General features: G+C 43.1%; 1 long non-coding RNA gene across 1 annotated transcript; it reads right to left on the bottom strand.

Annotated features, from left to right (window-relative positions):
• Positions 1-19531: 19531 nt before the first annotated feature.
• Positions 19532-23135, bottom strand: LOC143403074 (uncharacterized). The gene is made up of 3 exons (XR_013091815.1): positions 23014-23135; positions 21179-21233; positions 19532-19824 (listed from the first exon to the last, which is right to left on the bottom strand). It is a non-coding gene; the product is annotated as an uncharacterized LOC143403074 (long non-coding RNA).
• Between the last annotated feature and the right edge of the window lie 48954 nt (positions 23136-72089).

The following is a 72089-nucleotide window of genomic DNA, read 5'->3' on the forward strand; positions in this document are numbered from 1 at the left end:
CCATGTGTGACTGACTATACTTTACCTCGGCCAGAGGCTAAAAATAATAATAATAATAATAATAATAAAAATTACATTTTCTAACATTTTTCACAATTATTTCACTTACCCCAAGTCAGTGCTCTGATTTTTAAAACTTCCCTCTGTGAGGGGGCTGGAGTTATGGCTCAGCAGTAGAGTGCTTACCTAGCACATGCCAGGCCCTGAGTTTGATCCTCAGCACCACATAAAAATAAATAAAATAAAGGTATTGTGTCCAACTACAATTAAAAAATAAATATATATTGAAAAAAAAACTTCCCTCTGTGATTCAATGTGAAAGTCTGGGGACATATTTGTGAACAATAATTTTATATCTATTCCTAAATTTATCCATCTTTATAAAACTATTCACATAGGATATTATAAAGCTCAAATAAGATAATGAATATGAAATGCTTTGTAAACTAAAGTACTATATACGTTAAAGTTTTTAAAACATTAATACATGCCAATAGCTCATTTATAGTCTCATAAATGCCAAGAAGTCAGTATTAATCATTTTTCAATAGGTAAAAAACCCAAAGATCAGAGAAGTTAAGCAACCATTCCAACATCACACAGAAGTGGCAGAACTAGGATTGGAGCCCAAGAATGAAAAAATGTAAAGTCTTCTTAGTATATCAAACTGCCTTCTGCATTATTAATATGTAGGTCCTTCACTCCTAACTCTGTGCAGTAAGTTTTTAAGCTATTTTCTGTGATATGATATGATATGATATGATATGATATGATATGATAAGATAACAAAGATCAGTCCTAAATAGCTTCATTTAACCCATGGCACCTAGCAAGAACTCTGAAGTTTGTAAGTACCAGAGAGTCGATGTTACCACTGTTGAAATGTGAATGTTCTCTTTTATTCCCAGCCCAGCATGGCACATGAAGATTCTAGTCTTTTAGGCTTTGTGCAAACAGAAAATCTAAGTCTGTCTGAACCAATGTATGTATTTCCCCTTTTGCTTAACCCACCACCATGAACCCAGATTGTGTTTGCTTTTAAAACTCTTCTTTAAAACCTAAAACTATGCCCTATGTGGCTTGCTTCTTCAGTAGAGTGTCTCCCTCCTAGGAGAGAAATTGGATCCTTGCACTGCTCCCTTTCTTCCTTGTCTCCTCTGGTATTCATAAGAACCTCAATTCATAGAAAGGAAAACTTTGTGGCTAGCCATATCATCTGGATGAAGTTTCTTAAAATAATTCACCTCTCTTTTTTAAAATATGTTTTTAGTTGTAGATGGACACAATATCTTTATTTTACTTATTCTTTTTTTTTTTTTTTTTTTTTTTAATGTAGTGCTGAGGGTCAAACCCAGTGCCTCACAAGAGCTAGGCAAGCACTCTGCCACTGAGCTGCAACCCCAACCCCTCACCTCTCTTTTATTTCCATATTTACCAAGCAACCGTTTGGGAACTAAGCCTCATGAGCACTTTGGAACAGGAAGAGGGTACCCCAGACAGCAACATAAGTATCCCAATCACTGGACAGGTATTCCCTTATTATGAATTAATAAAACTGGCATACTAGCTGCTTTTTCTCAACCTTCAACGACTCCCCCACTGCCCATGGAGTAAAGCCATAAAAGAATCCTTACAAGCTGGATCCTGGGTTCTTTACATTATCATATGTTCCCACCAAAACTCTAGCTTTGGTCCCATCCAACTACTTACATCCTTTAAACTCTCCACTCACTCATGCCTTTGCATGTGCTATTTATGCCCTCTGTTCTCTCAGTACCCTTCCCTCTTTCATCTGGCTAAATTCTATTCATCCCTAAAAGCTTTCTCAATTGTCACCTCCTTTGTCAAACCTCCCAATGGGGGTGGGGGGTGTAACTCATCATTAGAGGGCTGGCCTAGAGCAGGGAGCCCTAGGTTCAATCCCTAGGACCATTTAAAAAAAAAACTTCTCTCATTGAACCCCACAGAGGATAGTCACTCTTCCCTCCTCTTGTTTCCATGGTGCTTTATACAAACTTCTGTTCTAGCACTTATCACAGTATTATAATTACTTGTTTGCATATGTGTTCCCCTGCTAGATGTGAATAACCAAGAAAAGGAACCAGATCTCATTCATAATTCTGCCACCTCCAGTGCCTAACACTGTATTACCGCCAATAGAGATGTAATATCTGTTTATTGGGGGATGTTCCCTATTTCTCTTGATTGCTGCCCATTCTGAAACATTAGGATGCAGAATTGTTACGTAAAGCCCCCCATATACTGACCAGTTATTTTAAAGAGACTTTGGGATATTTAGGAAATGAAGGAGAACATTTATGCCCATGCTGAATCATCTAATCCTACCAAGACCATGCTCACTACCAACACACAAGGAAACAGTTGCCAAGCATAGTTCTGGAAAATCCATGCCTGACAACTATTCCTAATACAGCAGCAATACACACAGCTCTGCTTACTTCAGAACACCACAAATACATTATTTCCCTTCTTATCTTTGCCCCTTCCAGGGGGGTTTCTGCAACTGAAACTTTTAGCACTCCTTCTGTATGTGAAAATCCTACTTTAATCTGTAGAATGAGGTACTACAAATTAGTACCAGCAGAGAGAGAGAAAGAAAGAGAGAGTGAAAGCCAAATAATTTGGAGAGTCTAGAACCCCATCATAATCAGTATATTTCCCCATCTCTCTTCAAAACTAATTTTTGGCATTATCCTTACAAACTACCTCCCCTGGCCACTCTATCATTCTAACACACTCCTCTGCTTTGGCAAACAGTCCTCCTATTAAGGGAGTAAGAGGATTTCTAAGTCTGTAAAATGCAGGAATTCCATACAGCAAAGTAACAAAGCCCTGGATGCTAAGCCATTCTGACTTCCCAGGGAGAATGATACAGTAGGAGAAAAGATTGTTCTGCACCTACCATAAAGCAGACTGCACTAACCCCCTCACACAGCTCCTCAAGTTACTTTAGTCAACCATTTTTTACTTATTCCTCCTCTCAAGAAAGAGGTCTGTGTCTGGAAAGAGTCAAATTCCTATACACCTGATCAAAGTCCTTCAAAGGAAAGCCAAACTGAGTGAGACAGCTAAAAGGACTGCCCAGATACCTCTCCTGGAACAAGCCCTATTCCCCCCTTCTTCCCCTGCTTCATTGGCCAGGGGTCCAACTTCCTTTCAGTTCCCAGCCATTGGCAATCCAATCCAGTGAGATACTGAGGTTAATTCACCTAGTTTTGGTTTAATTCTGCTGGCTTAAAGCTAGCACGGCCTAAGACTGTCCCAGTGTATCCTCCCTCTGAAGAGTGCAGCATTGCTCAAAAGCCTGCAAAGGAAACTTAATGAAACCATTCACTGAGCCACATTTTTTCAATGAAGTTCTGCAGCACAATCTAGCCTCTTTGTGCACTGAAATGATCCACATTTCTTAAAAGAAAGACCACAGGGGGTTGACAGAAAACTTGCTGCAGGCAGGAAAAGCTGGACAGTTTACAGGAGCTGATGCAGAAGGGAACAAGTAGAAGCCCTACCAAGGCCATTTTAGCATTTCATCTAATTGTTTTTTTTTCCCCCTGCTGCATTCCCAAGCAGAGCTCTAATGCCAGAAGAAGAAGAAGAGGAAGGAGGAGGAGGAGGAGGAGGAGGAGGAGGAGGAGGAGGAGGAGAAAACAGAGAAAGAAAAGGAAAAGAGAGAGAGAGAGGTTTTACAGCTTCTTCATTAGTTTCCCTTCAGTGGGTAAGTGTTGTAAACAAGTATGCTGGACTCAGTCATAAGGGCTGAAGTTTCCTCTCCTTCAGATGAAAAGAAAGGAAAGGCTAGTCACAAGGGTTCCAGCTAAATAAAATAAGAGGAAAGTGCTGTCTATGTAGTTTCTGGGAAAACCTCCACCTCTGTGGAAAGCTCTGCCTCCCAAAGCAAAATCCCAGAACTGGATGTTAAAGATCAAAGCAGGGGCCTCCCGAGGACACGCATCCCTGGCTTCCACTTAGGGCACCTACAGCAGTTGGGGAAATGCAGTCCACAGCCCCTCTGGCCTGTCAAAACTTTCTGCGCACACACCCGTGGTTCAGGTTAGGCATTAACTTGCAGAACTGCTTCGCAAGACAGCCTCAGGGGGATGAAATCCGAGCTCCGAGACCAATCTTTATTTTTGAGGAAAAGAAGAAATAGACCCTCGCCTGGATCAGGCCCAGACCCCGACGGGGGGGTGGAAGTGGCCTCTTCACCAAAAACTGCACACTCACTGGCACGGCTGCCCACCGACCCCCGGACCCCGGGGTGCTCCGCACGTCTCCTCGGGGACTCGCAGACAAAAGCGGGCGAGGGTCCCGGGCGGGCGGGCAGAGGTCCGAGCCTGTGCGAGGGGATGATCGCACCGAGAGCAGAACGGGTGGTTTTCTCCCGCGCCCGACTCCTCCTCCTCCCCAGCGGCTGCCCACAGCAGTCGGTCTCCCGAGCCAGCTCCTTGTCTCGTCTCCTTCCAGCTGGGGCCAGATAATGAGGCAAATACTGTAACTGGCTGCCCTACGAGAGGGTTCCCAAGGCTTATCTAGACTTAGTAAATTAACTGGCCCCGAGACACTGCCGCTGAGGGACAAGCCCGGCGCGGTGGCCGCGACCCCGCCCGGCCGCCCCACCTGCAGCCCGCCCAGTGCACGGGCTCCGAAGGCCACGCTGCGCCGGCCCCCGGCCTCGGACTCAGGCCAGCCCCCGGCCCTACCTTTGTAGCGCTCCAGCACATCCTCGTACGCCTGCACGAACTCCTTCTCCTGGCTGCGGTTGGCCGGCTGCTGACCCGGCACGTAGCCGGCCATGGCCGCCCGCGCCGCGCTCTCCCCCGGCCCCGGGGGGCGCCGGTTCCAGGCCCACGCGCTGAGGCGGCGGCAGCGGTGGCGGCCCCAGCCTCGGCCTTTGTGCGGCTCGCGGGCAGCGGCGGCGCCCTAGCTCTCGGCTCTCGGCTCTCGGCTCTCGGTCCGCCTCACCCGGCCCGGCAGTCGCGCTCTGCTCCTCAGCCTGCTCGCACCCGGCCCGTTCGCGCTCCGCCGGTCCCGGCTTGCGTTTCCGCCTCCCCACCCCTCGGCTCCGCTCCTCCCTCAGCCCGCCCCGGCGCGGCGGCGGCGACGGCGGCTCCTCCTGTCAGGAGCGCCAGGCCGGACCGGTTCCCCGCCCCTCTCCCCGCCGCCTCCGCGGCCCGGGGCGTCCTCCGGCTCCGGGCTGTGGCCGGCTGGGCCCGGGCTGCCCACTCGGGTCCCCCCGGTGGCTGCCGACCACCGCCCGGCCGGGACCGGGAACTGGAGCCGAATTGAGCGGGAGGCCGGCCCCGGCGCGAGTTAGGCTGGGTAGGAGGCCCCGCGCGTCAGGATGAAAGGCTGGGAGGGCCGCGGCTGCCCGGAGACCCCCGGGCCGACTCGGCAGGGTGGGCGGGCGGCCCCCGTCAGCGTGGCCTACCCCGGAGCCGGGACAAAGGAGGGAGCCCCCTGGCTGGGGAGAAGTCGAACTGGGCCTGTGCGGCTCCTGGAGGATCTAGAGAAACCCTAGAGGGACAGCAGAGAGCAAAAGACCAAGATGCCTCAGATCCCAGGGCCAGACACGGCCGGAACCAGGACAAGGGCAAGATCCAGACAGGCCCGCAGTGTGAGGCCAAAGGGAACACTGCGCCCACAAAGAATCCCAGGAACAAAGGGTTGTCCAGAAGCAGAAGAAACTGAACTGGAAGTGAGGGGGGCAGACCCACATCATGAAGTAAGCCAGGCCAAGGGGGAGAGCCTGAGAAATGACAACTCAAGGAGGAATGGAGGCAGGATTCTGACTGCACCACGGGGTGAATAAGAGGAGACAGGAGGACATAAATCCGGGGGGTGGGAGGGTAGACCCAACAGGATTACTAAACTGTGACAGTCTTCCGAACAGAGACTTAGATCAAAAGGGAGAAGTGTGGGAACCTGAGACAAAGAAAGGATTTGGGGGCATAACTGGTCAGGGCAGAAAGAAGGAAACCAATTATTCTCCCATCAGAGGAAGGAAAAGGGTAAAGAAAGGAAACTGATAAATATGGGTAGGGATTTATTTTGGATCATTTTGAGGAAAGAGGTCCCAATATCATCCGTTCCTCCACTCAATTGTGCATCATTCAATCCCAATATTCCTGGAGTGTGCTGGGGCCAAGAGCAAGCAATGAATGAGGAACTCTGGCCCATTCAGTGATAATGTTTCCAGTGTTAACTTGATTTTTTGCAGAGATGAAGAGGTGGTTGCAGTAAGAAGCTAGGCTGGGCCAGGTGGGGAGCACACACCTATCTCCTGAGGCAGGAAGATTGCAAGTTCTCCGCAACTTTGCAAGCCCCTCTGCAATTTAGCAAGACCCTGTCTCAAAATGAATATAAAAAGGACTGGGGATGTAGTTCAGTGGTAAAGCTCCCCTGGGTTCAACCCCCAGTACAAAAAAAAATTAAAAACTTGGTTAACATCACAAGAGCACATGAGCAAGTGAGAAAATTCATGCAGCACTGAGCAGCCAAAATTGGGACTTGGACTTCCATCTCAGTTCTCATTCTCAAGATTTTGAAAGAGGAGCTTCTTACCTCCAGGGCAGGGATAGTATCTTTGAACTTTGGAGGAATGCCAAATATTTGGTCAATCAGTGCTCAGCACATTAAGAAAAAGAAAAAGAAATGATGCTTTTCACAAATAGGTTTCCACATCACATCATGATCAGATATTGGATGAACAAGTCATTAATAATATCTTTCTCCATCAAGTTCTGGGAGTGGAGATCATACAGGGAAGGGCCTGAAGGAGGACAGGACTGCACCTTAGACAAATGCTCATTTCCTTCCAATTTAATTTTGGGTGCTTAAAAAAAAAAAAAGGCAAGCTAGTTCACAGTTTGGTGTCAGCTGCTAATGAGCTCAGTCTACTAAAAGAAAGGGAATAAGTTTGAGGTATGTTATTTTTAGATAAATAAAGACTTTTAGTGGAAAATTCACAATGAAGGAGTTGGTAATTAATGGGACAGCACTTTTTCATAAATAGAGGATATAGAAATGCTAACTCTGGGGATCTTGACTGTATCAGTGCTGAGTCACTGCATTTCCTATATTACTTTATACCAGTAGGACTAAGAAGGCCCAGACACAAATATACATATACACGCCTCCATCATCACCCCCTACAGACATCTGCCTCCTCATTTTCACTGCAGCAAATAGAAAAGCTTCTCCATCCCCTCCAGGGGCTGCTACAAGAACTGTGACTGATGCCTACCAAACATGAGGAAATAACAGAGTCAAGAATGGAGAGTCTACTCTGAGAATCAGGCTGTGCTGAAGGCCTGAGGGGTCGTGGGTAGAGGCAAGGGGGATGAAATTCCAATTAAGAAACTGGGTGTGGTGATTCATACCTGTAATCCCAGCAATTTGGGAGGCTGAAATAGGAGAATTACAAACTTGAGGCCAGCCTAAGCAATTTAGGGAGACCAAATCTCAAAATATAAAGAACTGGGGATGGGGGCTCAGTGGTAGAATGTCTGCCTAGCATGCATGAGGCCCTGGGTTCAATCCCCTACCATTAAATAAATAACACAGTAGAAAGTTCTAGTTTGGGTTGTGTGGCTGAAGCGCTTCATTTAGACTCAAGTTGCTTTCTTAGCCAGGCATGGTGGAAATCCCAGTGACTTGAGATGCTAAAGAAGGAGGATAGAAAATTCAAGGCCAGCCTCATCATACAGCAAGACCCTGCCCCAAAATAAATAAATAAATATAAGAAAGGGGATCTAGCTTAGTAGTAAAGCACCCTAGGTTCAATCCCCAATACAAAAAAAAAAAAGTTGCTTTCTTGACAAAATTTGCATTTAAATACTCCTAAGAGAGTTTGAAGTAACCCATTCTTCTAATGAATGGAAAGGGGGAAGTCCACATGTTTGGCTGATGTTCCTGTTTTATACAGAGAAAATTTTACAAGGCTGGAGGAACAAAGCGACTGCTGGGGCGGGGGATGGGAAGAGGAAGCCTACAAAAGGGAGGTTTTTGGTTTTTTTCAAGCAAGAGTCTAAATTTATAGCCAGAGCACACAATCAGGAAAGCTCTGAGGCTTTCTCCTTTTGGCCTGTGATTTTCCTTTGCTTCTGGTGAGTGAGCTGGCTGTTGAATTTCTGAGGAGGGTGCAATAGAGGAAGCAGGATGTCTGTACTCAGGAGGGCATCTACTGGGAGAGAAGGGTAATACAAGGAAATAAAGTCCTTTTTTCCTTTAAGTCCTCCCCTTCCTATCAAATGCACTTCTCTCTTAAGTCCTACCACTTAACTTCTTTCAGCTCCTCATTTGTGCTCTCTCACCTCAGGGCCTTCCCACCTGCTCCTCTCCCTGGCTGTACCCCTTCATCATTGTTCTTTTGGCCTAGTTGACTTTTTTTTTTTTTTTTTTGCAGTACATGGGATTGAAACCAGGGACTCTTTCTAAACTACATCCACAGCCCTTTGTTGTTATTGTTGTTTATTTTGAGACAGTCTCTCACTAAAGCTGGTGTCAAACTTACTTGTGATCCTCTTGCTTCAAAAACCTTCCGAGGTGCTGAAACTGTAGGTGTGCTTCATCATGCCTGGTAGCCTGGCTGACTTCTAACTCATGCCTCTGCCAGAAATCTGGTGGAGAAGCCTTCGGGATCCCCCAGGTTAACAGCTCCTCCTGCACCTTTGCATTCCCTTTTTGTAATATTTAGCACATTTGAAATTATGGGTTCAGTGTCTTTAATCCTTTATTAAGTGCCAGCTCCCTGAGGCCTGGGACTCTTGTCTATCTTGTTCACCTCAAAATCCTTAGCATGTAGCAAATAACCTAGCATATATGGGACATCATGAATATTCTTTAAATTTTTATTAAATACATAAATGAATGAACCACAGGATCCAAAAATATTCAGCTGTCTGTGGCTTTTGACTAGGCTTGGGCATTTCAGAAGATGGTATGGGCTGGAATTGGAACTCAGTGGCAGAGTGTAGCATATGGAGTCCTGAGTTCAATCCCTAACATAGGCATGTGAGGACCTGGGGGTTGTTTACATACATACACACACACACACACACACACACACACACACATATATATACACACACAAATTGGTTGGGCACAGTGGTGCTCGCCTGTAATCCCAGCAACTCTGGAGGCTGAGGCAGAAGGATGGCAAGCTCAAGGCCAGCATGGGCAACTTGGTGAGGCCCTGTCTCAAAATAAAACAGACTGGGAAGTATGAATGGGAAGTACAGCTCAGTGGTAAAGTTGCCTAGCATTCACAAGGCCCTGGTTCAATCCCCAGTGCCACAAGAGAGAAAAAAGTTTCTCTCTCACAGCATCCCTTATCTAAGCCTAGCATTTAAAGTCCTCCACATTTTGATGTCTACTTTTGATTTCAGATTCATCCTCCCCCATGACACCCACATGGGCAGCATCTTCCCTTGTAATCAAACTCAGACACTTCTTCTCTTCCTACCACCACTCCAACTCCAAGGTATTGCAGTCCTACTTTGAAAGTTCATCTCAAACAAAGTGAAAGTTATTTTTAATCAACCCAAGGAGAAGAGGTTTTTATCAAAATCCCAACAGCATTTTCTTTCCCCCTCTTTCTGAAGCTTTAGCCACATATGTTATAGGTATCCACATGGCAGCCTCCTTAACCTCCCAGTTCATCAATTCTTTGAGGACAGAGACATTGATTTCTTCCTCATAGGGTCTAACACAGTACTTCACCTAGTAGATGATCATCACCTAGTAGATGATCAATAAGTTGCTCCCCCAGCACTGAAAAAAAAGCAAATAAATTTTAAAAAACTAAAAATCTATATTTGCTGGAGAAATGGATGCTTCACTAAACATATATGGAGGTTGGGATTGGAGGCAGGACCTGATTCAAGATGACTGAGAATCAATTTCAATGTCTTCTCAGTGATCAAGGGTACTTCATGTGCTGAGAGAAAAAAGAAGAGTACAGATCATTTCTTCCACTAATGCTCCTCCCCAGCCTCTCAAAGACTTACTGGAGCCCTACTTTTTCAAACTGGCTCATGTTACACTATTTTACATGTGTTAATTGATGCTTTATAAATACATTTGCTAGTAGGGTGGTGTGTGTTCTCTCCATCCTTTCTTGAAGGGTAGGCCGTCTCCAGTGCCTTTTATATTTCCCACTGTGAGGACTGGCCCAGCTTTATCCTTTGGACTGCTCTTTGAAAAGGATTGCCTAGTTCTAGTCTCAGACATCCTGCATCCAGGCTTGGTTCCACCAGCCTCTTGGGCACCGCCTTCGGTCAGTCCCAGTCCAAATTCCCTTTCTGCCCAGCTCCTGGAAACTCTTAGCTTTGCCTTAAATACTCAAATCCACTATGGGGTAGGAAGCCTTTGTCTGCTCTCATGCTGCCCTCTTCTGTTCAGAAAGTACAACATCTCTTATTTAAGAAGCCTGGTTGGTGCCAGCCACCCAGGAAGACAAGATCCTTGCCACCGGCAGCCCGTTACCATAGCAACCCACAAAATGGTTACCCAGCCATCTGGGTAACCATAGCAACTGGCTAAGTCTTTCCACCTCAGCCTCTCTCTAGGCTGTTTCCCCCAATTTGTCAGGACCAATGCCAAAGAATCTCCAGTCCTTACTGAGGAAAATGAGCAAAGGGTGACCCCCAATACACAGCTGTCCCAAAGTGGTGTGGAATGCCTCACCCATTTGGACTTCCCAAGGCACAGTGGAGATAATGGGTTAAAGACACTGTGTAGATGTTAGCTACTATTACACTGCTGTGCCTTTTAGTGGAAGAGGTTGTGGGTCACTCTAGGAGGAGTTAGAGTCATTCCCAATTTAGTCCCTTATTAGCTGAGAGACCTTGAACAGGCTACTGAACTCTGAGGGTGTCCATCTCCTCTACTGTAGCACTCTGCTAAAATCTTTGATTGGATCCAATACAACATGTAACATGCTAAGCACAAAGCGTGACATTCAGAATTTAACAATAATAGTTAGAAAAGGTACTGGCCCCTCTGGCATCTCCCAGCCTTATGTGAATAAAACTTGTAGTTTCCCTCTCCAAGGAATCAGGACAACCATAATGTGAGTCCTACTCAACCACCCCAATCTCTCTTTCTGCTCTGGGGCAGGAGAGTGTTTCATCCTGTGAAGGGCCTCTGAGGTTCCTACCAAACAGGGATGTGGTATACTCTTAGAGGAATTAGGGAGGTTCCCTAAATTGGGAAGTGTGGCAATTTAATCTATGAAGCTTCCTCCACTGGAATCTCTCTCCTCCCAACACCATCTCAGGATAGTTGCCTCTGACGGGGCAGTGACAGGCAGCCTGGAACTGAGCACAAAGCCCCAAGAGGCTCTACAGAGAGGTGGCCATTGCTCTCAGGTGAGATCAGAATCACATGGAACAACACTTTGGCATCAGGGCAGGCCTGGGGCACAGGCTCCTCTCACAAGAACAGAATTTCTTCCCTCCATGAAAACTGCCATCCTATTGCATCTCAACTTCAGACTCTTGAGACTGAATCCTCAAAATTCATTTTTTAAATACTTTCCTCAATCAGCTAGCAGGGTCCTGATTCAAACCCAAGGTCCATGGGCTTGAGGTATTTTAAGCAACAAAGACACCATCCTGAGAAATCAGCTTCCATTGACAGAACTAGTATCTGTAGCCTCACTCTGTGTGTTCTGGGAATATAGCATAAACAGCTGGAAGGACCAGAGGGTGGTAGGACAACACCAGGAAGGACTCGTGGCTCCTAGGGCCCGCACTAAAGTCAGAATCCCTAATGAAACCTCTGGGCAGTGGGTCAAATGGCACTGGCTCCACTTCAGACATGGATTCTGAAGCAGATACACTGACATATTTACAACTGGGGGAAAGGTGATACAATATAATAGGTAAAAAGTAAGGCAGGGAGGGCTGGGGTTATGGCTCAGTGGTAGAGCCCTTGCCTAGGATGTGTGAGGCACTGGGGTTCGAGTCTCAGCACCACATATAAATAAATGAACAAAATAAAGGTCCATTAACAACTAAAAAAATTTTAAAAGTAAGGCAGGGAAAAGTATGTGGTTACCCAAACTTTCTTTTACATAACTGGGGAGGTAGGAGTGGGGAACCTGAATAAAATAAGATTGCCCATGATTGATGATTCTTATTGCTGGGTGATGGGTGCTCGTAATACTATTCTACTTTAGGTTTGAAATGGTCCCCAAAGCGCTGGGGCTTTGGAGTTAGGCCAACCTCAAGCACCGCCCTGAGAAACTCCAAAGGGTGTCTTGTGCATGAGGGGGTCTAAAGGGCACCGTGCACACCGAGTAATGCTGAATCCAGCTCCTCTATTTGCCTACTGATGACCTCAGAAAAGTTCCTTAACTTTTTTTTCATCTGTTGAGAATAGCAACAGCTTTCCAGGGTTTTGTGAAAATTAAATGATGTCTGTAAAATGCCTGGCGCACATCATGACTCTACATAGTAATCTTCCCAGCTATTATTTACTAGGAGAGCCCAGCTGGCACCGCTCTCAGGAGCTCCTGAATTAAGTCCAGAGTTCATTCCCCAGCCCACCCTCTGGATCCTTTAATTCCTAACTGCCACCAGCTGTTCTCTTTTCATTTTGCTTCCTTCCTTCTTACTGAGGCCAAAGAAAGTAGAGTAGGAATAGAAACAAGTAACAGGGATGTGCCTTCTCTCTTCAGGTTATCCTAGCAAGATCCTTTTTTTTTTTTCCTAACCCAGATCAAATGCTGTCATTACTCTAGGCCTGGGAGAGGGAGAAGCAGAAGGAGGACCTTCCCTCTCAAAATTCATCAAAAGTCTCTTTGGCTCAAGCTGCATCTAATTGCCTTCATAGACAGGAGCTGGGCTCTGAAGCCCAGTCTGAGCCTAGAACAAGGTAACCCTAGGGATGTTTGTTAAATGAGCAAGTGCATGATCAATGAATGAGAAAGAGGATAAATCAAGCACTTTGTAGATCAAAGAAGCAGTGTATGAGTGAATGAATTATATTAATGAGAAACTAGCTAAATGTATGAAGGACTAACTGCGTAGCAGTCACAGGGCTGGGCAATATCATCCAATCCACTCTGCAAGACTCTGAGGTAGCCCTCTTGCTCCCCCACTGTAATAATGAGAAAGTGAGGCTTATGAGATTAATAACTTTCCAGGGAACTGGCAAGTGAGTGATAAAATGGGGACTCCAATGGACTCCAGAAGACATTTCATTTATGAATGAATAGAAGAGTAAGCTGTTGTGGAAATGAACAACTAAATGAGGGAGAGGTGGGAAGGTCATGCCCACAGAAGCAGAATTCTCCCCTTGACCTCAAAGGAAAATCCTAGCCAGGCACAGTGGCACATGACTAAGGCTGAGGCAAGATGATTGAAAGTTTGAGGCCAGCCTCAGCAACTTACTGAAGTCCTAAGTCATTTAGTAAGACCCTGTCTTAAAATATAAAAATGCCTGGGGATATAGCTCAGTGGTAAAGTGCCACTAGGTTCAATTCCCAGTACCAAGAAAGAAAAGAAAAAAATAAAAAGGCAAAAGCTTAGTATCTTTTAGGGTAGGGATGGGGCCCAGCACAGCACAAAACATCAGTCCATAACAACTCTTCAAATTACAGGGGCTCCAGACCTTCTCATAGCAGCATCCTCAGTCCCGGCAGAGATTCCAGCCAGGCACACCGGCTTCTGTCCCTACAGAAGAGCCAAGGCAGAGCCAGGAAATTGGCCAGCTTCTGACAGGTGGCAATTGTCACAGGGCCAAATCATGGCAGGTCCTAGCCACAGCAACCAGGAAAGGAGATGCTGACCAGGCTCAGTATAGCAGCTGGTGATGATTATTAATGTTCACACTCAGGTTTGTTCAGAGACCTTTCCCCGGAGGACAGGGGGGCTGCTGAAGTGAGGACAAATGCAGCCTAGATCCTGCTGCAATGTCAGATCCTCTGGTGGCATCTAATCTCTGAACTCATGGGACTGAGAAATGATGGCCTTCCACAGTCCCCAAGGTAACCAGTCCTTCCCTTATATTCCTACCCTCCAGAACACAGTCACAGCCAGAGTGCCATTCCAAATCTTTCTCTGTATCACCTAGAAGTCATTAGAAAAGCAGGATGGGAGGCTGACATCATAAAGACAGCACTGCACCTTGCAATGCAGCAGCCACCTCCCTTACCAGCTGGGATCCCACAGGGACCCTGAGCCTCAAAGAAAGGACAGATTGGCTGTCTGTTCCACCGCCTGCACAGAATTCTGCCCACGTGGTCATTTTCCATCCCTGCAGCTAATGTGACCCAGATTTACTTTCAAAGAGTAGAGCTGAGCTGGTGGTGTGTAGCTACAATTCACTCTGCCCCAATTTCAGGGGACTCTCCTGTTCATCTCTCCTGCTCCTGAAACTGAGCTCCAGGGCCAGAGACTCTGAACACTGCCAAGAAGGAGAGAAGCTGGGAAGGAGGAGGAGCTGATTTGGATTCAAATCTTGGAATAGCCTGGGGCAAGGAAAGTTGCCTGCCCAGGAGTAAGGGCCCCAGTGGAATTGTTTTCTGGGGCCCCATCTTCCATTCCTGAATTCCTTTCTTTTCACTCAGGGCCAGATAAACCACCTTCCATTTGCTTTCTGACAAAGCCCTAGAGCAAACAAGGAAGGGACAGAACTAAGAGGCTCAAAGACCCTGCTGGCCTGGGAAACTGCTGGCCTCCTGAAGCCTCCACTGCCCTGTCTGGTTGCCAGGGAAGTTACAAGGAATGACCCCACCAAATGCAATAAGAGGTCTGTGAAGGTGTTTGTCCAGCACATTCTGATCCTCATTCAGTGACCACTGGAAGCAGGTATCATCACTTCCCTTCTACAGATAAGGAAACCAAGGCTTCGAGTAGTGGGATCATTTACCTAAGTTTTCTGACTCTACAGCCAGTTATCTCCACAGTGCCTGGCACAAGGCTGGGGCTCTATTTTTTTTTTTTTTTTTTTTTTTGGTACTGGTGATTGAACTCAGAGGCGATTTACCACTGAGCTACATCCCCAGTCTTTTTATTTTATTTTACTTTTATATTTTGAGACAAGGTCTCTCTAAATTGTTGAGAGTCTAGCTAGAATTGCAAGTTGCCCAGGATAGTTTCCAACTTGCAATCCTCCTGTCTCAGCCTCCCGAGTCTTTGAGATTACAGGTATGTTCCACTGCACCTGGCTATCTCAATCTATTTCGTTTTATTGAATGAATGAATGAATAAAGTAAATAAGGAAGCAGAGAGAAGTCATGGGATGTCTTCTTAGAGCTCCTATCCTAGAGGAGAGATGAATACACACAGAAGAGGAGCAGGCTCACCTCTCTAACCAGCACTGAGCTCTAGGGCTGCCTGCCACAGGCAGAAAGGCAAGATGGGATTCTTGACTACAGTGAGTTCCAGATGGGAAAACAAACCTAGAAACAACAAATAACATAAGGCCAAACAAGGGATAGAAAGATACACCACTGCTGTCTGACCGAAGAGATCAGGGAAGACTTCCTGGAGGAGGCCACAATGGAGCAGACCATGGGAATGATTAATTCAGCAGCACCTGCTGAGGGGTTTCCAGAAATGAATCCCAAGGATGCTTGCAACCCCATGTATACAATACACACAGGGATGTAATAAATTTTTTCCTTCTTGTCCTCTCAACCAGGCTAAGTTCCATGAAGAAAGAATCACATCTTCAGCTGTTTTTGAATATCAATGACAAGAACAGGAAGGGTCCTGAATATGTGATGTTAGATGTGGGCTAATACCTGACTAATGGGTAGATGATGAAGTCCTCTTGCACCCAACCCTGCCCTAGCCAAAGAGAGACACTTTACTGCCATCTGCAAGAGACTAATCATATAAATACAAATCTATAATGCAACAAATGTGAACAGTGCCCCCTAGAGTTGTGCAGATGTAAAACTGTACACTACCTCTCTTGTACCCTGTGTATGTATCATCCACTCCCCACAGGCCTCAAGGAATACAGCCTTTTTTTCCACTTCCCATTTCTACCCTTTGGGGTTGTGCTCCTTGCTAAAATAACCTCCCAGCTCCCTCTTTCTTGATGCCCCCTCTCCTCCAGTGAGTAAGGGTATTACGTCTGCTGTTCACTAGACAGAGCCAGAGGGGATGAGGCAAAGTTTCCTCCATCGATTTATTTCTTTTTAATTGTTTTTAGTTGTAGATGGACACAACATCTTTATTTTATTTATTTATTTTTTATGTGGTGCTGAGGTTCAAACTCAGTGCCTCACATGTGATAGGCAAGTGCTCTACCGCTGAGCCACAACCCCACCCTTAGGTAGGGATCTTAAGGCCTTTCCCAGAAGTGACCAAAAGTTCTCTCAGGTGATTCTGGAGACCAAGTTAGCTATTGAGATTGTCACCTGCAAAAGAGTCAGATTGGGCTGGTTGCCTAAACAATGGAAATAGCAATGTGCATGGAGATAGGAGATCTGTGTCTGCCAGTCCTGTGTGACTATAGAAAAGTCCCTTAAGGCCATGTGTCCTGCCCAGCACATACTGCTATTATGAAATATCTGTGTAAACTATAAAGCTGATGAATAGAAAGAAGGCACTCTCATGAATGACTCTTGTCACATTTCAGTGTGGCTGAGCTTAGAGCGTTGAGAACAGGGCTGGTAAAGGAGGAAAAAAATGGACAGAAAGAATGAGGACAGAAGACAGAAGGATGAATGGGGCTGCAGCATGTGTGAAGCCCCTAGAATCTGTCTTGACTTTGAGACTGAGACCAGCAGGTTTTTCCGTCCTGAGTGGCCTCTGGACTCTGATACATGTGACCAGCAGGGTGCCCCCACATGTTTCTCAAGCAAGGATAAAGCTCTGAAACCAGCTTAGGACAAAATGGGCCCAGGGAAAGGGGAGTTAGTCCTCGGTGAGACTGATCCACACCCCCCCACCCAGTTTCATAATCCGGATCCAGGGGGAGGGGAAAGCGGTTCAGGCCACAGCTGGCTTCCAGTGAAGCTTGACTTCACTTCCTCCCAGAAGGAAATCTCCGCTACAGAGCTTCAGAGCATCCAGGGTCTCTCAGGCATGACCCTCCTGCACCTCACATGAAGGAGTCCCCGCAGAGCCAAGGCTGCCTTCCTCATTACCCCAGTGCAGCCCCCTCAACATTCTAAAATCACATGGAGATTTCAGCCAGACCCTAAAGTAGCAGTCCCGCCTTAACTGCTGCCTCTCCTGCAAAAGAAACACGCCCAACTGCAGCACACAAGTTATTTTTAAACACGGCAATCTCCCATTTTCAGCCTCACTGGCCCAGCCCCCTCCTCAAGACAGTCATTCGGTGGTGTCAGGATGCCAAGATCAGCCTCTGTGCCAGGAACAGAACCTGCACACTCCCATCCCTCCATCCAGGTGACCCAGCAGGGTCCCCAGGGGCTTTGCCTGGGCATTAAGCCCCCTTGAGTCTATCCCACTCAGATTCTTAAACAGTCTAGACTCCAGATTCTTAAACAGCAGGGCCTCCCAAGAGAAGATTGAAAGAGGAAATCACCACACAGCAACCTAGAAGTATATAGGAGTGAAGGAGGATGGGAAAGAGAGCATAAGGAAGAGAGCATAAGCATCCACTCTGTCTTCAGGAGAATGAGAGGTTCGTGAGTCAGAGGCCCCTGAGTCATGGCCCTTCAAGGCTGTCCCTTCCTGCATCCTAGGGACAGCTCTGGAACTTTATTACTGGCTGGTGCCTAAGGCACAAAGGGCTTGAGAAGAACTTCCTCCAAGGGCTCTCTATTGCTCACCTTTTCAAAAGGAGTTAAAACTGCAGTCTGCCTTCCTGGCCCCACTGCTGTCTCCTCCACAGGATCTCACTCCTGCTAAAAGCTTCTTGTGATGGCTTGAGCCCACATACCCCTCTCTGGGTCTAACCTCCCATTACAGCCCACTGCTTGTTCCTGGCTCACAATCTGACACCTATTAGCTTCTAAATACTCCTGGTTTTCCTTCAGTCATTCAATACTGGTTGATCTCTAACGTGTACAAGGCCCTGTGCAAGTCACTGGGGTCAACACATAAACAAGCCACAGCTCGGAATCGGCTCCCAGTCCTGAGGGAGTGGTGGGCTCCCTGTGGGGTAACTGCTACACTGTTGAAGGGAACATGGAGGAAAGAAAAGCATGAATATGCGAGCGGAGGAGGGAGCTTTGGATACCACTAGGGGCATTAGGGACAGAGGAGGCGGCACTTAAAAGAGGAGGAGGGGTTATCAGTGTCTTACAGAGAAGAAAATTAAAGCATGAAGGTTTGATCCTGCAAGCGGCATCCCTCTGGAGGGCAAGTTACAGTACAACATGCAGGGTGCTTGGGTAGAGGTGGCAGCAGGTGAAGCCGAAGAGATAGAACAGGGCCTGGTTTTGATGTACCTTTGTGCTGAAGCCTTTATTTCACAGGCAATGTGGAGCTAAAGGTGGTTTGAAAGCACCTGAGTAATAGGATCAGGTGTGCATTTTAGAATAAAAAACTGTTCATCATGTGGAGGAAGCAGGGACAAGACTGAGAGAATAAGAACTATTAGGTGGTTGGTTAGAAGGTCCAGGTGAGAGATGATAAAGGGGCACATAATTCGAGAGACACAAATGAGGCAGCAGGACAGGCTTTGGCAATGGATGGAAAACAGGTGATGTCACTGAATTAGCTGCAGGCGCTGCTCATCTGCGCTGTGACACCAATGCCTGCTTAGATGGTGAGCACACTCCAGGGAAGCAGCTCTGGATGCCTTCAGTGGAAGCAGCTCCTTTATTGAGTGGAAAACCCTGCTAATGACTTTACACACATTATCTCTGTAACCCTCAAGGCATCCCTTCACAGGGGCATTCTTAAGGAAACTGAGGTTCAGAGAGGATAAGGGAGTTGCCACAATCACACAGCTGGGCAGCAGCAGGGTCACAGTCCAGTGTCTTGCCTCTTTGACTCCAGAGCCTACACTCATACCACTGCTGCTTGTTGGCAAAGGAGAACTGGGCACCTTCCCACACAGTACCAGGCAGGCCCAGCCCTCACACCAAGTTATGGTGTGAGAAGGTGAAAGGTGATATGAGTGAAACCGACCTCTCTGAGGATTTCATTGTAAGGAAATAATACAACAGAAGTCAAAAGTTATTATTCTTAACCATGTTCACTGCAGCACTGTCTACTATGACAGAAAAGAGAGAAAGGAGTAGAATTTATAAAACCATGAAATATTACACAGCCTTTAAAAATAAGTCTGAGATGTAGCATAGAAATTTTTTTTTTATCTAAGAGTAACTGAAGAATCAGATTTAGAATGGCATCTAAATAGAAAATATGATCAAATGGGGCAAAGATAAGGAAAAAGATTCAGAAATGAGAACAGATCCTATGTTAGCCTAGGGGCAAGCAGAGTTTCCTCTTTCAAGTTTTTCTTTAATGTTATTTCATCAACAGTAATAACAACAAATTAGATTCCCCTCCATTCCCCACCCAGCCAGGGCAAACTGGCACATTCTTCCCTCACACCCACAGCATCCTGTTTGCTGGGGGACCTCTCTTACCAGCAACTCTGACCACAGCACGCTCTGCAGGGTCCAGAACCGAATCCTGGCTTTTCCGCTTTTTCTGCTCATGCAATGGCAGGTTCCAGGGCAAAGTATCCCCTGGGGGACAGGGAGAGAGGCTCCCTGACCGCTCACTCCGGTAAGACCTTTCACTCCGACATGACCGTTCGCTGCGACAGGACCGCTCACTGAGCGTTTCTTCATCGGAGGAAGACATGGCTCAGAAGTGGGCTGCAGCAGGAGGACCTTGGAGTCCAAGGAGACAAGATCTGGAGGAGAGAGGGATGAATATGAGCAGAGTGAAGGGGGGTCACCTAAAGAACAAATTGGGAATCAGGAAGCAGAGGTTCTGGTCCTGGTTCTGTCACTGACTTGACCTCTTGATCTATCAGGACCTCATCTGAAAAATGAGATGATAATGATACACAGCAAAACTAATTCAGAATTTGGGCAAAATCATATAGTATGTAACATATGTAAAGACACCTATAAGTCTTTTTTTTTTGGTGGTAGTATTGGGAATTGAATCCAAGAGTGTCTATTCATTTTGAGACAGGGCCTCCCTAAGTTGCCCTGGCTGTCCTTGAACTTGCAATCCTCCTGCCTCAGCCTCCTGAATAGCTGGTATTACAAGCATGAGCCACCATGCCTGGCTAAAAAGCCTATAAATCTTAAAACACTTGGCCAGGGATGTAGCTCAGTGTTAGGAGGATGCTTGCTTAGCATGTTTACGGCCCTGGGTTCTTAACCATGTTCACTGCAGCATCACCAAAACAAACAAAAATCTTAAAACACACACACCAAATATCCTAAAACACTTGTGAATATTAATAGTTCCTCTGTTTTGTTTTGTTTTTTTTTCCTGGTATCAGGGATTGAACCCAGGACTGCTTAACTACTAAGTCACATCCCAAGCCTTTTTTTTTTTTTTTCAATGTGAGACAGGGTCTCCCTAAGTTGCTTAGGGCCTCACTAAATTGCTGAGGCTGGCTTTGGACTTGTGATCCTCCTGCCTCAACCTCCCAAGCTGCTGGGATTACAGGCATGTGCCATGTGCCACCATACCCAGCTATTAGCTCCTCTTACTAGTAACCACTATTACTACTACTACCACCACTACTACTATTATTTGGCACATTTGGAGAATTAAGATCCTACAGATGCAAGATGTGGGTTCAAATTCTATTGCACCATTTACTAACTGTGTGATCCTGGAGAAACCATTTAATCTCTTCAGCCTCAGTATCCTCATCTCTAAAGTGGGGATGACACTAGCACCTAACCTTTCAGGGTCATTTACAAGGACTTAATAAGGTTCTACATATAAAGTGCTTAGTAGTACCTGGTGCCAGTAAGTACTCAACAAACAGCATCTATTAACAGCATAGCATCTATTATTACATTCTCCTTCTATTTACCTCCCAGGAATGCTGTAAGGATGAAATGGGGCAACAGATGGGAAGTATTTTCAAAAAGCCAGAGCATGATCTCAGTGGCAGACATGAAACAAAGCATGAGATAGAACAGGCAGAAATTCCAGGATTTATCCAGTAGATATATTAGACAAAATTCTAAACCCAAAACAAGACAGACCCGGGTATAAATTTTGGTTCATTCACTTACAATTTGTGTGATCAGGGGCAAGTCACTCCACCTCTCGGAGACTCTGTTTCATCATCTGCAAAAGGGGGTGATATGCCAAATTAGAGGAGGTTTTAAGAATATGGTGAAATGCACATGGAAAACTGGCTGGTGCCATGTATAGCACACAGCAGGCATTAGATTAAATATTCATTGGCTCCTTTTAAAGGCTGGTGCGGGAATAAGTTGCACAGCATGGGAGTAGGGGGTTGGTACAGAAAATCAGTTTTCCTGGTCAGTTTAGCCAGTGGAGGGAGTTGAGTGGGAACAAATCATTCTGTGGCCAGCTGGGATCTACCAGCCAGACTGGGCAGCCTTCCCTCATCCAGGCCAAGCTCACTTCCCAGAACCATCTGCTATACATGGTCCACTACCCCGAAGGCTCCCTCAGAGCAGAGAAGGTGCATGCCTTCAGCTATGAGTCTTCCTATAGGTCCTAAATCCAGCCCAGGTAACCAACTCTCATTTTGGCTCTACAGTCCAGGGGTGAGAGGAGCTGTTCCCATAATGGGGAATACTTGCACACAGGGCTATGTGAAGACAAGGAGGTGGCCTAAATGGCTGAACCCCAAAGGTCTCTGGCAAAGCTCCTGGATTCTGGAAATCTCAGCCAGGAGGCAGGAAAGGGCAGATACAACCTCCTGGGTCATTGGCAGATCCCCCATCATAAGCATAGAACTCAAAGAGATAACAAAAGAAACATCAAATGGTGCAGGAAGCCTCCGAGCATCCTCAGATTCACAGAACTGCCCTGCCAGGGCACCCACTGTGCAAACAGCATGTGGGCCCTTGTCTCATGGAACATCAAGAGGGGATCCAGACACAGAAGGTGAAGAGGAAAAGACCCAGGTCCTGGCACAGCTTTGCCATTTATCCTAGCATTTGCCGCCCCACCCCCAGCATTACCTTCTGGTGCCCACCCCCAGCTCTCATAGCCAGGTCAGGTGCCAAAGTGACAGCCTCAACCTCATGCGACCCTCAGCCAAGGCAGGAAAACGCCCCTCCTCTCAGACCACCTGCTTCATTCCAGAGCCGCCCATTCCTCTCCTAGACGCCCATTTTACTACAAAGGCCCACTCACTCAAGGCCTCCTCTGGGAGAAACTGTCCCTCCACAGATCTAGCCCGGTCGGTCACCGACACCTCACACATACCTGGTGACCTCCCGCCCCACCTTTGGGTCACCCAGGTCACTCCATCAATCCCCGGTTCACAGGAGCTCGCGCCCACACTCCCAACCCACCCTGCAGGCCGCAAGCCCGGGCCGCCACAGGCACCTGACCTGGCGCTCGCCCTCTGTGGCCCTTCCCACCTCACCCCCACCCCTTCCCCACGATGGAGGAGGGAAGCCCCCGCAAGCCGGTGGCGGCGCGGGTGGGTCCGCGTGCCCGCCGCGCGTGGTTGACAAAGAGCGGGTACGCGTGACCAAGGACCGACAAGGTTCAGGTGACAGTAGCCGAGCCTTGGAGCCAGGAGGCGACCTCTCGGCACGGCCCTGCTGTCTCCCGCAGGTCCCTCTCGCTGTCCTGGTGCTTGATGCCCCATATTCCAGGAAACACGCCTCCGTTTGGCCCGGGCAGCGGCGGCCGGGAGGAAACCCCAGCTGTGCACGCTCTCGAAGCTCTGGGGCGCTGGCAGCGGGGGCTGCAGGTGAGAGGCCGGGACCTGCGCTGTGCCCGCGCCTGTCAACCCTCCTGCCCGCTACCCGGGGCTGGGGCGCGGCCGCCCGGTGCTATCAATCGCCGCGCCCCAGCCGCCGCCGCGCACCCGGTGCAGTCAGGCAGGGAGCCTGGATCCAGCCCCGCGCCCGCGCCTTACCCTGAGAGCGGGAGGAGGAGGAAGAGTGGCCAGCGGCAGCAGCAAAGGCGACGGCGGCGGTAGGGCGCGCGGGGCTGAGAGCCGTGGAGGGGAGCGCGGCGGAGCCGAGGGGAGCGGCTCCCACAATGGCCGAGCTCGCGGCGCCGAGCCCCCCGCCCCCCGCGCCCTAGCGGCAGCGGCTGAAGCCGAGCCGGCGCAGCCGCCCAACCCGCTCCCCCACCCCCAGCGCCGACGCCGCCCCCCGGCCCCCGATGCGCGCTCCCCGCCCTGCACCCCACCCCCGGCGCTTCCGCGCTCGCGGTGCGTCCCGGCCTGTCTGCCGTCCCGCGCCCCTTTTATACTGACCCTGCGTCCTCTCGCTGCCCCAAGCCCTCTCCGTCCCTCCCTTCACAACTCCTCCCCGGCGGCCGCCAGTGTCCCCGGGGCCAATTCACACCCCCACATTCCCCGCCCTCTGCTCTGGCGACCTCTCCGCCCCGGCCCGGCGGCCGCTTGCTGACCCTGGGCGGGCTGGCCCGGCCCGCCCCGTTAGAGCTCTTCACAGCCAGTCCCAGAATCGCTCTTCCAGGCTGCTGGCGGCCTCTCTGCCCCGCCTGGGTTTTGGAATAACCCCTGCCTGCCCAAAAAGCCCACTTCCCATCAACCCACATTCTGTTCCCACTTCTGGTACCCCTCAAGAAGAAGGCTCTTCGCGGGAACTGAAAGCAGGAGGGACCTGAATGAGGTTCTTTCCCCTGAGGTCCCCTACCAAGAAGTAAAGGACAGAGAAGAACCAGGACCCCGGGGGCGGGGGGGAGCAGGGGGGTTGGTAGAAACTCATCCTTGATTAGACAGAGCCAATAGGCAGAACCTTGGAAGAAACTTCATCCACTGACAAAGCATTTATGGAGTCCCTTCTTCAGGCACAATTTAGTGATTCAGAAAATAAAAGCCAGGAGTGCCTTCCATCCTCTTGTGATACAGATGAGGGAATGTATCCAGAGAGGGAGAGAATTTGTCTAAAGTCATTTGCTAATGACCTGCACAGAAACTCCTGGTAACTGCAAGGTGCTTTACCTGAATGATGCCAAATCTAATCTTCACAATCCTATTCCTTCCTTCCTTCATTCATTCAACAAGTATGTACTGAACGTCTATCATATACCAAGCCCTATGCTGGATACTGAAGATATAATGAAGAACAAAATGCATCTGATACCCATTGGTTTCACTGTGCTTACAGTCCAGCAAGAAAGAGACATAAATCATAATGAATCCCAAGAGATAGCATTATGATCTTTAATTTGTAAATGCAGTAATAAGATTAGATGATTTACTCAAAATCATTTAAGGTAGCTGGGTATGGTAGCACACAACTGTAATCCCAGCAACCGGAGAGACCAAAGCAGGAGGATCACAAGTTCGAGGCCAGCCTCAGCAACTTAGCAAGACCCTAAGTGACTTAGAAAGGACCCTGTCTCAAAATAAAAAATAAGGGCTGGGGCTTTAGGTCAGTAGTAAAGTGCTTGCCTACCACATATGAGGCACTGGGCTTGATCCTCAGCACCACATAAAATTAAATAAATAAAATAAAGGTGTTTTGCCCATCTACAACTAAAAGCATTTTTAAAAAGTAAAAAAGAGGGACTTGGGGGGCTCAGGATGTAGCTCAAGTGGTAGCATGCTCGCCTGACATGCTACCACATAAAAATAAAATAAAGATATTGTGTCCACCTAAAACTAAAAAAAAAAAAAAAAAAAAAAAGAAGAAGAAGAAGAAGAAGAAGAAGAAGAAGAAGGGCTGAGGTTGTGGCTCAGTGGTAGAGCACTTGCCTCGCATACAGAGACACTGGGATCCATCCTCAGCACCACATAAAAATCAATAAATAAAATAGAGATATTGTCTCCATCTACACCTAAAAAATTGTTTTAAAAAAAATTTTTTTTAAATAAAAAGAACTGGGGATGTAGTTCAGTGGTAAAGCATCCCTGGATTCAATCCCCAATACCAAAAAAGGAAAGAAAGAAAAAGAATATCATTTAGGGGCTGGGGATGTGGCTCAAGCCGTAGCACGCTCGCCTGGCATGCGTGCGGCCCAGGTTCGATCCTCAGCACCACATACAAACAAAGATGTTGTGTCCACCGAGAACTAAAAAATAAATATTAAAAAATTCTCTCTCTCTCTCTCTTAAAAAAAAAAAAAAAGAATATCATTTAGGGAGAAAGTAGATGATCCCAGGACTAGAATCCTGTTCCATATCCCTTTGTTCTTTTTTCACTGTAACAGTTGGGTGTGGAGGGAATGTGTTGGAGCAATTTACAGAAGCTCTTGAACTTCAAGCTGAGAAATTTGGCCTAAGTTTTATGGTTATGAGAAGCCAAGGAAGATGTCAAAGTAGAAGAGTGAAAGTAACCCCACAGGCAGGTATAAGATTGGTATAGATGGTTATGCAGGGAGACAACTGCAGTAGTCTCATCTATGGAGCTAGGGGAGTATTTCCAATGGTAGGGTATTTGCCTAGCATTTGCAGAGTCCTGGGTTCCATCTCTGGCACACACACACCAAGCCCGGGTAAGGGGAGGCAATGAGGCTTTGAACAGGAGTAGGGACAGTAGGGAGGTGATAGAATTGTTTTCCACCCGCTAGGTTTCTGTATTTGCATGCACTCTCCCACATTAAATAAGGAAAAGCACCACCATTTACTAAACTAAGTTCTAGGCAATGTTCTGGGCATTTTGAGTAGATTATGCCATTAAATCCTCCCCCAAACCCTTTGCAGTAGAAAATACCGTTTTTATACTCATTTGACAAATAAGGAAACAGAGACTTCAAAAGGGTAAATAACTTACTGAAGCCCACAAAGCAAATGGATGCTGAAGCTGGTGTTGGAGTCCCGACCTGTCTGTTGCCAAATCTCATGTTATAACATTGCTCTTCACTAGCTGAAGCCAAGGCAAGGAACCCAGGGCCTTTAATAAGTCAAATGTCCTTTTTCTTAGATAGAAGATATATCTCTGAGACCTCTAGGAAAAGGCTAGAGGTCCACAGTTGCAACCCAAACTGTACATGGACCAGTAGTGTATGTTCCTTTGTGAGATAGTTTCCATAGAAGCCTGTAGCTGTCTCAGCCCAGGAGAATCCATCCTGCAGCCTGGTTCTAAAGTTCCTATGGGACAATGGATTTCGAGTCAGCTTTAAAAAAAAAAAAGAAGAAGAAGAAGAAAATCCTGTTGTTTGCAACAACATGGATAAACGTGGAGGACATTATTTTAAGTGAAATAAGCCAGGCACAGAAGGGCACACACCTCATGATCTCTTTTATAGATGAGAACAGTGAGTATAATGTGGTTACCAGGGGTTGAGGGGGAAGGGAGATTGGAGAGATAGATAGATGTTGGTCAAAGGTTACAAAATTTCTGCTGGGAGGAAAAATTTCAGGTAATCTGAAATATAGTACAACATGGTGACTACAGTGTAATTAAAATGTAGTGTCTTTTAAAAAATCACTAAGAGAATAGACTTTGAGTGTTCTTACCACAAAAAAATATGTGAAGTAATATATATGTTAATAAGCTCAGGGCTGGAAATATAGCTCAGTTGGTAGAGTGCTTGTCTCCCACACATAGGGCCCTGAGTTTAATCCCCAGCACCACAAAAAAAAAAAAAAAAAAACAACCTCAATTTAGTGATTCTATAATATCTACATATTTCAAACATTATGTTGGGGCTGGGGATGTAAATCAGAGATATAAGGCTTGCCTAGCAGGCACAAAGCCCTGAATTAAATCCCCCTCACTGAAAACAACAACAACAACAACAATAAAAAAAAAAAAAAAAAAAAAAAAACACCATGTTGTAAATGCTAATTATATATAACTTTTATTTATCAACTGAACATAAAATTTATGTTTTGTTGATAATGGGGTTGATCTCAGGAGCACTTTACCACTGAACTACATCCCCACCCACCCTTTTTTTTTTCTTTTAAAAACATTTTTAGGTGTAGATGGACACAATCTCATTTATTTATTAATTATTTTATATGTGGTGCTGAGAATTGAACCCAGTGCCTCACACGTGAGGGGCAAGCGCTCCACCACTGAGCTACAACCCCAGCCTCTAGGCCTTTCTTTTTTTAATCAGAAATATCAATTGAGCCTCCTAGCTTTGTTTTATTTATTTATTTTTCTTAAATGTGGTGCTGAGGATTAAACCCAATGCCTCCTGCATGCAAGGCAAGCACTCAACCACTGAGCTACAACCTCACCCCGCCTCCAGGCCTTTTTATTTTTTATTTTGAGACATGCTCTTACTAAGTTGCTGAGATTGGCCTTGAACTTGTTATCCTTCAGGTCAGCTTCCCCAGTCTCTGAGATTGCAGGCATGTGCTACTGCACCCAGATTTAAAAATAAAAGTTTAAAATAATAAAGTTCTGATGGAGTAGGTTACAAGGCACAGAGGCATGAGACTAAAGAGTCATTTTTGGCTTCCCTGGGGAGAGAGGAATATGGGCACTAAAGGGGGAAGGTGAGCTGAACCTAAGGGGCCTGGGTGTGAAACTGAATCTCCACTGGGGCCAGAAGTGGTGGTCAGGATCTTGGTAAGACAGGGCAACCTGGGAGGGTTCATGGGGAGAGCTGCCAAGTCATCCAGGACACCTGAAGGCCCAGCCTCTCTGACTAGAGAACATCTGAAGGTTTTCTTCCTTTTGGACTTTAATGCCCTTACCAAATCTGATCGCCAGTCCTGTCCTGAATTATTCATGCTGTGAGCTGTGAGAAGGTGGAGCTTCCGGAAGCTTCTGGATTTAGGACATTCAGCTGTGAATCCCCAGGGCTGAGTCTCTAGCTCTAATAGTGCTGCCCTGGGATTGAGCTATTGGTGAGACTTGCCAAGATTTTTGCAGCTGGCAGCCAACCAGTAACCTTGGGCTACTGGGCTTTGATTCATTTCAGTAGTCATTTATTGAGGAATACTATGTGCTGGAGAGAGTTCTGGGTTCTGCTGGGAACACAAAATGAATCCAATCAGGCCCTCGACCTTGAGGATTCACAGGATGGCAGAGGCGGTGGGCACTTAAAGATGACTGCCTCCAGATCTGATGAGAGCTCTGCTCCACTGTATCCTGGTTCACTAACTGAAGACCCTGCTGATACCCTCACATCCCACTCACCTGCGCTGGGTCCTCTTTAGGTCTTGGAGGGGCCAGAACAACTTCTTACCAATATGTCTCTTTGGAGTCCTGACCTTGTCCCCCAGCCTGCAACTAAGCCCACAGCTTTCCAGTCTCACCAGGAGGATGACATTTACCCAGCAAACACTAATTAAGCATTGACTCAATACCAGGCACTGAGCTTTGTGCTAGTGGTTTAAGAAGGAATCAGACAGCCAGGCAAGGTGCCTTCCTGTTATCCCAGCAACTAGGGAGGCTGAGGCAGGAGGTTCTCAAGTTTATAAACAACCTCAGCTACTTAGCAAGACCCTGTCTCAAGAAAGGGAGGAGGGGAGGACTGGGGATGTAGTTTAGTGGTAAAGTGTCCCTGGGTTCAATCCCCAGTACAAAAAAGTGGGGGGACAATCAGACAACCAGCACAGTTGCGCACACCTATAATTCTAGCTACTCTGTTGGCTAGATCAGGAGGATCAGAAGTTCAAGGGCAGCCTTGGCAACTTAGGGAGAACCTATCTCAAAATAATTGGGGGGGTGGTGGTAACTGGGGATTAAACTCAGGGGCACTCGGCCATTGAGCCACATCTCCAGCCCTATTTCGTATTTTATTTATAGACATGGTCTCACTGGGCTGCTTAGTGCCTCGATGTTGGTGAGGCTGGTTTTGAACTCGAGATCCTCCTCTCTCAACCTCCTGAGCTGGTGGGATAATAGGCGTGTGCCACCGCACCCAGCTTCAAAATAAAATTTTTAAATGAGCTGGGGATGTAGCTCAATGGTAAAGTACTTCCCCAGCACAATCCTCAGTCCATACTGAGCTCAGGTACTGAGCTTTGTGCTAGTGGTTTAAAAAGGAATCAGACAGCCTCAGTCCATACACATACACATATAATACTCAGTCCATACACATACACATACAAAAGGAATCAGATATAGCACCTGCCCTCAATCTGCTCACAGTTTCAATCCATTAGGCAGGGAAGAGTACATCTTTTAAAATATAAATCATGTCATGTCAGCACACACAGAGATCCAATGCACACTTACTAAAATACAGACTCCTTACAGTGGTTCATAGTGCTCTCCATGATCTGGCCCTTGCTTCTCCTTTAGGCCTAATCTCAGGATGCTTTGCTAATTGGATTTCAACAAATCGGACCTTCCTTCTGTTCCTCTAATAAGTGAGCCTCATTCCTTACATATTATGTGCTGAGAGAGTTCTGGGTTCTATTGGGACTTGTCCTTGAGGATTCATGGGATGGTAGAGGTGGTGGACACATAAAATGACTGTTTTCCAGAGTTGTGCTGGCTGCTTGGAATCCCCTTCAGTAAAGTCTTTGTGTGACTGGCACCTTTTTCATCATGCAGGATACATCCCCACCCCAACCCAACCCTAGTGCAAGGAATTGATCCTAGAGGCGCCTTACCACTGAGCTGCATCCCCAGCCCTTTAATTTTAATTTGAGATAGAATCTAAATTGCTCAAGCTGGCCTCAAATTTGTGATTCTCCAGTCTCAGCCTCCCAAGTAGCTGGGATTACAGGTGTGTACCACCATACCTGCTCAGGATTTACCTTAACAGTCACCTTCTCAAAGAGGCCTTTTTCCACTACCCCTCTAAAATAGCCACCCCCCCAGCCTTATTTTATTTTCCTCACAACATATGTTGTTTTGCCATCATCTTGCTCATTTTTTTTCCCTATTTATTTTCTGTCTTCCCCACCAGGAGGTAAACTCAGGGAGAATGAGAATCTAATCTGTGCTGTTCACTTCTGTACCCCTCAGTCCTGGCGCAGAACAATGTGGACAGCATCACGCAGCAAGAGAGCATGTGGCAGAGGGGAAAGGAAGGAAAGGAAGCTGACTGCCTACCCTCCATAACCAACTCAATCCTGCAACAATGGCCTTACTCCATTCTTGAGGGTGGGGGCCCATGATCTCATCACCTCTGAAAGATCCCACTCTCCAGACCTCTCCCACCTCTTACAGTGGCAATTAAATTTCAACATGAGTTTTAGGGGGGACATTCAAACTATAACAGCATTCTAGAAAAATATCACTATGAGGAGGAAAGATTACAAGGAGACTAACTAGGTGTGAGAAAACTACTTTAGGTACCTGTTAGAGGACATTTAAACATTATCCTGGAGCTAGGGTGGTGACACACCCCTGTAATCCTAGCAACTTGGGAGGCTGAGGCAGGAGATTCACAAGATTGAGCCAGCCTCAGCAATTTAGCAAGATCCTAAGCAATCTGGAGAGACCCTGTCTCAAAATAAAAAATAAAAAGGGGGTGGTGGTGGTGGCTGGGATGTGGCTCAGTGGTAATGTGCCCTTGGGGTTAATCCCCAGTATCAAAAAAAAAAAAAAAAAAAAGGGTAGGGTGGCTGGGGATATAGCTCAATTGGTAGAGTCCTTGCCTCACATGCACATGCTTACCTCGAATGTACAAGGTCTTGGGTTTAATCCCAAGCACCACACACACACACACAAAGTTATCCTGGGAAAATTTGATGAGATCTTGGACAAGAGCAACAGAAGTAAAGATGATAAACATGTAAAATTGACAATGTTTATAAATAGCATCAACCGGACTCATGAACTAAATGTGGGGGTGAGGGAGAAGAGGTGCTGAGGATGTCTCCTAAATTTCTGTATTGGTAATAATGTCTGTGTGGGCCATTGTCCCTCATCAACATTAGGCTGGCCTCCTGCAGGGACTGGGCCCTTATCTTCCTGGATTGCCTTCCACAGGGAAGGCTCCGGGTCCTTGAGGAGATACCAGGTGGTAGAAGCCTTGCATCCTAGAGGAAGGAGCTGATTCACGACCGCAAGTTTTCTGAAGTGACCTCTCTGAGAAAGGGGAGGTCCCAGAGGACCTTCCTCGGGCTGGGGGTGGACACTAGCTAAGGCCACCTTGGCGAGTCATGGAGTCATACTGAGGGAGGACATGCAGGCCCAGGGAGGATGGAGGACATGTCCTGCAGAAGGCAGGCATGTCCCTGGAGCACTCGGCTCTACCAGCCTGTCCTATGCAGCAGACCCTGAGGGAGAGAGGAGTCCACTAAGCCCATGTCTGGGATGACCCCTGGGCCACAGGATGCCATCCTGGGAAACTTCAGGTCATATGTTCAACCCCTACAGCCCTCAGCCCACTGGCCCATGCCAGCTGCCTACAGATAACAGCAGTCAGAAAACGCAGAGCCGAGAAACCACAATCACTGAACTTTGATTACTGTGTATTTTTGCAGTTGTTCTGATTTAAAGCAGTTACTATTATCATTCTCTTCCTGTCCCTAATATATAAGCGGAGCTTTATCACCAGCAGGGGCCGAGGCACTGTGGACAGAGGCATCGGTGCCCAGCACAGGGGCACTAGCAGCGTATCAAGAGCTGGACATCGTCTGGGAAAGGATGCACATTGAGGTCTCACGCCTCAGGAAGCTCCCACGTGTGAGCTGTGCCTTCTTGTGCCCGGCCGGCCATCTGGAATCAGAGTTCCTGCAAGGACCTGGGCCACCATCACTGTCAGCGTCCACACCAGCATGGGCATGAGAGACTTACTCCATCTGAGTCTCACACCCTCTGCCGGTCATGCCTGCTGGCCAGGAGGCAGCAGCCTCACCAGGCAGCAGACACCTGTGCCAGTCCTGTAACCGCTGGGAAGATTTCGGCTCACAGTCCCTGCCAGGCCAAGTCCCCGCATCTGACCCCAGGAACTTCCTGCGGCGGGGGCAAGCTGCCATCCTGCCTCCTGGGAGGCCCACAGCACCCATGTGATGGCCCTGGCACCTGGCAAGACTCCTCCTGGGCCTCTCCACTAGAAAGCACGGGCTTTCCTGCTGAAGGGAAGACTTGGGTGGCCTCTGATGGCTGGTCTGGAAGGTTCCCCAGCTGCTATGGTGGTGGGTGGAGGCTGACCTCAGTCTCCATGGTTCTTTTGGCCCCAGCTCTGAGCTTCAGCATCTCAGCCTTTGGCAGAGAAGAGGTGCTGAAGATGTCTCCTAGATTTCTGTATTGGGGGGATTAATTTCTTTCACTATTTATTTCCTATCTCCCTCACCAGGAGGTAAATTTGGAGAGAACGAGGATCTTAACTCATTCTCTAATATATGTTATATGAAAAAAGCAGGTTTTGGGAGGACAATGCTGTGTTCATTTTTGGAGATGCTGATTTTTGCAATATCCATTGGATATATCCAGTCTGAAATTCAGTACACGGGTCAGGGTTGGAAATAAATTTCAAGTTGTCTGCGTAAGAATGGAAAGTGCATCATGGTTGAGCTCAAGTGCAAAAAGTAGAGAGAGAAGAGGGCTGAGGATAGAGGCTTGAGCTGAACCAACATCTGGAAGAAAACCAGAGAGGCAGGAGGAAAACTGGGGCGTGAGCCAGGCACAGTGGCACACAGCTGTATCTCCAGCTACTTGCTAAGCTGAGGCAGAATGATCACAAGTTGGAGGCCAGCCTAGGCAATTTAATGAAACCCTCAGCAATTTAGCAAGACCCTGCCTCAAAAGATAAAAAAAAGACTGGGGATGTAGTTCAGGGGCAGAGTACCTTTGGGTTCAATCCTCAGTACCAAAACACTCCCAAAACAAAACAAACAAACAAACAAACAAAAAACCCCACAGGATATACAGCTGCCTACAGGTAACAGCAGTCAGAAAATGAAACTTAATATGGGCTATGGCCTTTGGATGACAATGATCTGTCAATGTAGGTTCATTGATGCCAACAAATGTACCATTGTAGTGCAGTAGTTGATAGTGGGGGTGGTTATGTGTTTTCAGGGAGAAGAGGTATGTGAAAACTCTCAGCACATTCAGTACTTGCAAAAACCCTACATGTCTGGGCTAGGGTTGTGGCTCAGTGGTAGAGCGCTTGTCTAGCATATGTAAGGCACTAGGTTTGATCATCAGCACTACATAAAAATAAATAAATAAACAAAATAAAGGTATTGTGTCCATCTACAACTAAAAAGAATTTTTTAAACCCTACATGTGAAACAATAAGTGTTGGTGAGGATGTGGGGGGAAAGGTACACTCATACATTACTGGTGGGACTGCAAATTGGTGCAGCCAATATGGAAAGTAGTATGTAGATTCTTTGGAAAACTAGGAATGGAACCACCATTTGACCCAGCTATCCCTCTCCTCGGTCTATACCTAAAGGACTTAAAAACAGCATACTACAGGGACACAGACACATCAATGTTTATAGCAGCACAATTCACAATAGCTAAACTGTGGCACCAACCTAGATGCCATTAAGTAGAGAAATGGATAAAAAAAATGTGGCATATATACACAATGGAATATTACTCAGCAATAAAAGAGAATAAAATCATGGCAGTTGCAGCTAAATGGATGGAGTTGGAGAAGATAATGCTAAGGAAGTTAGCCAATCCCAAAAAGACAAATGCTGAATGTTTTCTCTTATATAAGAGACCGACTTATATGAGACTGTCTCATAGTGGGTTAGGAAGCGGGAGCATGGGGGAGCATTAGATAGGGCAGAGGGGTGGGAGGGGAAGAGAGGGGGCAAGGGGTTAGCAATGATGGTGGAATGTGATGGACATCATTATCCAAAGTACATGTATGAAGACATGAATTGGTGTGAATATACATTATATACAAACAGATATGAAAAATTGTAGCCTATATGTGTAATAAGAATTGTAATGCATTCTGCTGTCATGTATTTAAAAAATAAAATCAATTAAAAAAAAAAAAGACCTACATGTGGGCCTGGGGTTGTGGCTCAGTGGTAGAGCACTTGCCTAGCATATGTGAGGCCCTGGGTTTGATCCACAGCATCACATAATAAATAGATAGATAGATAGATAGATAGATAGATAGATAGATAGATAAAACAAAGGTATTGTGTCCAACTACAACTAAAAAATAAATATTAAAAAAAGTTATGGGCTGGGGATGTGGCTCAAGCGGTAGCGCGCTCGCCTGGCATGCGTGCGGCCCGGGTTCGATCCTCAGCACCACATACAAACAAAGATGTTGTGTCCGCCAAATACTAAAAAAATAATAAATATTAAAAAATTCTCTCTCTCTCTTAAAAAAAAAAAAAAAAGTGTTTTTTTTTTTTTTAAACCCTACATGTCCAACACATCTGAAAAACTTAATGATAAGTAAGGTAAGTCAATCCCAAAAAAACCAAAATGCTGACATTTTTCTCTGATATAAGGATGCTGATTCATAATGGGGTTCGGTGGGGAGGAGCATGGGAGGAATAGATGAACTCCAAATAGGGCAAAGGGGAGGGAGGGAGAGGAAGGAAGGGGGCATGGGGTAGGAAAGATGGTGGAATGAGATAGACATCATTACCCTAAGTACATGTATGAAGACACCAATGGTGTGACTCTACTTTGTGTTCAACAAGAGATATGAGAAATTGTGCTCTATATGTGTAATATGAATTGTAATGCATTCTGCTATCATATGTAACAAATTAGAATAAATAAAGAAAAATAAAATATATAATCAGTGGGGCATGGTGGTGCATGCCTGTAGTCCCAACTACTAAGGAGGATCACTTGAGCCCACAAATTCAAGGGCAGCCTGGGCAACATAGTGAGATCCGATGTCAGGAAAAAATAAAGTGTAATCAACAAAAAAACTGTTTAAGTTCTGTGTGTGTGTGTGTGTGTGTGTGTGAACTGGAGTACTCAAATTCTGCTGCATAGCCAGGTGCGGTGGCACAGGCCTGTAATTCCAAAGACTTGAAAGGCTGAGACAGGAGGATCACAAGTTTGAGGCCAGCATGGATCACTTAGAGAGACCCTTGAAAAATTAGCAATTTTTATTTATTAATTTTTTATTTTCTTAATTTTTAAATTTTCTTTATTGTCTTAAATTTTCTTAAAATAAAAATTAAAAAGGACTGAGAATGTAGCTTAGTGGTAAAGCACCCAAAGGTATGATTCCCCAGCACAAAACAACAACAAAAACCTCTAGGGTACATTTTATACAGATGGCACATCCCAATTTGCAACAGCCACGTGTGGCTAGTAGCTTCGGTATTGGACAAGGTGGAGGGAGAATGTCTCAGGCAAAGGCAGTAACAAATGCAAAGGAGCAGAGGCAGAAATGACAAGAACAATTTTTGTGTGGTTGAGGAGAGGCAGTGGGGACAGAAAGGAATGAGGAGTAGGTGGGTGGCAGAGTAGAAGATGAGGCTGGCTAGAGAAGAGCGTAAGGGTGAGATCCTGGGAGGCTTTGGATGCAGCAATTGGGAAACGACTCTGTGCAAGGGACCCGTTGTGTTCATGACATAGAATGCTGTGCAGATGTTGATTATCGTTATAGTGTTTCTAATTATGGGGGAGACAGTGTGGGGCCCTAGATCCCTCTTCTGCTGCATGCTCCACAGGGAAACCAACTCTCTTTCCAATTTCACATTTGCTGACCAGAAACCAGAAGGCAAAGCAGGCCTGAACCAGAAAGTACCGCAAGTTTTTTTTTCTTTCTTTCTTCTTCTTCCTCTTCCTCCTCCTCCTCTTCTTCTTCTTTTTCTGAGACAGGTCTTGCTGTGTTGCCTGCTGGTTTGTATTTAAGCAGGGAAAGATTTGAGCATGCTTGAATAAATAATTTTAAAGATGTAACAGAAGAGACTGGGGACGTAGCTCAGAGCTAAAGTTCTTGCCTAGTTTGCACAAGGCCCTGGGTTCCATTCCAGTGCCACGGGGGGGGGGGGGGGGGGGGGAAGGAAGGGAGGGAGGGGGAAAAAGTAATAGAGGAAGAGGCTGGAAAGACTGGATGACTGGTGGTGTGAGGTTCCTGAAGAGAGGCCCGGGGCTGGCTGGAGAGTGGAGGAAGAAGGCCACTGCCCACTGATGTGAGCAGCTTGAGGACTTGGCTGTGGAAGTCTCTGCTACTTTGTTCCAGCCTTCCACAGTTGCTGGATTCACAGGTCTGTGCTGTCTCAGGCTTTCAGCCTGCTCTTTACTTTGTTAGTCAACCTCACTCAGGCTCCCCAGACCAGAGATGATCCTGGCAGGGATGGCTGCCCAACATCCATCAGTTCTCCAACCACACAGAGCTCTGGGCCAGCTAGGAATTGCTGCTTAGAGACTGCTTCTCAGTTAACTCTTCTCTTTGTCCCAATTCCTGGATGCTGAGTCATTCTCCCATCTTCTGCATCAGCCTCCTGATTCTGACATAGAAAATTCAACACATATATATGCATTGACCCCTTCCTGTTTAGGCTCAGTGCTGCATGTTATGCACATTTTGGTATATGCAATACTTAGAACCCCTCAAGGTTAGTACAGTCATCATCCTATTTTCCAGATGAGGAAAGTCGATATTTGGGGAGTGCCATAATCTATTTAACTATTTCCTCTTTGACATTTTGGTTATATCAGTCTCTCTGTTAGCAGTTTCACTTCCTACCTGAAGCCAATTGTGATCCAAAGATATTAAATGGAAAATTCCAGAAATAAACAACTCATTAAGTTTTAATGTATTAGTACATTGTTATGAATAGTGTGAAAAAATATTGCACTGCCTGACTCCATCCTACACAGGGTGTCAATCATCCCTTTGTCCAATGTATTCATGCTCTACATAGGACCTGCCCTCTAGTCACTTAGTAACCATCTTAGGCATCAGGTTGACTGTGGTGTAGCTCATGTTCAAGTAACCTTTATTTTCACTTTATAATGGACCCAAAGTATAACAGGGATGACGCTGGCAATTTGGATATGCCAAGGAGCAGCCATAAAGTGTTTCTTTTGAATTAATAGGAAAAGAAAAAAGATCAAATGCTGAGGTTGCTAAGATTTGGAGTGCAATGAGACAATTTGAGAAAGATCACATTCATATAACTTTTATTATAATGTAGTTGTAATTGTTCTATTGTATTACTAATTATTGTTGATATCTACTATACCTAATTCATAAATTAAACTTTATTATTGGAATGAATGAATAGGAGAAAACATAATATACATAGAATTCAGTACTATCCATAATTTCAGGCATCTACTGGGGGTCTTGGGACTTGTACTCCATAGATAAGGGAATACTGCAGCATTTCCAATTTATTAGATCTAAACAAAGCTGGAATAAATCTTCTACATGCATTTTTTCCCCTTAAAAATTTGAACCCAGAGCCATGCACATGCAAGGCAAGAACTGAACTACAGGGATGGGATTGTGGCTCAGAGGGAGAGCACTTGCCTAGCATGCATGAGGCACTGGGTTTGATCCTCAGCCCCACATAAAAATAAAATATTGTGTCCACCTATAACTAAAAAATAAATATTAAAAAAGGGCATCCTCAGCCCTTTTTTAATATTAATTTTTAGTTGTAGTTGGACACAATACCTTTATTTTATTTATTTTTATGGTGCTGAGAATCAAACCCAGGGCCTTGCACATGCTAGGAGGGTGCTCTACACAGAGCCACAACCGCAGCCTGAGCCCTTTTTATTTTATTTTGAGTCAGGGTCTTTCTGAGTTTTCCAGGCTGGCTTCAAACTTGTGTTCCTCCTTCCTCAGTTTCCCATGTCACTGGGATTACAGGTGTGCACCACCATATACCACTGCATCCAGAAATTTATAAGGTTTTTGGTAGCCACAGGTAGAATATTACGGTTTTTGGCTTAGGAAAACTCAGGATGAAAATAGATATATGCCCAGGCACAGTGGTGCATGCCTATAATCCCAGCAGCTGGGAGGCTGAGGCAGGAGGATTGAGAGTTCAAAGCCAGCCTCAGCAAAATCGAGGCACTAAGCAATTCAGTGAGACCCTGTCTCTAAATAAAATACAAAATAGGGCTGGGGATGTGGCTCAGTGGTCGAGTGCCCCTGAGTTCAATCCCTGGTACCAAAAGACAAACAAACAAACAAAAACAGATATATTTTATTTTCTACACAGACTTTTACTGCTTTTTGTTTTGTTTTGTTTTGTTTTTGTGTGTAGTTTTAGATGGACAGAATGCCTTTATTTATTTTATTTTATTTTTTGGGTACTGGGGACTGAATTCAGGTGCACTTGGCCACTGAGCCACATCCCTAGTCCTATTTTGTATTTTATTTAAAGACAGGGCCTCAATGAGTTGCTTAGTGACTCTATTTTGCTGAGGCTGGCTTTGAACTTTTGATCCTCCTGCCTCAGCCTCCCTAGCTGCTGTGATAACAGGTGTGTGCCACCGTGCCCAGCAGAATGCCTTTATTTTATTTGTTTATTTTATTGTTCAATCCTCATAACCCAGTGCCTCACACATGCTAGGCAAGCTCTCTGCACAGAGCTACAGCCCCAGCCCTCTTTTTTTTTTTAATTTTAAAAGCTCAACTTTATCGTGCAATGTAATGACATGCATCCCTGTTAAGGGACTGGTTAGATGAGTTTTCAGAGTAGTGTTTGTCCATGTAGCCACTATCACAATTGAAACAAAACATATTCATCACTCCTGAAGCTTTGTTCAGATTAATGAACTTATTTTTATCTTTGTATTTTGAAATAATCACAAATTTACAGGAAATTACAAAGATGGTACAGAGAGAGCCCACATACCTTCACCCTTCACCCAGCTTCATCCAATGGTAACATCTTATATAATTATGGGACAATATCAAAAGCAGCAAATTTACCCACGACAATGTGAACAAATAATTCTATGTCTTTATCACCTGGAGATTCTTGTAACCACCACTGCCATCAAGATACATCACCACTAAGATCTCCCTCCTTCAACCTCTTTATAGCCAGGCTCCTCTCCCCGGCCAGCCCTTGGCAACCACTACTAGTCTATTTCTCATCTTTATAATTTTGTCATTTAGAGAAAGTCATGTAAACAGAATTATACTGTAAATGCCCCTTTGAGGTGGCTCTTTTCACTCAGCCCTTGAGAGCGAACTAAGCTCTTGCTGCATCTTCTGTTCCTTTGATTGGCTGAGAAGGATCCCAGGGTGTATTTGTTTCCTAGAACTGACATAACAAATTGCCACAAACTTGGCGGCCTAAAACAACAGATGTTTATTCTCTTGTACTTTTGGAGGTCAGAAGTCTGAAATCAAGAGGTCAGCAGGGCCTCCCTCCCTCCTAAGACTCTGGGGGAGAATGCTTCCGCCTCTTCCAGCTCCTGTTGGCTTCAGCTCTTTTTTTTTTTTTTTTTTTATTGGTTATTCAAAACATTACAAAGATTTCAGAATCACATCGGTTACACATCCACATTTTTACATAATACCATAATAGTAACTGTTGTATTCTGCTACCTTTCCTATCCTCTACTATCCCCCCTCTCCTCCCCTCCCATCTTCCCTCTCTACCCCATCTACTGTAATTCATTTCTCTCCTTATTTTTTTCCCATTCCCCTCACAAACTCTTATATGTAATTTTGTATAACAATGAGGGTCTCCTTCCATTTCCAAGCAATTTCCCTTTTCTCTCCCTTTCCCTCCCACTTCATGACTCTGCTTAATGTTAATCTTTTCCTCCTGCTCTTCCTCCCTGCTCTGTTCTTGGTTGCTCTCATTATATCAAAGAAGACATTTGGCATTTGTTTTTTAGGGATAGGCTAGCTTCACTTAGCATAATCTGCTCTAGTGCCATCCATTTCCCTGCAAATTCCATGATTTTGTCATTTCTTAGTGCTGCGTAGTACTCCATTGTGTATAAATGCCACATTTTTTTTATCCATTCATCTATTGAGGGGCATCGGGGTTGGTTCCACAGTCTAGCTATTGTGAATTGTGCTGCTATGAACATCGATGTGGCAGTATCCCTGTAGTACGCTCTTTTGAGGTCTTCAGGGAATAGTCCGAGAAGGGCAATAGCTGGGTCAAATGGTGGTTCCATTCCCAGCTTTCCCAGGAATCTCCATACTGCTTTCCATATTGGCCTCACCATTTTGCAGTCCCACCAGCAATGTATAAGAGTACCCTTTTCCCCACATCCTCGCCAGCACTTGTTATTGTTCGACTTCATAATGGCTGCCAATCTTACTGGAGTGAGATGGTATCTTAGGGTGGTTTTGATTTGCGTTTCTCTGACTGCTAGAGATGGTGAGCATTTTTTCATGTACTTGTTGATTGATTGTATGTCCTCCTCTGAGAAGTGTCTGTTCAGGTCTTTGGCCCATTTGTTGATTGGGTTATTTGTTTTCTTATTGTTTAATTTTTTGAGTTCTTTGTATACTCTGGATATTAGGGCTCTATCTGAAGTGTGAGGAGTAAAAATTTGTTCCCATGATGTAGGCTCCCTATTTACCTCTCTTATTGTTTCTCTTGCTGAGAAAAAACTTTTTAGTTTAAGTAAGTCCCATTTGTTGATTCTTGTTTTTAACTCTTGTGCTATGGGTGTCCTATTAAGGAATTTGGAGCCCGACCCCACAATATGTAGATCGGAGCCAACCTTTTCATCTATCAGACGCATAGTCTCTGATTTGATATCAAGGTCCTTGATCCATTTTGAGTTAACTTTTGTGCATGGCGAGAGGAGGGGATTCAGTTTCATTTTATTGCATATGGATTTCCAGTTTTCCCAGCACCATTTGTTGAAGATGCTATCCTTCCTCCATTGCATGCTTTTAGCCCCTTTATCGAATATAAGATAGTTGTAATTTTGTGGATTGGTTTCTGTGTCCTCTATTCTATACCATTGGTCCACCCGCCTGTTTTGGTACCAGTACCATGCTGTTTTTGTTACTATTGCTTTGTAGTACAGTTTGAAATCTGGTATCGCTACACCTCCTGATTCACACTTCCTGCTTAGAATTGCTTTTGCTATTCTAGGTCTTTTATTTTTCCATATGAATTTCATGATTGCTTTATCTATTTCTACAAGAAATGCCGTTGGGATTTTGATTGGCATTGCATTGAACCTATAGAGAACTTTTGGTAATATTGCCATTTTGATGATGTTAGTTCTGCCTATCCATGAACAGGGTATATTTTTCCATCTTCTGAGATCTTCTTCTATTTCTCTCTTTAGGGTTCTGTAGTTTTCATTGTATAAATCTTTCACCTCTTTTGTTAGGTTGATTCCCAAGTATTTTATTTTTTTTGAGGATATTGTGAATGGGGTAGATGTCCTCATTTCCAGTTCAGAAGATTTGTCGCTGATATACAGGAATGCCTTTGATTTATGCGTGTTGATTTTATATCCAGCCACTTTGCTGAATTCATTTATTAGCTCTAGTAGTTTCTTTGTAGACCCTTTTGTGTCTTCTAGGTATAGGATCATATCATCCGCAAATAGTGATAATTTAAGTTCTTCTTTTCCTATTTTTATGCCTTTAATTTCTTTCGTCTGTCTAATTGCTCTGGCCAGTGTTTCGAGAACTATATTGAATAGAAGTGGTGAGAGAGGGCATCCCTGTCTTGTTCCAGAGGCTTCAGCTCTTCTTTAGCTTGTAGCCACATAATGCTTTTTTAATTTTTATTTATTTATTTATTTGCAGTACTAGGGATTGAAGATCAAACTCAAGGCTTTGCTATGCTAGGCAAGTACTCTATTGCTGAACTACATCCACAGCATTTTTTTTGGGGGGGATACTGGGAACTGAACCCAGGAGTGCTCAGTCACTGAGCCACATCCCCAGCCCTTTTTTTATATTTCATTTTGAGATAGTCTCACTAAGTTGTTTAGGGCCTTGTTAAATTGCTCAGGCTGGCTTTGAACTCATGATCCTTCTGCCTCAGCCTCCAGAGCTGCTGGGATTTAGGCATGCACCACCGCAGCTGGGGTTCCTTTTCTTTTCTTTTCTTTCTTTTTTTTTTTTTTTTGAGGGTTGCCCAGGTTGGCCTCAAACAATCCTCTTGCTTCAGCCTCCAAGTTGTTCAAATTATAGGTGTGTGCCACCATATCTGGCAAACCTATGTTTCCTGTTGAGCTAATTTTTGTATAAAGCATGAAGTTTAGACTGGTTGCATGTTTTTTTTTTTTTTTTTTAATAATTTTCAATAGCATTTAAGAATATTCTCTGGGTTAAAGGTCTCTGTATTAATCTGTTTTCCAGAGAAAAAGAACCAGTAGAGGGGGAAGGTGTAGATCATTGGTTAAGCAAGTGCTTCAGTGCTTTGCATGCAAGAGACCCTTGGTTTGACCCCCAGAACCAAAAACTACAGCACCAAAAGAGCTTTCCAATAGCTGAAGGAAACAAATACAACATGGGCATCAGGGTAGGGAGAGAAGACAGGGCTGACAAGTCTGAACTCTGCAGGGCAAGGAGAGGCTGGAGAGTCCGGAAGAGTTAATGTTATGGCCTGAGTTCAGAGGCTGTCTGGAGGCAGAATTTTATCTTCCTCAGAATCTATCTTCCTGTTGAGTAAGATAGGTGGGAGAGGATACCTTTGCCTTGTGCTAAGTCTTCAAGCCAAAGCATTCCTCATTCAGTCTTTCATTAGTAAATCTGTTAGCTGCAGGGCTTGTTTTTGTAGACACTTTCAAACAAGTTAAGAAAGTTCTCCTCTATTTCTAGTTTTTATCATAAACAGGTATGCAATTTTTATGGAGTGCTTGTTATACATAAATGGATTTTCCTTTAGCTGGCTGACAGGGTAGATTACATTGATTTTTGAGTATTGAATCAGCCTTTCATTCCTGGAATAACACCCATCTGGTCATGGAGTATGATTTCTTTTTATATATTGCTGCATTCTATTAGCTAATGTTTTAAGGAATTCTTTAAAGAAATTTTGCATTAATATTCATATCAAAGGATATTGTCCTATAATAATTTTTTTATCTATTATGGTTGTCTAGTTTTGGCATCAGGTTCATATGGGCCTCATAAAATGAGTTAGGAAATGTTTTCTTACTTCTATTTTCTGTAAGATAATTGTTGAATTGGTATAATTTTTCTTTAAATGTTTGATAAACATTCTCCACTGAAACACATGGGGAAGATTTCTTTTGAGGGATGTTTTAAATTACAAGTTTAATTTCTTTAATAGATATTGGGCTATTCAAATTATCTACTTCATATTGGATGAGTTATAGCAATTTTTATTTTTAAGTAACTGATCCACTTTATCTAAATTCTCAAGTGTATATTTATAACATTATTTGCAGAATTTCTTTGTTATCCTTTTGAAACCTGCAGTCTATAGTGATAACATTTGTTTTATTCCTAATATTTAGAATTTAATATTCTAAATTAAATATTAAATATTAATATTCTAATATTTTAATTAATATTCTAAAATTTTAATATTCTAATATTAAAATTTTCTGTCAGTCTTGCTGTTTGTCAATTTAGTTAATCTTTTCAAATAATTAATTTTTTGTTTCATTGGTAGTCTTTATTATTTTTCTGTTTTCTATTATATGGATTTCTACTCTTTATTATTTCCTTCCTTTTGCTTGTTTTGGATTTATTTCGTTCTTTTCTAATTTCTTAAAATAAGAGCTTAGATTATTGATTTGAGATTTTCCTGTTTTTCTTGTTTATTTATTTGGTTTTTGGTACTGGGGACTGAACCCTGGGGCATTTTACCACTAAGCTACATTCCCACCCCCACCTCCCCTTTTTAATTTTTTTTTAAACTGTTTTTAGTTGTAGGTGAACACAATATCTTTTTTTTTTTTTTTTAATATGTGGTGCTGAGGCTTGAACCCAGTACATCATACATGTCAGGTAAGCACTCTACTGCTGAGCCACAACTCCAACCTTAGCCCCCAGTCCTTTTAATTTTTCTTTTGAATCAGGTTCTCCGTAAGTTGCTGAGACTGATCTTGAACTTGCCATCCTTCTGCCTCTGTCTCCCAAGTCACTGGGATTACAGGCATTTATCACCTGACGTGGTGAGATTTCCCCTCTTTTCTAATGTAAGCATTTAGTGCTATAAACTCCCCTCTCAGCACTGATGATTTAGCTGTCTCATGAATTTTGATATGTTGTATTTTCATTTTTTTGGTTTATTTATCTTTTGTTTCCCCTGAGAATTCCTTTTTGAGCTATAGATTATTTTTAAATGTATTATTTAGTTTCCAAGTATTTGGAGATTTTCCTGGAATCTGTCTTTGTGTTATTTATTTCCAGTTTGAGTCCATTGTGGTCATATTCTCTGCATGATTTAGATTCTTATAAATTTGTTGAGCTTTGTTTTACAACCCAGGCTGTAGCTGATCTTGGTATATGTTCCAGGGGTGTCTTAAAAGAATGTGTATTTTGCTCTTGTTGGATGAAGCATTGTATAAAATGTTGATTACATCTTGTTGGTTAATGGTGGTGTTGAGTTCTATATTCTTGTCAGCTGTCTAGTGGTTTCATCAATTTCTGAGCGCGTTGAAGTTGAGCTATAATTGTGCATTTGTGCATTTCTCCTTCAGTTCTATAAACCTTCAATTCACATATTTTGCACCTCTATATTGCTTGGTGTATACATATTTAAATTTGTTGTTCTTTTTTTTATACCCCACCCCCCTGCCCCCTGCACCAGTATTGGGATGTTTTGCATTTCTATGACTTTTACCTGTGTCCGAAGGGTTACATAAACTTTTGGGGATTTTTTTTTTTTTTTTTTTTTGGTACCGGAGATTGAACTCAGGGGCACGGGACCACTGAACCACATCCCCAGCCTTCTTTTGTATTTTATTTAGAGACAGGGTCTCACTGAGTTGCTTAGCGTCTTGCCATTGCTGAGGCTGCCTTTGAACTCGTGATCCTCCTGCCTCAGCCTCCTGAGCCGCTGGGATTACAGGTGTGTGCCAATGCACCAGCTAAACTTTTGTTTTTGAATTGCATTCTTTAAAAAATATTTTTTTAGTGGTGGATGGCCACAATACCTTTATTTTGTTTACTTAATTTTTTTTTTAATGTGGTGCTAGGGATCAAACCCAATACCCCATGCATGCTAGGTAAGTGCTGTACCACTGAGCCACATCCCCAGATCTTGAATTGCATTTTGATTATCTACAGTACTTGAGTGTATCCCCTTAGATCTTTCTCAGTAGCTACATCATACATACATATCTGCAGTTACTGGCATTGATATTTTATCAGTTCCAATGAAGTATAGAAACCTTACTTCCATGTCCCTTTGCTCTTCCATTTATAATGTAATTGAATTCAGTCTTTTTTTTTCTACATATATTGGCAGCCATTAGAAAGTGTTATGATTTTTTTGTTTCAATTGTCAATCTTACTTTAGAATACTCAAACTGTGAGTATTCTCAGTTGTTTTTTTCCCTACCGGATGTTCCAAGATTCCTTTTGTTACCACTTCCTGTCTAGAGAACTGTCTTTAGGAACTGCTGTAGGATTATATCTGCTGTGACGAATTCCCTTAGTTTCCCCCTTCTAAGACAGTCTTGATTTGCCCCTCAATCCTCCAGGAATGAGGCATCATTACCATAGGTGGTAATATGCCATTTCTCTCTGGCTGCTTTCAAGATTTCTCTTTCCCTATTGTTTAGAAGTTTGACCTGATGTGTTTTGGCCTGAGTTTAATCTTGTTTGTTTAGCTTTGTGAATTTGTAGGTTTATATCTTTTGCAAAAATTGGGAGAAATTTTAGCCCTTATTTTTTAGAATATTCTTTTCCTTCTCTGTCCCTATCTCCAATGACACAAACATTAGATCTTGTATTATAATCCTGCATGTCCCTGAGGCTCTGATTTTTTTTTTTTTTTTTTTTTTTAGTCTATTTTCCTTCTGGCATTCAGATTGGATAATTTCTAGTTTCCTGTCTTCAAATTTATTAACTTGTTCCTTTGTCTTCTCCATTCTGTTGTTGAGCCTATTTATTAAGTTCTCAATTTCAGGCATTAGAGTTTTGGGTTCTAACATTCCATTGGGTTCTTCTTTGTATATTGTACAGTTGTGCATCACTTAACAATAAGGAAACACTGAGAAATCATCATTGGGCAATTTCACTATGCAAACATCACAGATTAAGTTTATTTCTACAAACCTAAATGCTATGGCTGACTATAGACCTGCTCTGATTATTATACCTTATTGCTGCTAGGCCACAAATAAGTATGCATGTACATATCGTAGGCAACTGTTACACAATGGTAATTATTTGTGTATCTAAACATTTATAAACATAGAAAAGGTACAGTAAAAATATGGTATAAGTCAGGCTTGCTGAAATCCTAGCTATTTGGAGGCTGAGGAGGAGGATCTCAAGTTCAAGGCCAGCCTCGGCAACTTAGAATGATCTTGTCTAAAAAAAAAAAAAAAAAAAAAAAACGGACTGGAGATGTGGCTCAGTGGTTAGGTGCCCCTGGGTTGAATCCTGGTACCAAAAAAAAAAAAGGGGGGGAGAAGGTAAGACGTTATTGGACACTACTGTACTACTGCAGACTTTATACATATACTTAGGCTACATTAAGTTTATTAATTTTTTTCTTCAATGAGGAGCTAACCTTAGTTTACTATAACTTTTTTACTTTATAAACTTAAAAATTTTAACTCTTTGATTCTTTTGTAGCTTAGCTTAAAACAAACATGTTGCATAGCTGTATATTTTCTTTATATTCTTTAAGCTTTTCTTCTATTTTTAAAAAATTTTATTTTTTAAACTTTTTTTGTTAAAGATGTATGAGCCTAGGTCTAGCAGGGTCAGGATCATCAACCGCACCATTTTCCACCTCCATATTTGACCCACTGGGGGACCTTCAGGGGAAACAACATGCATGGAGCTGTCACCCACCTCCTACGGTAATGATGCCTCATCCTGGACTCCCTCCTGAAGGACCTGCATGAGGCCCTTCTTGAGCAGGGTTCACTCTTTTCAGATACAGCCATGGTGGTTTGCTTGGTTTGTTTCTTTTTTCATCATAGATGAACATTCCTCTTTATTAATGTTTGTTTTCAAAGATTTTGAGTTTATGTTAAACCTTCACTGTGAATTTTCTTGGGAGGTTCATCTTTTTCTTCTCCTATCATTTCCTTTTCTCTTGCATCTTCTTCACCTATATGTTCCAGTTTAGTCTAACAACTTCTCCTTAGTAAATTGTTCAGGAACCATCTCTGGGAAGTCCCCAATGTCATCCTCATGCATACCCAGGCTAACGTTGTTTGCCATCTCCACTGCAATCTTGCTGATTTTTGTAACCTCCTTATTGTGGGCAAATCTTTGGAAGTCACAGATGAGCCTATTAAGTGTCTTCATTCATACACTTTCCATGGACATCACCACAAGCCCAAACCGGGGTGTGTGTGTGTGTGTGTGTGTGTGTGCGTGCGCATGGGCGTGTGGGTTTGTGTGTGTGTATACGCTCGTGCGCTGAATGTGCTGGGGATTGAATCCAGGGCCTCGTGCATGCTAGGCACTCACTACCACTGAGCTATACACTCTCAGCCCCATGCAAGCTTCTTGAGGCTATCATGGGTGTCATAATCCGCACTGAATGGCTTTAATGTCTTCCTCAGGTGCAGCAATGGCTAGTGCAAAGTCCCATCTTAGGTAATAGGCCTTAAAAACTGTTATATAACTCCTTGATCCATTGGCTGAAATAAAGAGGAAGTGTCTGGAGGGAGAAACACCACTTCGACATTGGGATGAAGAGCACAAATGAAAGAAGCTGTGGGAGCATTATCGACAACAAGCAAAATCCTGAAAGGTATGTTCTCCAAAGTCCTTCTCCATCTCCCTGGCATTTGGCAATTTAAGAGGGCACTTTGAAAAAAGAGTGAGATCACCCATGAATTTGTATGGCTCCTGCCATATAAATCATGCTTACAGTGTGTCGATGGCTCAAATGTGAGCTCTGCACATTTGAGTGTTTGAGGGAACTGGACTGACATTGCTCCTGACTGGGCTGTGCGACTGATGTATCTTTTAGCTTGCTCTGCCCTTGATCCCATACAGCACCTGAGATGGGTGTGACTCTCCAAGATATCAGTCAAACTGATGACCAAGACATCACCAAGCAAGACTTCACCCTCCAACACCTGACCCCTTGTTCTCTTGTGCTACAGTCTGGCTGGGCACAAAATCACGAGCCATTCAAGCAGGAACAAACTTTTATTTCCAAAACTCCCGCTGAATGCCACGCACGCGGCCTTCTCCTGGGACACACTACACCAACAGGAAATCCCTCCTCCAGAATTCCCTCCTACCGCACTTCCCCAACCAATGGGAACTCTCTGGGAGTCCCGCTAGAGCTCCAAAGTAGCAGGCCAAGGCGGACAGCAGGGGTCTAATCTCCAATTGAATGCACATCTTAACATAATCATTATCATCTCAATGGCTAGCTGGCATCACCTTTCAACCAAAAATGCCATGCATCATTCCTACTTGGCTATGGCTCTCAGCATCTCCCCCCTTTTGTTTAATTAAACAACAAGCAATGTGGCTTAGGGACCGTGCCTGTTAGGTTGTCCAATACAACATATGGTCCTTACCCGTCATCGGATGAGCTGACCTCTAGGCGTCAGTCTCCTGTCTTAGGTTGGTACCACTGCAATTGGATCATACCCATCACTGACTACCGGTCCAGCATACAGCCATACTTGTGGATAGGCCTTTGCACCAGTGTGTGTGGGGGGTGAGGTTCTTTGCCTCACCTCTGTTGGCCCCCAAATTTGGCCTTGGTGCCAGTGGGGGGGTGAGGTTCTTTGCCTCACCTCTCTTGGCCCCCAAATTTTAGACCATCACTAGCAGAAGGGAGGAGGATACAGAAATGCCACGACACCAAGCCAATTGACGGCTCCTTTGGAAAAATTGTATCACCGGTGACATCATCAGCAAAGATACGCCAGCACTACCACAATTCACTGCACCAACAGATAGTTCACAATGCATACAAGTGATATATTGTCCAGGCAAGTTCTTCAAGCAGTCCAAAGCAGAGGAATCCATCAATATGTCCATTTCCTCCCAAAGTAAATCGACTCCTTGATTGAGCATTACTTGTTGAGTTATTATTCATCGATGCATCAATTTATACAGTTTGTTGTGATAACTATCAAAGAAGCTGTAGTTTGGTTTTATCTTTATCTTAACTGGCACTAGGATGAAGATAGGAATTCTGGCAACGATAGCTAAAAAAAAATTATGTAACATTCCAACAGGTACTAAGAAAACAATTTTCTGAACAATTTACATTATCCTGAACAGAATTATTAAATATAATGAAAAGGAAAGGTGAAAGTAAACAAACAGATCTGTTAACTCCTTATTTGTTCACATATTAAGACAATCCTCAACAGCTATTTACCCAATTTAAATTAAACCATTAAAATCACGTGAATAAAAAAAAATTTGGATCCATTTTTTCATGAGTGCCTCATATATGATATATGGACATATGCACACACAGACATACAACACAAAACAAACACAAGTGTGCACACAAACATACAACACATAAGACAATAGTAAAGGCCTTGTAGCTTTACACAGGTGAAATCTCCATTGCAATGTTTAAAAACTCCACAGTCAAAAAATAAAACTGATCAGAAAAACATTAACCTAGGTCTGTATGAGCTCCAAAAATAAAATAGAACTTTATGATGTGGGAAAAGGCAATAATAAAATAAATATTGAAAAAAAGGCATCCTGGTTACCACCTGGGTTTGACTCTTATTTGGATATCCCATCCTTTTTCCTGTAACTTGCATAATGGGTCTGAAGGTATTCCCACAAGCAAGCCTCAAGGTTTTTTTTTGTATTTGAAATAGGCTTTAATGGTGTTCATTACTCATTAGCCTCCAGGTGTGGGAGAATCACTCTCGCAGATATAAGAATAGCCAAGCTGGAGCTCTGGATATCAGCTATTATGGATTTGAGTCAAATCATCTTCTTTTTGGTCTGTAGAAATTGCTTTGGTTAGTCTCTCTGGAATCCAAATTGGCTGCTGTTCTCCCTGTGGAAACACACAAACAGAACCCCGACTCCAGACAATCACTGGGTCAGGACCTTTCCATTGTCCTGTTAGAATATCCTTCCAAAGTACCTTAGGCTTATGTACATTTTTTGGACACATATGCCTTTCTGCAGCACTAAGCCCTGATGAATCCAAATTTAAAAAGTTTAGAGTAAAAAGGGTTATTTTAAGTTTATCTTTGGGGGATATATACCCCTTTCCAATTCCCTCTTTTTGCTTTAATAAGCACATTTTAATAGTTTGATGAGCTCTTTCAACTATGCCTTGTCCCTGTGGATTGTATGGAATTCCTGTTATGTGAGTAATGCCAAATGATGAGCATAATTGTTTAAAAGAGGTAGAAGTATAACCAGGACCATTATCCGTTTTTAACTGTTTTGGAATGCCCACAGTGGCAAAATTTTGTAAGCAATGAGCTATAACATCTTTAGTTTTTTCTCCGGCATGAAGGGAGCCCATCAAAAATCCAGAAGAAGTATCAACCGTAACATGCAAATATTTTAATTTTCCAAATTCTGGCAAGGGTGTAATGTCCATCAGCAAAATATGGTTAGGTATCAGTCCTCTAGGATTGACTCCAAGATTAACTTGTGGTAAAAAGGTCACACAATTATGACTTTGTTTTATTATATGTCTGGCTTGTTCCTTAGTTATTTTAAAATGCTTTTGTAAAGTATTAGCATTGACCTGGAATCTTTTATGAAAATTTATAGCTTCTTCTATTGTGGAGAAAATATGTATGTCATGTGTAGATTTATCTGCTAAATCATTGCCCAAACTAAGGGCTCCAAGCAATCCTGTATGTGCCCTGATATGTCCTATAAAGAATGGATCTTTTCTGTCCAAGATTAGACTTTGTATAGTGGAAAACAAAGAGAAAACAGTAGAGGAAGGGGAAATCCTACCAGCATCTTCAAGGGATACTATAGCATTAACTATATACTGACTATCAGAAAATAAATTAAATACAGAATCTTTAAACATCACAAAAGCTTGTAATACTGCATTAAGCTGTACCTTTTGAGCTGATTGTTTGGGTACTAAAAATGTAAAAAAGTTTGATCAGGGGTAACTACTGCTACTGTACCATTATTTGACCCATCAGTGAATATATTTGGAGCATTCATGATAGGGGTTTTTCTTGTCATTTTTGGAAAAACTACAGGATGCTTAGACCAAAAAGACAACAAAGGATTAGATGGTAAGTGATTATCAAATGAAACATTAGATTTACACATGATTATTGCCCAAGTATTTAACTCATTAGCTAACTCATCAATTTGATCCATAGTATATGGAGTAATAATTTTATTGGGAGAAATTCCAAACACTCCCTTTGTTGCTTTTATTCCTTTGAGTATTAATTGTCCTACAGCCTCAGGATACCTAGTAAGAATAGTGTTAGGAGAATAAGATAAATGTATCCACAATAATGGACCTACTTGCCAAAATACTCCTGTAGGAATATTTTTTGTTGGTATTACAATAAATAATAAAGGCAAAGTTATATCAATTCTATCCAAATGCATATTTTCCATATATGTTTCAATAATTTTTAATGCCTTTCTTGCTTCAGGCGTTAACATGCAGGGTGAATTTGGATCTGATGGACTTTTTAGGATATCAAATAAAGGTCCCAACTCTCCTGTTGGTATGCCTAAATAAGGCCTTATCCAATTTATGTCTCCTAATAACTTTTGAAAGTTGTTAAGTGATTTGAGTTGATCTACTCATATTTGAATTTTTGGTGGACGGACCATGGTTAGGGATAATAGAACTCCTAAATAATTAATTGGAAGATTTAATTGTACTTTATTGCTATCTCTAGATTATAATTTTTTAATAAATTTGTAAGTGTGGCATAACATTCTAGCAATGTGTTTTTATCTTTATGTGCTAATAATACATCATCCATATAGTGAAATATTTGTAGTTCAGGATTTTGATTTCTAAGTGGCTGGATTGCTTTGTTAACATAAATTTGACACATAGTTGGGCTGTTAGCCATCCCTTGAGGGAGTACTTTCCATTCATATCTCTGATCAGGACCTTCATGATTCAGTGCAGGGATAGTAAATGCAAAACGTGGACTATCCTCAGGATGAATTGGAATTGAAAAAAAACAATCTTTAATATCTATAGCTAAAACATCCTCCATTGCCCCGTATATTTGTGGTCGTGGGTCCCGGAGCATTGGGCCCCCAGTCCGTTTTCGGCAATGTAGCCCGATGCTTTTCTCCACGATATCGTGGTAAACACCTGGTCCTTGTCCATTTTTTGATAATGGAGTACCCTCTATGGTGGTTTGAGAATGGCATTCATTAGCCCAATGTCTCCCTTTACGGCATCGTGGGCAAATACCCGGTATTCTACTCCTTTGATACCTAGCTTTGTTAAACCCTCCTATGGGGCAACTCCTTTTAAAATGTCCTGTTTGTTCACAATTGTAGCATGTTTTTGGCCTGGCATCTAAAGCCTATTGTACTGCAGCTGCCAAGACTTGCCCTTGTTCATGTCTCTACATAATTTAATATATATGTTTAAATCTTCATGTTTTCATGGTCTAATGACTTCTCTGCAGCAACGATTTGCTTGCTCATATGCCAGTTGTTTTATTAATGGCATTGCTTGTTCTGTATCACCAAAAACTCTGGCAGCTGTTTGAATAAGCCTATCTACAAATTCAGTGTAAGGTTCATTAGCTCTCTGTATTACCTTAGATAATTGACCTTGTAAATCTCCATGTCCTTGTAAAGTCTTCCATGCCCTAACTGTGTCTGCAGCAATTTGTGCATATATAGCAGGATCATATTCAATTTGTTGCCGTTGACCCTCACAAGGTCCTTTTCCTAACAACATATCTAGATTTTTTTGAGGGTAACCAGCTGCTGCATTTTGCCTAGCTGTCTCCATGCAAAATTCCTCATTGGCAACCTTCCATAACAAATATTGTCCTCCATTTAGCACAGATTTACACATGCTAGCCCAATCTGCTGGTGTCATGTCCAAGTTGGTAATGGATTCGACCATGCTTATAGTGAAGGGTGCTTGGGGACCATAGGTTGTTACAGCCTCCTTTAACTGCTTCACTGTTTTGAAATCTAAAGCACGATGAATTCGCTGCCCTCCTGCCTGCTCAAGTACAGGGTATGCTAATCTTTGAGGTCCTGTCTCAGGATCCCATCTATCAACTATGGGGGTTGAGGGTCACTCACCTGTCTCTATAGGTGGAGCTGTTGGTTGAATTACGCCCTCTGGTGATAGAATGGTGTTAGTAGCAGCCTCCTGTTGTAGCTTTTTCCCTAATACCCCCTTTTCCTTTAAATTTTCTTCCTCTGTCTGACTAGCTCAAGAGACCTTCTCTTTTGCTTGATCTAAAATGTCTTTCTCCATGGTCTGAACCTCTAACAATTTACTTAACACTCTTTCGGTTTATTTTTTACTAATTTCTAATCTACTATAAAGATAATGCAACCCAACAAGAAAACACAAAACAAAACCGAAACAGAATGAAACAAAAACAGAACATAAAATCGTTGTATCAATTTTCCTATTTTCTTGAAATGTATTTTTGTGGTCTATCTCTATCTCTTCCTCAGGGCCGAATAACTTCAAACCTTGAGCCAACCATTTTTCCCAGTTTGCCTGAGAAAGTTCTAGGGATAGGCAGCTTGAAACAAAAACAAAACAAATCAAAACAAGAACACATTGTTTTTTGAAATGGTTACCCATTCTCTCGCCTTCCCTCAGGGGCGAGCAATTTCACTTACCTCCAAGCTTCAGGCATTCCCCATATGGGCCACCAAATGCTGCAGTCTGGCTGGGCACAAATCACGAGCCACTCAAGCAGGAGCAAACTTTATTTCCAAAACTCCCGCTGAATGCCACACACAAGGCCTTCTCCCGGGACACACTACACCAACAGGAAATCCCTCCTCCGGAATTCCCTCCTACCGCACTTCCCCAACCAATGGGAACTCTCTGGGAGTCCTGTGAGGGCTCCAAAGTAGTAGGCCGAGGTGGACAGCAGGGGTCTAATCTCCAATTGAATGCACATCTTAACATAATCATTATCATCTCAAAGGCTTGCTGGCGTTACCTTTCAACCAAAAATGCCATGTGTCATTCCTACTTGGCTATGGCTCTCAGCACTCTTGTAATATTACCCCTTTGCTTTATTTGGATGGAATGTTCTATCAAACACCTTTCCCAATAAAAACCAGGGTTGGGGTGTTCTCTCTCTTTCTCTCTCTCTCTCTCTCTCCTGCCTCTTTTGCCTTTCTCTTGCCTCCCTTTTGGGAGCTGAGGCCGTGGAGCCATCACTGCTCGCCAAAAAGAAGTATTTTCTGTGTTTTTGTGGTTTTTAGTCCCCAGTCCAATTTGCAAGGAGTGAACCTGATTCAGTCACGTGTCGCATGACAGCAGTGTGTGCTTATTGATACACTTGAAGACTCCAGGGTTCTCACTCTACCAGATGACAGAGGGTTTCAATTTGTAGTTTGCAACATTATCCTCAAGCAAGACTGTTTTCCTGTCCTTAAAAGTCATGAAACTTGGCATTGACTTTGTCTCCTAGGGATGAACATCCTTTAAAGCAACCATTTCCAGGATAGGGAATTTTCATCCGAATTGAAGATTTGCTCTGGAAAGTGATTTTTCTTTCACAATCAGATCATCTAGAATTTCCAAAAATTCTTCAGCTATCAGGGACTCACCATTCACTTTCACATTATGTGATGAATAAAAGATTCTTCTTTTTTTGACATTGAACTCAGGCATCATTTACCACTGAGTTACATCCCCATTCTTTTTACTTATTTATTTGTTTATTTTGAGACATGGTATCACTAAGTTGCCAAGACTGGCCTTGAACTTGGAATCCTCCTGCTTCAACCTCCCCAGTGTCTAGGATTACAGATGTATACCAGTTGCCTAGCAAGATTCATAAATCACAAACCACCCAGAGCCAGCAGTAAATTCAGTGTCATTGTCAGGTTGAAAATTCTAATATGTGTCATTTTAGTTTTTGTGCCTCTAGGTTGTCTTTTCTTATTTGAGTCAGAATTTTCAGGATCTTGGTGTAACATATGATTTTGGATTGAGAAATGGACATTTTGCATATTATAAGACTGGATTTTATTTGTATCTTGTGTTTCAGCAGGCCTCCTAACATTGCTCTGTGGGGAAATGGGGTGCTGCCTCCTTACTACTGGGAGGATGCAGAAGTCCAGGTTCTCCACTTGACCTCTACAGATGCCTGGACCTGGAGGGACTTCCGTGACTGCAGGGCAGGATGGGAGTCAGGTTCCCTTTTGGGCCTTTATTGATACCATGCCAGGCAAGGGCAGGGAGTATCTCCTTATTGTTTCTTATGTGGCTTCCTCTGACATTTTTGGGGAGAGATAGCCCAGTTATTGCTGATAATTGAATAACTAGGCTTCTTCTGCTGCCTCTCCGCAGGAGAGGAGAAGGGTGTTCCATCAAAGTTCAGCCAGGGTAGATTCTAGGCTTTCCACTTGACCTTTACTGACTTGTAGAGGGCTAGAGTAGAAAGGATACTGTGTAACGGTTGTTTCTTTCTAGGATGCTCCTTTCTTTCCTGGTCCTTTGACTACAGAAAACAGGCTTTTCTAGGATTTTTTGTCTGCATTCAGCTGGTTTTTTTAAAATTTTTTTTTATTATTATTATTTTTATTTTCTGGTTGTAGATGAACACAACATCTTTATTTTATTTTTTATTTTTAAAATATGTTGGTTGTAGATTGTCACAATACCTTTATTTATTTATCTTTATGTGATACTGAGGACCGAACCCAGTGCCTCATCCATGCAAGATGAGTTCTCTACCACTGAGCCACAACCCCAGCCCCATCTTTATTTTATTTTTATGTGGGGCTTAGGATTGAACCCAGTGCCCTCCACATGCAAGGTGAGCACTCTACCACTGAGCTACAACCCCAGCCCCGCATTCAGTTTTGAGTTGCCTCAGTATCATACGAGAGGCAACATACGAGAGGCAAAAGGAACACTTAGGAAACTCACTACTGAGTCAGGCTTTGGATATCAAGATACCTAGCTGGCCTACTTTCTTCTCCTCTTTCTCCTTGTTGAACTCTTTCTTTTCCTCCTTCTTCCTTCTTTCTTCCGAGATTGAATCCAGGAGCATTCTACCCCTGAGCTACATCCCAGCCCTTCTAATTTTGAGACAGGGTCTTGCTAAGTTGCCAAGGCTGACTTCAAACTTGCAATTTTCCTGCCTCAGCTAGGATTACAGGTGTGCATCACTATACCAGCTGGTCTGATTTTTATTGTTCAGAATCTTCCTATGCTTGTTTTATATACAGTGTCCAGGGTTTCATCTGTGCTCAGCAAGAGGACTAGGGAGAGCACTCCCTTGGCTCAATCTCCAGTTCTGCAAAAAATGCAATACAATAAAATAAATACATAAAATAATTAAAGCTAGCAATTAAAAATTTCTTCTAAAATGTAGGCTTCTGGTTTCTTATGAGACATTTGGGAGATAAGTCATCCCAGACTGCACTCTTGTTTGGAAACAACTGTCTCATAGATTAATGATACCTTTTATACTCACCTACAAAAAAATCTGTATCACTCATCCTCATATGACCTTGCTAGCTCTGTATCAGAACCCTGTTTCATCTCCAGGAAGTGTTGGCCACAGCAAAGATTGGATGTGACATAGGAAAAACTTCGCATTGGCAAGATCCTTAAAGGATTCTGCTACATCATTGCAGAAATGTTCTTTTTCATCAAGCATAAAAGCTCTGCTTTAGCACACACTGTTCTGAGCAGTTACAGTTAAAATTCCCTTCTTTCATCTTTGAAAACAGCTCATTTCTCCTCTTAAGAAATCCCTTAATCATGACTTGGAGTTAAAATGGGCCTCTTCTTGGGGAAGCCCCGAAGAGTGAGACAGGTGACCCAAAGAAACAGGTAAGTTAGCAGAAGCCTTGGATTCTCAGTGTCTATAGAGAAGCCCCAAAGAGAGCACCTTAGTGTTCTAAAACAGCAAAGAATGCTGTGTTATTAGCTCCAGTCAGATCCTAGTAATATGGAAGATTCAGTAGGTTCCATAAGAGACCTGAAATGTGGTTCATTTCTGTGTTAATTAGCTTTCCATTATTATGACAAAATACCATGAAAATAGATTTATAAGAAAGAAAGTTTTGGGCTGGGGTTGTGGCTCAGTGATAAAACACTTGCCTACCATGTGTGAGGCACTGGATTTGATTCCCAGCACCATATGTAAATAAATAAATAAATAAAGGTCCATCAATAAAAAATATTTAGAAAGAAAGTTTTATTTTGGCATATGATTTCAGAGGTTTCGGTCCATGGTCGTTTGGCCCTGTTGCTTTGGACCTGTGGCAGCAAGGGAGATCATGGTAGAGGCCTGTTTACCTCATGGCAACTGGAGGAAGGGACTAGGGTCCCAGGATCCCCTTCAAGGACATGCCACTAGTGACCTAACTTCCTCCCACTAGGCTTCATCTCTTTTTTTTTTTTTTTTTTCCGGTACCAGGGACTGAACCCAGGGATGCTTAACCACTGAGCCACATCCTGAGCCCTTTTTATTTATTTATTTATTTATTTTGAGACAGTTTCTCACTAAATTGATTAGGGTCTGGATAAGTTACTGGTGTTGGCCTTGAATGTGTGTGTGATCCTCCCATCTCAGCCCTTGAGCCACTGGGATTACAAGCATGCACTACCACACCTGGTTGGCTCCATGGTTCTTGAATTATTTTTTGGTTGCACCAGAGCACTGACATTTAAGCCACTTCACAATGGAGGAGCTCTGGCTAGAGGAGATGTTGGGGATATCAGGTACACTGGGTGTGGTGGTGCATATGGAGGCCAGCCTGGGCAACTTAACGAGATCCTGTATCAAAATAAAAAATTTAGAAAAAAGGGCTGGAGATGTAGCTTAGTGGTAGAGCACCCCTGGGTTCAATCCCTAGTAAGGAAAAAGGCCGGTGGGTGTCTTGGTCTTCTCTGATCAGAGCTTTCATTTTCTAACAGCCACACCTTTGTCCACCTGACTCTGCCTTAACCACATTCTTACAAGTTTACCAGTGGAAATCCTGTCCTATCATTCAAAGACTCAATGCAACCCGCTTCAAACTAGCTGAACTTCTGTTCAGAGATAAATGAACTTCAGTGCTAGAAGAAAACTTAAACATGATCTATTCCAAATCTATCATTTTAGAAAGTGATTCAGATCGGCTTAAGTGACTTACTCAAGTGATAAATCTTGGTAAATTAATCTGAGAAAGAGCTTATCTTTAAAGTCTTAGACTTTTCTCTCCAGTTGTATTTAGCTTATCATGCTTTAAATCATAGTTAAATTGTAAATATCTTAAATAACATTTTTTTTTTATTTCACTGATAACTCATAATGCTCTGACTAGAGAATACAGAGAGATGGGATTCAATATATTTTAAGAGAGTGAGCTTTAGAGTCAAATAAACCACAATCTTTTAAAAATAGAGGTAAAATTTACCAATAATTCAATGTACACACTTTAAAGTAGTTTTATGAGTTTTGACAAATGTAAACATTCATGTAAGTACAACTACCATCAAAATATAGAATATTTCCTTTATCCCAAAATATTCTCTTGTGCTGGTTCCTAGTCAATCCTCATCACCTCGCCCCACAACTACTGATCTGATCTCTATTACTGTAAGTTCCATTTGTTTTTATTAGAATTGTGTATGAAGGACTGGGGATGTGGCTCAGTGATGGAGTGCTTACCTAGCATGGATAAGGCCCTAGGTTCAATTCCCAGCAGTGTTAAAAAAAAATTATATAGATGGAATCATAATACTTTGTCTGGCTTCTTTCACTCAGCATGAAGACTTTTTTTCCTTTTTCACAGTGCTGGGGGTTGAGCTCAGGGACTTGCACATGCTAGGCAAGCACTGAACTGTACCCCAGCATGAAGATTTTAAAAATTATCCATGTTTCTGCATGTTTGTATAATTCATTATATTTTATTAGTAAGGTAGCATTTAATTATATAGGCATATTTGAATTTGTTTATCTGATTTCTGATCATTTGGATTTTTCACTATAAGAATATAATATATAATAATTACCTACTATCTATAAGAATATATCTATAAGAATATTTACATATAAATACATTTAAGTCTATGTTATTAATACCTTTAAATATATATGATTTTACATATTTATATATCATATCAAATATAATATTATAGCTATTATAAATTGCCTTAAGCATTCATGTACAGGTCTTTGTGTAAACATACATTTTAATTTCTCCTGAGAAAATACCTAAAAAATTGCCAGGTATGGTTGCACATGCCTGTAATCCCTGCAATTTGGGAGGCTAAATCAGGAGGACTGAAAGTTTAAAGCCAGCCTGTGCAACTTATCAAGACCTTTTATTTTTAAAAAATAAAAAAGGGCTGGTGATATAGCTCAGTAGTAAGTGCTCCTAATTTAAATTCCCAGTGTCACCAAAATAGAAAACAAAAAACAGAAAGAAATAAATCTGGAATTAAATTTCTTGATTATGTAGTAATTATATGTTAAACTTCCTAAGAAACTGGCAAATAGTTTTTCAAAGTGGCTATACCGTCTCATATAGTCCTGCCTCAGCCTCCCAAGCAGCTGGGATTATAGGAGTGTGCCCCCATGCCTGACCTGGTCCTTTCCTTTTTTTCTTTTCTTTTTTTTTTTAATATTTATTTTTTAGTTGTAGTAGGGCACAATATCTTTATTTTATTTATTTATTTTTATGTGGTGCCAAAGATCAAACCCAGGGCCTAGCACGTGTGTTCTACCACTGAGTCACAACATCAGCCCCCTGGTCATTTTCTTAATGATGTCTTTTGATAAGCAGAAGTTTTAATTTTGATGAAATCTAATTTATCAGTTTTTCTTAACAGTTAGTGATTTCTGTTCTTTCTGAGATATCTTTGAATAGTCTCTTGCATTTTCTTCTAGCACTATGCTATTTAAACCAAAGGAAAATCTGAATAAACTCTCTAGCTTTATTTGCTTTTAGATACTTATTATTATCATCAATTTTAGAGTTCACATAGCTAAGCAAAATGTTCCCTTTAGCTTTGCTGTAGATAACACCTTTGAATATAGTTCAGAATGGTAACAGTTGCCTAAATTGTTTCCACAGAAACCTGGAGGCAGTTTTTGCTAATTCAAACATCTTGAACTACTGACCCTTTACTTGGGCCCTGAAAAAGTGTCTAATTGGTGACCTTTTTTTTTTTTTTTTTTTTTTGTACGGGGATTAAACCAGGGGTGCTCTACCACTGAGCCACATCCCCAGCCCTTTTTATTTTTTATAGTTGCTGAGGCTGGCCTTGAATTTGCAGTCCTCCTGCCTCAGCTTTATGGATCTCTGGGATTACAGGTTTGTACCACTGCACCCAGGCATTGGTGAATTTTTGAAGTCAAAGGGCCAGAACTCCACCCCCACAACACACTACAACACCATTTTCTGAACAAGATCTCTTTCTTTTTTTTAATTAATTTTTTAAAATGTATATATAACAGCTGAATGCATTACAATCCTTGTTATACATATAGAGCACAACTTTGTATACAAAGAAAACTCACACCAATTTGTGTCTTCATACATGTACTTTGGATAATGTCCATCACATTCCACCATAATTTCTAACCCCATGCCCCCTCCCTTCCTTCCCACCCCTCTGCCCTATCTAGAGTTGGTCTATTTCTCCCATGCTCCTCCCTCCCTACCCCACTGTGAATCAGCCTCCTTGTATCAGAGAAAACATTTGGCATTTGGTTTTTTGGGATTGGCTAACTTCACTTAGCATTATCCTCCAACTCTATCCATTTACCTGCAAATGCTATGATTTTATTCTCTTTTGTTGCTGAGTAATATTCCCTTGAACATGATCTCTTGAAGAGTCATAGAGTTTTACTACACATGCACAGACCTCTGATTACCTCACCTTTCTCCATGCTTCAGACCACGGTTTCTTTACCTCATAAATATTCCTTAATCCTACTATGCTTTCTGTTACTGTGGAAAAAATACCTGAAATAATCAATTTAAAAGGAGTAAAACCCAGTGACTTGGGAGGCTGAGGCAAGAGAATCACAAGTTGTAGACCATCCTCAACAACTTAGCAAGACTCTCTATCTCAAAACAAAAAAGGCCTGAGGATGTAGCTCAGTGATAGAGCACCCTGGGTTCAATGCCTAATGCCACTAAATAACTAAAAATTTTTAAAAATTAATTAATTTTTTTAGAAGAGGGGCTGGGTGTGGTGATACATGCCTGTAATCCCAGCAGTTTGGGAAGCTGAGGCAGGAGGATCACAAGTTCAAAGCTAGCCTCAGCATCTTAATGAGGCCCTGTCTCAAAATAAAACAATAAAAAGGGCTGGGAATGTGGCTTAGTGGTTAAGTGCCCTTGGGTTCAATCCCTGGTACCAAAAATAAAATAAAAATAAAAAATAAAAAAAGAGGAAAGGTTTATTTTGGTTCACAGTTTCAGTCCATGGTTAGTTGGCCCTGTTGCCTTGGGACTGTGGCAGCACAGCACACATGAAGGGAGTGGGGGAGCCGAAGATGACAACACCTCCTGGCAGCCCAGCTGGGGAAACAAAGGGGCTGGAATCCCAATATTCCCTTTAAGGACATACCCACCCTCAGTGACCTATTTTCCTCCAGCTAGGCTCCTCTTAAAGGTTTCACAACCACCAGGCAGTGTGGTGCTTGCCTGTAAACCAGCAGCTTGGGAGGCTGAGGCAGGAAGATTATGAGTTTAGAGCCAGCCTCAGCAATTTAGTGTGGCCCTAAGCCACTCAGCCAGACCCTGTCTTTAAATAAAATATACAAAAGGGCTGGGGATGTGGCTCAAGGTTTCACTACCTCTGAATAGTACCATAGGGGAAGGGAGGGGAGGGGGGATAGTAGAAGATAGGAAAGGCAGCAGAATACAACATACACTAGTATGGCAGTATGTAAAAAAGTGAATGTGTAACCGATGTGAATCTGCAATATGTATACGGGGTAAAAATGGGATTTCATAATCCGTTTGAATCAAATGTACGAAATATGATATGTCAAGAGCTTTGTAATGTTTTGAACAACTAATAAAAAAAAAAGCCCAATTAAAAAAAAAATGAATAGCACTATAGGCCAGGGACCAAGCCTTTAACACGTGGACATTTGAGAGACATTTAAGATGAAAACCATAGCAAGTATCCTCAGGGAGGTGGATTTGAGACACGCTCTCTAGTCGTCACATGCTTGGCCACCTTGTGAATAAACTCTTTTGCAAAACTTTTCATTTCAGGCTGGTGGTGGCATGCACCCGTCATCCCAGCAACTCAGGACAAGGCAGAAGGATGGCAAATTAAAGTCCAGCATAGGCAATTTAGCAAGACCCTGCCTCAAAATAAAATTAATAGGGTTAGGGGTGTAACTCAGTGGCAGAGAACCTTTGGGTTCAGTCTCTAGAACTGAAAAAATCAAAACAAAACCTTGTCCTCTCAATAGTCAGTATACCACACAAATGGTAAAGTGGGCCTGGTTCTGTAACTTGACCTATCTTCAAGTTCACTTCACTGATTCTTTCCTCTGTCATTTTCTTTTAAGATAAATAAGTAAATAAAATTACATGCACACACACACACACACACACACACACACACACATTTGTGGATAAACTTTTATTTTTATTTATTTATTTGTATATGGAGCCAAGAATCAAACCCAGTGCCTCACATATGCTAGGCAAGCGCTCTACCACTGAGCCATCACCCCAGCCCTCCTCTGTTATTTTCACTCTGCTACTGAACCCATCTGCTGAGTTTTAAATTTTGGCTAATATACTCTTTTTCGGTACTGAAGATTGAACCCAGAGGCACTCTATCACTGAGCTACATCTCCAGCCCTTTTTATCTTTTATTTTGAGACAGGATCTCATTAAGTTGCTTACAGCCTCACTCAATTGCACCTCACTCAATTGCACAGGCTGATCTTGAAATTGCAATCCTCCTGCCTCAGTGGCTTGCACAACTGTGCCTGCTGGTTTTTTCATTTGTTTCAAGAGAATTTGTGATTGCTCAATGAAGCTTTTTTTTTTTTTTTTTTAATGAGGCTTGCTTTAACATTTTTGAGAGATAATTCTAACATTTGAATTATCTTTGTGTTGGCATCTGTTGATTGTGTTTTCTCAATGAAGTTGTGATTTTCCTAGTTCTTGGCTTGATGAATGATTTTCTATTGAAACCTGGACATTTTGCATATTATGTTAAGAGATTCTGGATCCTGTTTAATTTTCTATTTTAGCTGGCAGTCACCCTATTTAGTTTGGTGCAGGTCCTGGCTTAATTGTGTGGGCTGTCATTCCAGAGACAATTTAGTTTTCAATGTGCTTGCAATGCTATTCTGGTCTGCTTCATTTGTGTGCTGCCAGAGAACAATCTGAAAACCTGCATGGTATTCTACCCTGTGATTTCAATTCCCAAACTTTTGGTTTGTTTTGTTTGTGGTGCTCATAGGCAAGTGCTCTCCTACTAAGCTGCATCCCCAGTCCTCTTCTTTTTATTTATTTATTTTCTGAGACAGGATCTACCTAAGTTGCCCAGTTTAACCTTGAACTTGTGATCTGCCTGCTTCACCCAATTGAGTAGCTGGGATTATAAGGGTGCACTTGCACCCGGATACTACTTCTTAAGTATTAATATGGTTGGGTTAAAGATGCCATTTTGTTATGTTTCTGATTTATCTTACCTGACTTTTGTTCCTGTTCCATTTTTCCTGCCTTCTTTTAGGTTAACCCAGGACATTCAGTGAAATACACAGCTCTTAAATGTGTATGTCATGAGATTTGATGTTACGTACATCCATGTAATCACCACTACAATCAAGATATAGAGCATTTCCATCATCCTGAAAAGTTCTCTCATGTCCTTTTACTACTTTTGCCTATAAATGTCCTATGGATAACTAAAAGCAGGATTAAAAAACTTGATATCTCTACCTCCATTTTGCATGACTCCTTTATGCTGTCGCCTTGGATTCTAGGAACAGGTCTGACCAAAAAATATCTTGTGATAAAATGAAACTACCCCCAAGCAATAACAATATTCTTATCACCAACAAGGTCCCTCCTGACAATCACCAGACCACACTTGACCCAAATCACCTCCTTTGCCAGCTGTACAAACCCTCCAGCCATGCAAACCTCAACCCTTGCCCTCATTCCCCTTTTTATAAAACCTCAAAGTCATTGTCAGACACTAGACAGGGCTGAAAATGCTATTCCCCTTGTCTTCCAAATATGGCCATATTGATTAAATATCTTTTCCTGCTTTTCACTACTAGCTTTTCTGTTTGGTTTTGGAGTAAATGGCCAGACCCAATTTGTCTGATTCCCAGAATCAGGGTTCTGACCCAGGTTCCTGGTAACTCTCCCATTTGATCCCCTCCCCTTCTTATGCAATTACTGTTTTATTTTCTATCCCTAGATATTAGTTTGCCTGTTCTTAGATTCTGTAGGAATGGAATCGTATTGCATACATACAATTGTGTGTGTGTATATATACTATATGGCTTTTGTCTTCTTTCATGCAACCTATGTTGAGGTTCTTTCTATTGGATTTTTGGCCTTCCCTCTTTGTATACTTTGATCGCTCTTCAACTTCAAATCTTCCATACTGTCTTCAATTTGTTGTTAAGTCTATCTAGTGAATTTTTAAATTCTAGATATTGAAGTTTTCAATTCTAAAATTTCCTTTTATTCTCTAACAGGGTTTGGGCTATAATTCCAAGAGACATAATCCTGAATGCTATAATCCCAAATGTTGAAATCCTGAAAGATCAAATGCCTAAAGTCTGAAATCCTAGAAGATCAAAATCCTAAAAATACAATTCTGAAAAAAATAATTTTAAAACTTATTTAAAAGATACATACTTACCTTTGTGTGTGTGTGTGTGTGTGCGTGTGTATGTGTGTGTGTGTGCACACGCACTTGGGATTGAAACCAGATCCTTGTATATACTAAGCATGTACTCTAATACTGACCTACACCACCAGTCTTATTTACGTTTTAATTTTATTTATTTTAATTCACTTATTTGTTTGGTACTAGGGCTTGAGTTCAGGGGCACTTTACCATTGAGCTAACTACATCCCCAGTCCTTTTATTTTTTGAGACAGGGTTTCACTAAGTTTCTGAGGCTGGCTTTGAATTCATGATCCTCCTGCCTTAGCCTCCCAAACTGCTGGGATTATAGGCATGTGCCACTGTGCCTGGTGTCTACTGACATTTTTTTGGGGGGGCGGTTATTTGAGAAGCATAAAAATAGAACAGAACACTTCATATACTACTTTATACAATAAATTAGGTAATTATTACATACATTTAAAAATTTTTTTTTTTTTTTTTTTTTTTTTTTGTGATGCTGGGGATGAACCCAGGGCCTTGTGCAAACTTCTCCCAACTGAGCTATCTTCCCAGACCACACACATATTTTTGAAAGCATAAACACATGTATACTAACAACAGTCTCATAGCTATAACAATTATAAACAAATGAAGTATATGCATAAATATATCTGCTATAGTTTAAATCTTGAATGTCCTCTAAAATCTCATGTACTGAAGACTTGGTCTCCAGCCTGTGACACTATTGAGAGATGGTGGAACCTTGAGGAGGTGGGACCTTGTGTAAGGAAGTTAGGTCACTGGGGTGTGCCCTTGAAGGGAACACTGGGACCCCAGCCCCATCATATCTTTATTCTCTTTGCTTCCCGGCTGCCACTGGGTAAACAAGCCTCCTTTGTTGTGCACTCCCATCACAATGTACTGTGTCATCACAGGCCCAAAGTGAGAGGGTCAAGTGATTATGAGTTGAAACCTCTGAAACCATGAGCCTAAACAAAATTTTCTTCTTTATAAGTTGATTTTTCTTAGGTATTTTTTGTCATAGAGATAAAAAGCTGACTAACACCAGGTCAAAAATTGAGATGTAAAAATGCACATTACTATGGTTGGTAATTGTGTGTACTCAGCTTTAAAACTATAGTCATATGAAATACCACAACAGACAATCAAAATCTTTTGATGAGATTGATTCAAACCCTTAATGGGCTACCAAGGCAGGTGTATTCACCCAAAAAGTCAGTAACTTTTTAAAAAAATGTTTTTAGTTGTACATGACCCAATACTTTTATTTTATTTATTTATGTGATACTGAGGATCGAACCCAGTGTCTTACACATATAGGGCAAGTGCTCTACCACTGAGCTATAACCCCAGCCCCAAAGAAGTCAATATCTTGAGAAACTTTATCTTTCACAAATATAGATGTATAAGGATACCTTTTCACTTACTGAGCAAGTTCCAATGTGTTTGTGTATATCCGTGCTTACACGTAAAGTCAACATTTTGATAATGTACTTCACAGATTCAAATTTGCAAAAAATACATAAAATGAATTAGAACTCTCTAAAAGTGCTTATACAGTTATACCTCCAATAGTGGAAATGATGCGAAGATAAAATACACAGGACAGAAAATTATAAAAAATAATGCTGACAATTTAAAATCCTGGGGAAATAGCCAGGTGCAGTGCACACACCTGTAATCCCAGCTAATCAGGAGGCTGAGGCAGGAGGATAGCAAGTTTGAGATAGCCTGGGTAACTTAGTGAGACTTTGTCTCAAAAAAATAAAGTGGGAAAAAACTAAAAAAAAAAAAAAAAAAAATGAATAAATAAAAGAAAGAAAAAAACTAAAAAAAATATTAACATGAAAAAGTGTATTACAGGGATACTTAAGGGCAATTGTACAAAGATGGTCCACAAGAGTCACTTCTTATTTTTAGATAGGTTCTTGCTAAATTGCTGAGGCTAGCCTCAAACTTGGGATCCTCTTGCCTCAGTCTCCTAAGTCTCTGGGATTTCAGGTGTGTGCCATGGCACTCAGCTTAAAGAGATGCTTTTAAATACCTGACTTCTGAGCCATCTTGAGGTCTTTTTCTGTCTACTACTTTTCCCCCCTTTACTATGACTCAAAAAAGTATATACATGAATACTAAAGTACACATAACTACTGCATACTTAATGTTGTGAATGACAAAAAACTGTAGAGACTCTTGCTTCTACTATTATTTACTGAAAAGTGTTGATTTTTGTTCTGGCAGGTAGCTCTCCTTGAACCTGATTTTTTCCAAATGTCTAGGAGAGTCATGTGGTATAAATAGGTCCAGCTTCATTAACTGCATAGGGCCATCTGATTATCCCAGAACTGTTTGTTGAAAAGAGTATTCTTTTGGGCTGAGACTGTGGCTCAGCGGTAGCACACTTGCCTTGCATGTGTGAGGCCCTGGGTTTAATCCTCAGCACCACATAAAAACAAATAAATAGTTGGAGCAGGAAGATGGCCGAGAAGGGAGTGCAGTAACTCCGGGTACTGCGTCACTGTGAGGGAAAATGATGAGTTAGAACGGCTAAAAGCTATCTGGTTAGGAATTTCCAGCAAAATTGGGGTGCTCCAAAACCTAGTGGAAGGATTTTCATCGCACGAGGATCAGCTTCAGGGGCTCAAAAGCGAGCGATTTGTCCGTACGGAGCACTGATTGTTCGGCAGATCGCCCTGCGGCTGGAGTCTGCGGAGTGCACTGGGAAACGACGGGCTGGTGGCGCAGAGATACAGCGATGCTGATTCTGCGGGCTCCTGCCAGCTAGGCATTTGCTGAGCTCGGAGCTGAATTCTGGGTTGGAGACGGGGAAGGAAACGGTCCAGTTCGGTTCTCCACACCGGTCAGACCACGGAGGAAGCCAGCAGCCACCATCTTGGAGAGCTGACGTCACCATCCTTGTTTTTGACTGATTGCAGCTCTTTCAGCTATAGAACAGGTAATTTCAGGCTGACAATTGTCTGCGTCTCGCAGACAAATTGCTCAGACTTAGTGCTAAATAACACGCGGAAACTGCTTCTTGGAGCCTGCTCCTATCAGAACACGCACCGAGCCCGGAGCGGCGGAGCTCCGGCTACCGGAGCTGCTCTGGCCCAGGGCTATAGAACCCGCGGAAACTGCTTCTTGGAGCCTGCTCCTGTCGGAGCATGCACCAAGTCCGGAGAGGCCGAATTCTGGCTCCTGGAACTGCTCTGGCCCAGGGATAAAGAACCCGCGGAAACTGTCTCTCGGTCCGGGTCCTGCTGAATACTGTGAAGGCCAGAGGGGCGGAGCAGAGCCGCCGCCTGCGCCCGGAACAGGCCCAGCGACCTGCCGGCGTGGTGTCGCGTCGCCCCGGCTAGAGCAGGGGCCGAACAGAGCCGCCGCCTGCGCCCGGAGCAGGCCCAGCGACCCGCCGGCGTGGTGTCGCGTCGCTCCGGCTAGAGCAGGGGCCGAACAGAGCCGCCGCCAGAGCCTGGAGCAGGCCCAGCGACTCGCCGGCGTGGTGTCGCGTCGCTCCGGCTAGAGCAGGGGCCGAACAGAGCCGCCGCCGGGGCCCGGAGCAGGCCCAGCGACCCGCCGGCGTGGTGTCACGTCGCTCCGGCTGGAGCGGGGGCCGAACAGAGCCGCCGCCTGCGCCCGGAACAGGCCCAGCGACCCGTCGGCGTGGTGTCGCGTCGCTCCGGCTAGAGCGGGGGCCGAACAGAGCCGCCGCCTGCGCCCGGAGCAGGTCCAGCGACCCGCCAGCGTGGTGTCGCATCGCTCCGGCTAGAGCAGGGGCCGAACAGAGCCGCTGCCAGAGCCCGGAATAGGCCCAGCGACCCGCCGGCGTGGTTGTCAAGAATCCCCAATTGGAGTAGGGGGAAAGCAGATCCTCCACCCGCGTCCGCAAGGTAGGCAGGCCTGTGACAGTCTGGCAGAACAGCCCCAGTGGCCTGCCGGCGTGGTAGACACGTCACATCACTTGGGGGAGGGGCAGAGCAGAGCCGCTCCCCGAGCCTGGATCAGGCCCAGCGGCCCGCCAGCGTGGCAGTCACATCACTCCATTTGGAGTAGGGGCAGAGCAGAGCCGCAGCCCGCGCCCAGAACAGGCACAGCGACCTGCCGGCGTGGTAGTCACAACAACCCAATTGGAGAAGGGGCAGAGCAGAGCCGCCGCCCACGCCTGCAAGGTAGTCAGATCCGCGACTAACTGGTGGAACAGGCCCAGGGGTTCACGGACGTGGTGACGTGGTAGACACGTCACACCAATAGGAGGAAGGGCAGAGCAGAGCCGCTGCCCGCGCCTCCAAGGTAGGCAGACCTGCGACCGACCGGCAGAACAGTCCCAGCGGCCCACCAGCGTGGTAGACAGATCACCCCAATTGGAGGAGGAGCAGAGCTGCCGCCCGCCCCTGCAAGGGAGACTTTTCAACTATACAAGAGCAATATAAATATATAGGGGGAAAAATTTCAAAAACACAATAGTTTCACTAAGCAGAAAGAAACACGAGCAATATGAAAAGACAAGGAAAGAAAGGACCACAAGCAATGCAGGTCAACTCAACTTTAGAAGAGGTTATAGCTGCAGCAGATGGAATGTCAGATAAAGAATTCAGGATATACATGCTGCAAATGATCTGGAGTCTCAAGGAAGACATTAGACAGCAAAATCAGACAATGAAAGATCATTTCGACCACTTTGACAATGTATTACATAAACAAATCCAAGAAGCAAAAGATCAACTATACAGGGAGATAGAGGTAATAAAAAACAAACAAACAGAAATCCTAGAAATGCAGGAAGCAATAAACCAACTTAAAAACTCAATTGAGAATACTACCAGCAGAGTAGAACACTTAGAAGATAGAACATCAGACAATGAAGACAAAGTATTTCAACTTGAAAAGAACATAGATAGCTCAGCAAAACTGTTAAGAAACCATGAGCAGAACATCCAAGAAATATGGGACAATATAAAGAGACCAAACTTAAGAGTCATTGGGATACAGGAAGGTATAGAGGTCCAAACCAAAGGAATGAACCACCTATTCAATGAAATAATACGAGAAAACTTCCCAGACTTGAAGAATGAGACAGAATCCCAAATCCTAGAAGCATACAGGACGCCGAATGTGCAAAATCATAAGAGATCCACACCTAGACACATTATAATGAAGATGCCCAACATACAGAATAAGGAGAGAATTTTAAAAGCTACAAGAGAAAGGAAGCAGATTACATTTAGGGGTAAACCAATCAAGATAACAGCTGATCTTTCAACACAGACTTTGAAAGCTAGAAGATCCTGGAATCACATATTTCAAAAACTGAAAGAAAATGGGTTCCAACCAAGAATCATGTATCCAGCGAAATTAAGCTTCAGGATGGAAGATGAAATTAAAACCTTCCACGATAAACAAAAGTTAAAAGAATTTGCAGCTAGAAAACCATGTCTTCAAAACATCCTCGGCAAAACATTACAGGAAGAGGAAATGGAAAATAACAATGAATACCAACAGTGGGAGGTAGGACAGTAAAGGGGGGGAAAATAATCAAAAAAGGAAAACAAACCATGTTTAGTAACATAAATAAACAATTATGGCTGGAAGAACAACCCATATCTCAATAATAACCCTAAATGTTAATGGCTTAAACTCACCAATCAAGAGACACAGACTAGTAGAATGGATCACAAAACAAGACCCAACAATATGCTGCCTACAGGAGACGCATTTGATAGGAAAAGACATACATAGACTGAAGGTGAAAGGTTGGGAAAAATCATATCACTCATATGGACTTAGGAAACAAGCAGGAGTGTCCATACTGATATCAAATAAAATAGATTTCAAGCCAAAGTTAATCAAAAGGGATAAAGAGGGACACTACATACTGCTCAAGGGAACCATACACCAACAAGACATAACTATCATAAATATATATGCCCCAAACAATGGTGCAGCTATGTTCATCAAACAAACTCTTCTTAAGTTTAAGAGTCTAATAGACCAACATACAATAATCATGGGAGACTTCAACACACCTCTCTCACCACTAGACAGATCTTCCAAACAAAAGTTGAATAAGGAAACTATAGAACTCAATAACACAATTAATAACCTAGACTTAATTGATATATATAGAATATACCACCCAACATCAAGCAGTTACACTTTTTTCTCAGCAGCACATGGATCCTTCTCAAAAATAGATCATATATTATGTCACAGGGCAACTCTTAGACAATATAAAGGAGTGGAGATAATACCATGCATCTTATCTGATCATAATGGAATGAAACTGAAAATCAACGATAAAAGAAGGAAGGAAAAAATATGCATCACTTGGAGAATGAACAATTGGTTACTAAATGATCAATGGGTTATAGAAGACATCAAGGAGGAAATTAAAAAATTCTTAGAGATAAATGAAAGCACAGACACAACATATCGGAATCTATGGGACACATTAAAAGCAGTTCTAAGAGGAAAATTCATTGCTTGGAGTTCATTCCTTAAAAAAAGAAAAAACCAACAAATAAATGATCTCATACTCCATCTCAAAATCCTAGAAAAAGAAGAGCAAAACAACAGCAAAAGAAGTAGAAGGCAAGAAATTATTAAAATCAGAGCTGAAATTAATGAAATCGAAACAAAAGAAACAATTGAAAAGATTGACAAAACTAAAAGTTGGTTCTTTGAAAAAATAAATAAAATCGACAGACCCTTAGCCATGCTAACGAAGAGAAGAAGAGAGAGAAATCAAATTACTAGCATACGGGATGAAAAAGGCAATATCACAACAGACACTTCAGAAATACAGAAGATAATCAGAAACTATTTTGAATCCTTATACTCCAATAAAATAGAAGATAGTGAAGGCATCGATAAATTTCTTAAGTCATATGATCTGCCCAGATTAAGGCAGGAGGATATAGACAACCTAAACAGACCAATATCAATTGAGGAAATAGAAGAAACCATCAAAAGACTACCAACTAAGAAAAGCCCAGGACCGGATGGGTATACAGCAGAGTTTTACAAAACCTTTAAAGAGGAACTAACACCAATACTTTTCAAGCTATTTCAGGAAATAGAAAAAGAGGGAGAACTTCCAAATTCTTTCTACGAGGCCAACATCACCCTGATTCCTAAACCAGACAAAGACACTT

Source organism: Callospermophilus lateralis, chromosome 7, assembly GCF_048772815.1.
Source record: "Callospermophilus lateralis isolate mCalLat2 chromosome 7, mCalLat2.hap1, whole genome shotgun sequence".
Lineage (NCBI taxonomy): Eukaryota > Metazoa > Chordata > Mammalia > Rodentia > Sciuridae > Callospermophilus > Callospermophilus lateralis.